Source organism: Mustelus asterias, chromosome 5 (assembly GCF_964213995.1).
Source record: "Mustelus asterias chromosome 5, sMusAst1.hap1.1, whole genome shotgun sequence".
NCBI lineage: Eukaryota > Metazoa > Chordata > Chondrichthyes > Carcharhiniformes > Triakidae > Mustelus > Mustelus asterias.
The window spans coordinates 68,800,052-68,872,140 of record NC_135805.1 but is presented as its reverse complement, the minus strand read 5'-3'; the positions used below and the strand labels follow the sequence as shown (position 1 = coordinate 68,872,140).

The following is a 72,089-nucleotide window of genomic DNA, read 5'->3' as shown; positions in this document are numbered from 1 at the left end:
ACATCGGTGCCCCATCGGCTGTGTCCTCAGCCCCTTAACGTACTCTTTATACATCTATAACTGTGTGGCCAAATTCCCCTCCAATTCGATTTTCAAGTTTGCTGATGACACCACAGTAGTGGGTCAAATCTCAAGCAATGATGAGACAGAGTATGGGAAAGAGATAGAGAATGTGGTGAACTGGTGTGACAACAATAATCTCTCCCTCCATGTCAGTAAGAAAAAGGAGATAGTCATTGACTTCAGGAAGCATAAAGGAGAACATGCCCCTGTCTACATCAATGGAGATGAAGTGGAAATGGTCGAAAGCTTCAAGTTTTTAGGTGTCCAGATCACCAATAACCTGTCCTGGTCCCTTCACGCCAAAGCTATAGTTAAGAAAGCCCACCAACACCTCTACTTTCTCAGGAGGCTAAGGAAATTTGACATGTCTGCTATGACTCTTGCCACCTTTTACAGATGCACCATAGAAAGCATCCTTTCTGGTTGTATCACAGCTTGGTATGGCTCCTGCTCTGCCCAAGACCGCAAGAATCTACAAAGGGATGTGAACGAAGCCCAGTCCATCATTCAAACCAGCCTCTCATTCATTGACTCTGTCTACGTTTCCTGCCTCAGAAAAGCAGCTGGCATGTTCAAGGACCCCATGCAACCTGGACGTACTCTCTTCCACCTCCTTCATTCAGGAAAATGATACAAAAGTCTGAGGTCATGTACCAACCAACTCAAGAACAGCTTATTCCCTGCTGCCATCAGACTTTTGAATGACCCTACCTTATATTAATTTGATCTTCGTCTACACCCTAGCTATGACTGTAACACTACATTCTACACTCTTCCTTTCCTTCCCTGTGTATGGTATGCTTTATCTGTATAGCACGCAAGAAACAATACTTTCAATGCATACTAACGCATGTGACAATAACAAATCAAATCAAATTTTAAAAATGATAAGAAAGATGATCTGTTGAATCCATATGAGGCATGCTCAGACTTTGATAAATTTTGAATTATTGATAGAAGAATATATTAACAGGTCATATACAAAATTGCAGAAATTCTCTTTGGAGATCCCAAATTCAATGTCTACTTTCAAATTGTTGGATTGTGCTGAGGCGCAAATCTGGATAGGTTCCTGTTCTTGGTTGAAGTTAGATTGTCAGAAAGAGATACACTTTTGGAACAGATCCCTGAAGTTTCAAAAATAATTCTGGGGTAACATTCATTTCCAGCCACTCTCTTGGCACCGTCAGTGGCAACACAAAAGATGGAGCCTTCAATCCTAACAGCATTTCGGGACTGTTTAGATATGGGATACATGTGCCAAACAGACAAAAATCATGAGGATAGTGACCCTCTTGGCAGCTCTAACGCATGACAGGAATTGAGTATAGAATGAACCCCAGGAATAATCAAGGAATGGTCAACAGTTGTTTCAGATGTGATTCAAAATATCATTATGCAGTGATGGATCATTCAAAAGAGGGGTTTTAAAATGGCACATGCCCTTGAAGATTCAGAAGGAGAAGATGACCATACTGATCAGTCAGTAGCAATTGCACTGGTCACCAGAAGCTATAGTCCGGTAATGGGTCTTCTAGTCACGGACTCATTCATTTGTGCTATGTTAAATAGTGGGTGCACATCCACAATATGTGGAGTGGATTCGTTAAAGCATTATCTGGAGTCTATAAATAGTAAAGACCAAAATAAGATTAAGGAATATGAAAGTTACTTACTTACCTCAGGTTTGGGGATGATAACACATTAAAGTCATGATTCCACGTTAAACATTTAAATGGTAAACCATTTTATTAGATGTATCCAGTGAAATATGCTTACTGTTAAGTTAGCCACCTATGCAAAAGGCTCAACTAAAATTAGAAAGGGAGCACAAAAAGGCAACTATTTTTGGGAAATCTGTAGATTTATAGTTTACATAATCAGGATGTTATTGTATCCCTTTAAAAGGACCTAACATTTCTAATCACAATGTTAAAGACGTATTGATGATATCACAAGGTAGGAGTTTAAAGAAAGAAAGACAAATTGTTTTAAAACTATGTCCACAGTTTGCCCATCCATTTTGTCATAAGTTAAAAATCCTATGTAAAAATCCTACGAGATGCGTAGGTTAGAGGGATTAGTAGGTAAATGTATAGGGATATGGGGGTGGAGCCTGGGTGGGATTGTGGTGGGTGCAGACTCGATGGGCCAAATGGCCTCTTTCTGCACTGTAGGGTTTCTATGATTTCTTTCTATGATACTGAAGGATGCAGGGGTAATGGATGAAGAATATACTAAACTTATAGAAGAGATCAATGAGAAACAGGACACATGTAACAAAAATAGGATGGCACCACCACAGTCTGTAGTGAGTCTCCCAAAACCAAGAAATTGAAGCAATGAACTCGAAGATATAAGATAAGGAGAAAATGTTTTTCTCTTACCTTCATAGACTTAGCAACAATCTGTCAACAGTACTAAATAGTAAAGACAAAAAGATAATTGTGGACAATATAGTGGAAAAATAGATAGGAACTGGACTGGGTGCACTGACAAAATTCCTAACTGACATTGGGGCCATTTATCAATGGTGATTTTAAAAGTATGTGTGAAAATATAAATATCATAGCAATGAACTAATGAATACAGCAGCGGATTGTTCCTTTAATGATAGGGTTTGGGAAAGAAATCACACTAATTGATGAGAAATTAAGTTCAGAGAAATTCACACTCAAGTTCCCAGCCTTGGGTTATCCAGTAGATATGGAATTAGTCATTTTGGTTATGCTTCACATACCAATCTTCCAGATGGATATTCTAGTGCAGCAGGGTTTATCATACTCCTGGAGGAAAGAATAACAAATATAGTCTATTGGCCTGGAAAGTGAAAAAAATAAGATGGGTAGTTAAAAGCACCAAAGCTGCAGAAACATTGGATCTATTTGAAGCGATAGATTATAGGATCATTTTAAGGGAAATCCAATGCACTTCTGAGAAAAGTTTGCCCATTGAATGTTATGTGAATAACTATTCTCTATGGGATAATGTGCATTGAAGAAAGAGTGTGAAAAGGTTAATGATTGACCTTGCTAGCATAAAATAAATCTGACGGCGAAAAGAAACCTTAAGATAAACTGGGGAGGTGCAAGTCTCTAATTATCGGACTGTTTTACAAAAAGGAATGCTTGCTTGAAGAAATAGTTGGAGGTCCTAGAAGAGGGAAGTCTTGCATTATGTCAGGTTGTATGAAATGTGGAAAATCATTTTTTCTCTTAAATTTATTTTGAAATCATTTGAGTGTGTTATAAAGTTATTGCTTGAAGAAAGAAAGGGGAATCTGTTAATGGTATGCTAATTATATTGTTTAATTAAGTACTCTGAGTACATATAAATAGGGGATAGCTGACTAGCAGCTTCTCCTGCCGTTAACATGTCCTCTGTCTTTTGACCTACACATCTTTGTTGCAATATCTCCTCGTTCCCACCAACCAAGCACTGACATTTTACTCTGCTCCAGCCGTTTCAACCCTCCTATACAGTATATAAGCTTTCACATTTCTACCTCTCTTTATAAAAAATTATATGGACTCAAAACATGAACTCTATGTTCACTCTCCTCTGATGCTGCCAGACCTGCTGAATTTATCCAGCATTTTCAATTTTGTTTCAGATTCCAGTATCCACAGTATTTTGCATTTAAATTTGTACAACCTTACTTATGTTTTCAAATTGTTTTGAAAACAAAATAATTCTCACGCCATTAGTATTTAAATTGAACATGAACATTCGATGGCTCATAAATAGTTGGTGCACTATTCTGATTGTTCAGGAACTTTTCTGAACATCAAAGGTCATCAAATAATAGATAACAGTTCATTGGTGAATAGTTTGATCCAGTCAGTTTATCATTTTCGTTGCATCACATCAGCTTTCTGCAGTCTCATGTACAATGTTGTGAATTTCAAATTGCTTGATTCATATTTAATTAAAGAGTAAATTAAGTCTTAGATCCTCAATCAGATTAGTTCATGGATACCATTTGTCTGTCAGTTTAATAGAAGGATTTCTCATATTCTGAAAGAGCTGACTTTCTATTTTGAATTTCGAGATTAATTTAACTAACAAACCTATTTGTCTGGAAAATTGAATTGGGATGATCTTTGCAAAGATTGTGTGTAGTATGAATCATGTAGATCTCCATAGTTACTTAATATATATGTGCAAACATTTGTGCGTAGCATTGTAAGTTGTATGCATAAATATAATATTAAGTTGACCTGAAAACCTGACTTTAAAAAAAGCAAAGGGGTTAATAGTTAGAATTATAGAACAAAGAACGAAGAAAATTACAGCAGAGGAACAGGCTCTTCAGCACTCCAAGCCTGCACCGAACATGCTGCCCGACTTAACCAAAACCCCCTACCCTTCCGGGGACCATGTCCCCCTATTCCCATCTATTCATGTATTTGTCAAGACGCCCCTTAAAAGTCACTATTGTATCTGCTTCCACTACCTCCCTCAGCAACGAGTTACAGGCACCTACCACCCTCTGTGTAAAAAAGTGTATAAGTTAAAGGTCAGGTTGAATTTTCGATTTGAGAGGAAGAACCCAAATGTACTGATACAGAATTTGTTTTAGGAGAAAATGGAACTGACCAAATTCCAAAATTCAGTATTCAGGATAGCTATTTTCCAGCTGAAGCAGTTCATATGAAGGTTAATGATCATAATTAAATAATTTGTATTTGCTTATTATGGCTGGGATTCTCCCAAATAAATTCTAAGTCCCGAACATGAGAGAAAATGGGAGTAAATCCTGCTGTTTTGCTTTTGGTGTGATTTCCAGAATGAATCTCTGACACTCTGTGCATCTCAAAGTGCCCAAGTGGGATTCACTCTGAAAAGCAGGGAGCGGTGATTATTCCCACCCAAGAGGCTGACAGCATAGCACTGAGTGAGCCACTGCGCATGCGGTGATGTCAGCATGGAGATCGGTGCATTTGCGGTGACCCTCCCCCATTGCCGGCCTCCAGATTGCTGGCCTTCCCAATCGCTGGCCAGCCCCACAACCCCCCAGCGCTGGCCTTTTGACCCCTCCACTCTCTGATCACCAGCCTCCAAGACCTCCCCGGGCCAGCCCCGATGTCTCCCCTCACCCAGCCAGCCCCTATTTCCCCACCCCTCCTGTCCTGGACAGTCCCGACCTCCCTCGCAGACCCGATTGCTGCTACTCAAGCAGCATAGTTGGCTGGCTGAATCTCCCCATATATTTCTATTATTTACTAAATTTTTGTATTCCATTTTCTTTAAGCTCAGAATAAAATTCAGGACAACACTTGGAGTGTCAGTTTTGGCTCAGTGGTCGAACTCTTGACTCTGATTCAGAAGATTGGGAGTTCCAGGACCCAGTCTAAAGAATTGAGCACGTTGTCCAGAATGGCACTCCCCTTCACAAAACCATGTTGCCTCTCGCTAATACATCCACTTATTTCCAAGTGGGAATAAATCCTGTCTCGAAGAATCCTCTCCAATAATTTCCCTACCACTGATGTAAGGCTCACCGGCCTGTAATTACCTGGATTATTCTTGCTACTCTTCTTAAACAAAGGAACAACATTGGCTATTCTCCAATCCTCTGGGACCTCCCCTGTAGCCAGTGAGGATACAAAGATTTCTCTCAGGGCCCCAGCAATTTCCTTCGTTGCTTCTTTCAGTATTCAAGGGTATATTCCATCAGGTTGTGGGGACTTCTCTACTTTAATGTTTCTCAAGAACCCCAATACCTCCTCCTTTTTGATCTCAACATGACTCAAGCTATCTACACATCCTTTCCCAGACTCATCATCCACGAAATCCTTCTCTTTGGTGAATACTGATGCAAAGTACTCATTTAATACCTCGCCCATTTCCTCTGGCTCCATGCATAGATTCCCTCCCCTGCCCTTGAGTGGGCCAACCCTCTCCCTGGCTACCCTCTTATTCTTTATATATGTATAAAAAGCCTTGGGATTTTAGAACATAAGAACATACGAAATAGGAGCAGGAGTAGGCCATCTAGCCCCTCGAGCCTGCCCCGCCATTCAATAAGATCATGGCTGATCTGAAGTGGATCAGTTCCACTTACCCGCCTGATCCCCATAACCCCTAATTCCCTTACCGATCAGGAATCCATCTATCCGTGATTTAAACATATTCAACGAGGTAGCCTCCACCACTTCAGTGGGCAGAGAATGCCAGAGATTCACCACCCTCTGAGAGAAGAAGTTCCTCCTCAACTCTGTCCTAAACTGACCCCCCTTTATTTTGAGGCTGTGCCCTCTAGTTCTAGTTTCCTTTCTAAGTGGAAAGAATCTCTCCACCTCTACCCTATCCAGCCCCTTCATTATCTTATAGGTCTCTATAAGATCCCCCTCAGCCTTCTAAATTCCAACAAGTACAAACCTAATCTGCTCAGTCTCTCCTCATAATCAATACCCCTCATCTCTGATACCATTTGATTTTAAGGATTTTCCTTAATCCTGCGGCCAATGACTTTTCATGACTCCTTGCTTAAGTTTCTTTCTACTTTCCTTGTATTCCACACTTGCTTCGTGTGTCCCCAGCCTCCTAGCTTTGACCAATGCTTCCTTTTTCTCTTTGATAGGCTCATAATATCTCTCATTATCCAAGGTTCCCAAAACGTGCCATACTTATCCTTCATCCTTACAGGAATGCGCCGATCCTGAATCCCTATCAACTTACACTTGAAAGCCTCCCACATGCCAGATGTGGATTTGCCCTCAAACATCTGTCCCCAATCTACATTCTTCAGTTCCTGCCTAATATTGTTGTAATTAGCCTTCCCTCGATTTAGCACCTTCACTTGAGGACTACACTTATCTTTATCCATCAGTATCTTAAAACTTACTGAATTGTGGTCACTGTTCCCGAACTGCTCCCCTACTGAAACGTCGACCACCTGGCTGGGCTCATTCCCCAATACCAGTGCAGCCCCTTCCCTAGTTGGACTATCTACATACTGCTTCAAGAAACCCTCCTGGATGCTCCTTACAAACTCTGCCCAATCCATGCCCCTAGCACTAAGTAAGTCCCAGTCAATATAGGGGAAGTTAAAATCTCCCACCACAACAACCTTGTTACTTTTACGCCTTGCCAAAATATGTCTACATATCTGTTCCTGTATCTCCTGCTGGCAGTTGGGTGGCCTATAGTAAACCCCCAACATTGTGACTACACCCTTCCTATTCCTGAGCTCTACGCATTTTGCCTTGCTGCATAAGTCCTCCAAGATGTCCTCCCGCAGTACAGTTGTGATATTCTCCTTAACCAATCGTGCAACTCCCTCACCCCTTTTACAACCCCCTCTGTCCTGCCTGAAACATCTGTATCCTGGAACGTTAAGCTGCCAATCCTGTCCTTCCCTTAACCAAGTCTCTGTAATAGCAATGACATCATAGTTCCAAGTACTAATCCAAGCTCGAAGTTCATCTGCCTTACCTGTTACACTTCTCGCATTGAAACAAATGCACTTCAGTTCACCAGACCCTCTTTGATCAGCAACCACACCCTGCCTGCTCTTTCTCTGAGTCTTACTGGCCCTACGCTCTGGTTCCCCTTCAGTTAATTGACCTTTGCTTTGGTTCCCACCCTCCTGCCAAGCTAGTTTAAATCCTCCCGTGTGACACTAGCAAACCTCCCGGCCAGAATGTTTATGCTCTTCCAGTTTAGATGCAACCCGTCCTTCTTGTACAGGTCCCACCTGCCCCGGAAGAGATCCCAATGGTCCAGATATCTGAAACCCTCCCTCATACACCAGCTGTTTAGCCACGTGTTGAGCTGTACTCTCTTCCTATTTCTAGCCTCACTAGCACGTGGCACAGGGAGTAATCCTGAGATTACAACCCTAGAGGTCCTGCTTTTTAACTTTCTATCTAACCCCCTAAACTTCTGCTGCAGGATCTCATCACTCTTCCTACCTATGTCGTTAGTACCGATATGTACCACGACCTCTGGCTGTTCACCCTCTCCCTTCAGAATGCTTTCTGCATGTTCAGAGACTTCTTGGACCCTGGCACCAGGGAGGCAACATACCATCCTGGAGTCTCTTTCATGTCCACAGAAGTCCTCTATAACTATTACTCTCATGCTCTTTCTCCCTCCCTGCTTAACAATAGAGCTAGCCGTGGTGCCACTGCTCTGGCTGCTGCTGTTATCCTCTGATAGGTCATCCCCCCCACAACAGTATCCAAAATGGTATACTTGTTAGAGAGGGGGATGACCACAGGGGATTCCTGCACTGTCTGCCTGTCCCTTCTAGCAGTCACCCATCTATCTGCCTGCAAGCCTGGTTAGTGGTGGTGCTACTGAGCAACTCTAGGTGAAGGACATTGAAGTCCTTGCCTAGTGCACAGTTTGTGCCCTTGCCACCCTGAGTACTTCCTCCAAGTGGTGTTGAACACAGAGGTATATTGATTCATCAGCTGAGGGGCAATAGTAGGTGATAATCAGCAAGAAGTTTCCTTGCCACTGTTTGACCTGAAATTTCTTGGGGTCCAGAGTCAGTGTTGAGGACTCTGAGGTCAACTCCCTCCCAACTGTATACGACTGTGCCATCACCTCTGCTGGGTCTATCCTGTTGGTGGGACAGAACATAACCGGAAATGGTGATGATGGTGTCTGGGACATAGTCTGTGAGGTATGATTCCATGAGTATGGTTATGTCAGGCCGTTGCTTGACTAGTTTGTAAGATGGCTCTCCCAATTTTGGCACTATCCAGATATCAGTAAGAAGGATAGGGTCAACAGGGCTGGGTTTGTCATTATTATTTCTGGTGCCTTGGTCAATGCCAGGTAGTCGATCTAGTTTCATTCCTTATCAACTTTTGTGTAGCAATTGATTTTGGAGGGCATTTGAGAGTCAACCACATTGCTGTCACATGTAGGCCAGATCAGGTAAGCATGGCAGATTTCCTTCTCTAAAGGAAATTAGTGAACCAGATGGGTTTGGGGATTTTCACAATAACTTCATTGCAGTGTTAAAGGAAGCTTACTTGTGACAGTAATAAAATAAACTTTAAACCTTTTACAACAATCTACAATCATCTTATGGCCACCATTACTGAGACTAGCATTTAATTTCAGATTTATTTATTGAATTTAAATTCTACCAACTGCTATGGTGGAATTTGAATCCATATTGCCAGAGCAGTATGGCATTAGCCTGGACCTCTGGATGACTACTCCAGTGATATTTCCGCTATGCCAACTGCTAGAGGGTAGATTGGTGAGGGCAAGGTCAAATAGGATTTTCCTTCTCAAACAAAACAGAAAATGCTGGAAAATCTCAGCAGGTCTGACAGCATGTCTTCATCAAGAGTCACCCAGACACAAAATACTGGCTCTGTTCTCTCTCCACAGATGCTGTCAGACCTGCTGAAAATTTCCAGCATTTTCTATTTTTCCAGCATCTGCAGTAATTTCCTTTTATTTTAGGATTATCCTTCCTGTTGGTTCCTTCATTATCCTGCTACAGCCCAATCTGGCAGTTCAGTCAGTCGTGGTGCAACCAAGACGCTCCTGCTGATTAGCATTGAAGAACCCACCCAGAATACATTCTGTGTCTTTGCCACCCCAATTCAATTCACTGTAAATGATATCAAGAAAAGGCAGAAGGCATTGAATGCTGCAACGGCTATGATAAATGTCATGCCACTTTCTCAGAACAATCAATAAATGAAGTGATGTTTAAAATCAATTCTCTTTACTATCACCTTTGAGGATTTTTTTCACGCCACTTATTATTTATTAGACTCAAAAAGGTAAGATTGATGATTCCTTTAGATATTTATTTACTGCTTAGTTTCCAGATAAACATAAATGAGATTTTTTTTTGCAGATTGTAGCACAGTTATGACTTTTTACAATGTACAATCAAGAGTAAGATAAAAATTCACGATGAAACAAAATATAGTTTGATGTTCAATACATTTAAATATGAAAAATTATTTTCAGTTAGCTGGAATATTTCAACCATTTTAAACAGTATCCATGGAAATTTATACTGACTGGAAAAATGAAAGATTTTAAGTTACTGTGACTTACCAAATGACTAAAAAGGCGCAAGATCAGACAAGATCAAACACAGTCTTTCCTTTCACTGTGAAGATGATAGCAAAAGAATATAAGCAAGGTTTTTTTCACAGATTGCAAATAAAAAAACTAGTTGAACATAAATCACTAATTTTATTCACGTGAAGCGAGCATAAATCAACCACAAAAGTTGAACATTAAGAAGAGAGCGATTACATGTAACTGCAGTCTGCAGGCAACAACAAATAAAATGATATTTCTGAGAATCTTCATCACCGGGAGCAAAGGACTCTGAGAGCCTGTAAATTGGAACTTGGACATTGTGAGATGATGAGTGAGCATTAATAAATAACTCAGAGGACAAACACCAGCTGTTTCTCCCCCCAATTCAATAGCAAACAGAAATTGGCTGCTAGGTACCAGGCTGTTACTTATTAGAACATGTGCAAACAAAAGCATCAATCTCTAGCAATTAAAATGATAACAAAGACGTTCAGAAATAAAACGCTCAGTTACCAGAGATCTGAAAAGGCAGGAAGCTGGCTTGCCGCAGTGTCACAGAGTGAGCAGTGAGATTATTTTACTCATGGACCAGCTGAGGGCTTCAGGACATTCTAGGTTGCTGTGGGAAAGCATTTGATGAAGGAAGGGGGCGACTGTAGGCCGGTACTCCAGCTTCTCCAGAGTCCCAATAACCTAACTAATAAAGGATTGACTGACATTTGTTTTGGTAACAACCTTCAGCAATCTCTTTAAAGACTGCAGATTTGGTTGCTGAGCACCTAAGGCAACCCATCGAAAGAAAGTGCATGTTGCAGTCATTCACAGAACAACCCGGCAATGGAAGCTGACACAGGCATTAGGATTCTGATTTGTCTATGCAATACAGGAGCTTTGCATTCAGGTGTGGATATTGACAGCACCCCTGACCAATACAGTGGCCAGAACATTTCTGTCAAAGAATGAACACTGCCACTTGTTATATTCTTATATTATTCCGAAATGATTTAAGAACTATATTGCTAAGTATACCTGTATATAAAGAGTGCCACATCACTCACTACTGATTTGCAGTCAGTGCACCAATGCAACAATGTATCATTCCACAGCAGATGGTGAGATCTGGAAAAATACGTTCGCGGACAATTTTACGGTCCCATCCGAGTTAGGCGTAAATCCCGTTATGGCTGGACATTCTTGCGAGTTGGCCATAAAGGGATTTGCAATGGGGAGATCACAGAATGAGATCTTCCCCACCCCTAGCCAATGACATCATCAGGTTCACAAGGGCATGAACCTAATTACCATACATTTAAATACACTTGCATGTCAAAATTGGCTTCACGCCGTATTTTCCGGGAATGTCAGATGTTCCCACCTGATGACGTGACACCACTGGTCTCCAAAAATCGAGACCGTGCTGGGGGCACGGAGGCCAGTGCAACCTCTGGATGTTCAGTGCCCTGGCAGTGCTCCTTACATCCTGGCACTGCCCAGGGGTGGGATATGAAGAGGGCAGGGCCTAATAGGCGTGGGGCTCGAAGGAGTGGGGCATGAAGGGGGAAGGACGACAGGGGGTTCACTCATGTGGGAGGGGCCCAGTGATGCCAGCAATGAGGGGAGGTTGGCAGATGATGCTGGCAATGGGGTGGGAATGCCTGATGATACCAGTGAAGTTGGGGGTGGGCGATTATGTTGGTAATAGTGGAGGACGGTCTTTAACATTAATTTGATATTGTGGTGCTCTATTTAAAGGGCAGCACAAACTCTGAGGAACCGGACTTACAGGTGTCTTTAGGCCCCATCCCTCTCAACGATGGTGCAAAACATGCCCCCCCCCGCCCCCCCATATAAATACAATGATTGGGATCACACCATCCAAACTGACAGAAATCGCACCAGGTCGTTTCACTAAGGCAGGGCGAGACTTAATAGAGCCGACAAGACTGGCGCCACAGAAATCAGAGCACCATCTAAAAAGTGCCAACTTTCAAAACTGCTAACCTGTGTCAGGGCACTGTCCATGTATATTCCTCTCCTCCTGGAGGCCATATTTACCTTGGCACCCCTGGAGGGTTCCCCTCGATTGATTTATGTTTTTATATACCTGTTGTGAATGTGAATATTTAGTGAGGAGGAAGGGGAAGCCCTTTAATAACATGCAAGTGTATTAAAGCATCTGGAAATGTGATTCTCATTTCCCGAGTCTCAGGAGAATTCGTGCCCATGTTGCTGACTACGGTCAAAATTAACATGGACACAAAACCCTCCTTAAAGTGCCAGTATTTGAGTGTAAAATTGTGATTATTTTGAACTCTGGGAACCACAAAACAGTCATCATATTGAACTTCTAAGTGTCTATTTTATGTCCGTAAAGAGGAGGCACGGTGGCACAGTGGTTAACGCTGTTGCCTCACAGCGCCAGAGACCTGGGTTCAATTCCGGCCTTGAGTGACTGTGTGGAGTTTGCACATTCTCCTTGTGTCTGCTTGGGTTTCCTCCGGGTGCTCCGATTTCCTCCCACGCTCCAAAGATGTGCAGGTTGGGTTGATTGCGAATGAGTCCACTACATCTAGACTTATCTACCTTCAGAGACCCCTATCCCCAAATTGTTCCACAACACCTTATAGATTTTTAAATCTATTTTAAAATGTACAGTAATAGTTACCACACCAGGCAGTTGCATCTCTTTGGGGTTACTTCTAAGGCAAAACAAGTAGCTTGCTGTTCACAGCCACTTCTTGCTGTGAGTTAAACTACAATTCCTGCTCTTGGCTGAGATCTAAAACAGCACCCTGCACAGGTTTGCTCATTTTCTTAAATATAATTTTTCCCTTTGATCTTCCCTTACTTGACCTAACCTCTTTAGAATTCAGATGTAATTACCTTCATTTCTTGACTTTTAGAGCGTAAAAGCAAAGTACACTCACTTTTTGAACCTTTCTTCATATCTTTATGTCTTCCTTTGAGCCCTTAACAACTTATTGAAATCCATTCATATTCTGTCCCTATTTTTACTTGCTTGCCTTAGGTAAACATTTGTTTGCAGTGTTGTTAAGGTCATCAACATCTCAAAGGTACTAGTTCCATTAACACTGCCACACTGTTCCTGCCTTGATTAATTCATATTTTCCCACAGTTTTTAAAACATAACCAGCAAAAGAAATACCAATTTTCTTGGATTTCCTTGATGTTTTCATATCAATATTTTTCTGGCCTGCATATTCTTCCTTTTCCAATCATAATCCAATTCCCTTTTAATTTCTCCATTGAACCTGCCTTCAGCACACTCTCAGGCAATGCATTCCAGATCCCAACCACTCGCTGTGTGAATATTTTTTCTCATGTCACTATTGCTTCCTTTGCCAAGTACCTTAAATCTGTGCCCTTTTGTTCTGTTCTGTCCTGACCCTTCATGATTTTGAAAACCTTTATCAAACCTCCTCTCATCTTTCTCTTCTCTAAGGAGAACAGTCCCAACTTCACCAATCTACCTATGTAACTGAGGTTTCTCATCCCTTGAACCATTCTCATGAATCTTTTCTGCAATCTCCCTAACGCTTTCACACTCTACCTAAAATTTGGTGCCCAGAACTGAATGCAATACTCCAGTTGAGGCCAAACCAATATTCTGTACAAGTTTAATGCAACTTTCTTGCTTTTGTATTCTATGCCCCTATTAATAAAGCCTCAGATGCTGGAACATGTTTCTCTTCTCCTCTCTTTTTAACTAAATACCAGCTCCAATGGTATATATTTTCAATCTGATACACTGTGAGAAAAGATTTGCAAACCAGGGAGGAATAGTTACAAAAAACAAAGGACAGTGTAGCACAGGAACAGACCCTTTGGCCATCCAAGCCTGCCCCGATCACATTTATCTATCTAGACCAATCGCTTATATCCCTCTATTCCCTGTTTGTTCATATGTCTATCAATCCAAGTCTTAAATGTCACAAATGTAACTGCTTCAACCGCCTCACTTGGCAGTGCATTCCAGGCCCCCACCACCATGTGTAAAAAACTTCCTCCGCATATCTCCACTGAACATTTCCCTCCTTATCTTGAAGTTCAGTTGTTTTGTGATCAATTAATAAAGAATATTTATTAACTTAAAAGAAAAATAAAAGACGTGAAGCATTATAGTACACTACAACAGTACACTTAGCCACACTGATGGCTATATACACAATATCACATGAAGTTACCCATTTGTTCCCAATTGCCAACACTTACTGAACTCTAAGATGCCCTTTTTACAAATCCACATCTAATATTATATAGCTGTATGAGTTAAATCCAGCTGATAGTTACCATGCCTAGGCAATTTGTTCACATTTTGGAAAACCATCTTCAGTCTCAGTGAAGGCGTAATCTTCTCTGTTCGAGTTTTGGATTCTAACCAGCTGTTCTTTTAGCAATAACGTGCTTTCGGCAGAGACTGTTTTCTGCAGCTGGGTGTGGCTGTGAGGTTAGCTGCTGCTCTTTCTCTGGTTATTGTGCAATGGATATATAATTCTTTCCCTTTGATGTTACCCACTCTGTGGACCCAGCTTTCAGCATATAAGTGCCAATTCCCTTATCTCTCCACTTTGAAGTTACCTCTTTTACACCCCATTGTTATCACCTAGTCACAAAGTCAACAATATGCTAATTTGATATCCAAACGCCTTAAGACAGCTGCTCTTATCAATTCCTCTTTTCATTTTCTTTCATTTTTTAATCTTAATTTTCCCCAATTCTTAACAATGGACAATAACTGGGGTTTCATTTAAGCACCTATTAAGAGACAATTATTAAAACTGGGCTGAGGTTGTGTTAGGAGGTATATGCTTGTTATATTTAACTCTGTAAATAAATGTAATAGTGAGTAAAGATTGACTGCAATATTATAAGAACATAAAAACTAGGAGTAGGAGTAGGTCATCTGGCCCCTCGAGCCTGCTCCGCCATTCAATAAGATCATGGCTGATCTTTTCGTGGATTCAGCTCTACTTACCCGCCCGCTCACCTTAATTCCTTTACTGTTCAAAAATTTAGCTATCCTTGCCTTAAAAACATTCAAAGGCAGCCTCAACTGCTTCACTGGATAGGGAATTCCACGGATTCACAACTCTTTGTGTGAAGAAGTTCCTCCTCAACTCAGTCCTAAATCTGCTCCCCTTTATTCTGAGGCTATGCCCCCTAGTTCTAGTTTCACCTGCTTCTAGCTGATCTATTCCCTTCATAATCTTATATGTTTCTATAAGACCACCCCTTATTCTTCTGAATTCCAATGAGTATAGCCCCAGTCTACTCAGTCTCTCTTCATAAGCCAACCCTCTCAACTCCAGAATCAAACTAGTGAATCTCCTCTGTACCCCCTCCAGTGCCCATATATCCTTTCTCAAATAAGGAGACCAAAACTATACACAGTACTCCAGGTGTGGCCTCACCAGCATCTTATACAGCTGCAACATAACCTCCCTGTTTTTAAACTCCATCCCTCTAGCAATGAAGGACAAAATTCCATTTGCCTTCTTAATTACCTGCTGCATCTGCAAACCAACATTTTGTGATTCATGCACAAGGACACCCAGGTCCCTCTGCACAGCAGCATGCTGCAATTTTTTACCATTTAAATAATAGTCCATTTTGCTGTTATTCCTACCAAAATGGATGACCTCACATTTACCAACATTGTACTCCATCTGCCAGACCCTTGCCCACTCACTTAGACTATCTATATCCCTTTGCAGACTTTCAGCATCCTCTGCACACTTTGCTCTGCCACTCATCTTAGTGTCATTTGCGAATTTTGACACACTACACTTGGTTCCGAACTCCAAATCATCTATGTAAATCGTAAACAATTGCGGTCCCAACACTGATCCCTGAGGAACACCACTAGTCACTGATCGCCAACCAGAAAAACGCCCATTTATCCCGACTCTTTGCTTTCTGTTAGTCAACCAACCCTCTATCCATGCTAATACATTACCCATAACACCATGCACCTTTATCTTATGCAGCAGCCTTTGGTGCAGCTCCTTGTCAAATGCCTTCTGGAAATCCAGATGCACCACATCCACAGGTTCCCCATTATCCACTGCACATGTCATGTTCTCAAAGAATTCCACCAAATTAGTCAAACATCACCTGCTCTTCATGAACCCATGCTGCATCTTCCCAATGGGACAATTTATATCCAGATGTCTCGCTATTTCTTCCTTGATGATAGACTCAAGCATTTTCCCTACTACAGAAGTTAAGCTAACCAGCCTATAGTTACCCGCCTTTTGTCTACCTGCTTTTTTAACAGTGGCAAAACATTTGCTGTTTTCCAATCTGTGGGAACCACCCCAGAGTCCAGTGAATTTTGGTAAATTACCACTCGTGCATTTGCTATTTCCCCCACCATCACTGTTATGAAAGCTATACTTACCTCAACATTGAGAGCAAAAATTGGGAACTCCAGTTCCCGATGGACCTTGGAGCTTTTGAGTCATGTGCTAGAAGAAAAATGGCACAGAGACCCAGGTCAAGTGACCAGCAGCAGAGCACCACCAAGAAGAATAGTCCCAGAGAGCTAGGCATAGCTGAAGGGCTGAAGTTGTGCTTGGGAGTTGGGGTTTGAGCGAATGCTAAGGAATCCAGAACAAAATCTCAGAAGATGAGATTGAAAGACTCGCTGGGCCATTATTGAAGCTGTCTGAGTTGGAGTGACTTATGGAGGGAATTCCAAGGTGAGGTCTTCGAAGGGGAAGACAGAAATCCTTCATGAGAGAGACAGAATTTCAGTAAGATTGGTTGACTCACAGTGTTACTGACACCTCATTGAGTTGATGAGAAATCCATGGACTCTGCCTTGGTCTCATCTGCAATTCTTTGTGCAGTGTGGTATGTTAACCGCAGATAATCTGTTAATTCAAATACATAACATACTTACCCTGAATGTTAGGATATGCGATAGATATTGTAAATCATTTTACTTTTTCTGACCTTGTACACAAAATTGAAGAGATCAAAAGTGGTTTGCAAATCTGATGCAGTGTGAGCAATGGTCCTGCAATCATCTGCAATCTATAGATCTTGTATATTTAAGCTTAGTTTTGGCACGAAGGCAACTGAGGTTAAAGAGTTTTCATCTAGATAATATTTAATACTGAAACCAGATGACAGTTGATCTTTGATGAGGTAAACAACCACTGTCAGATAGATTGTGAATAGTGTGGGGGCTATTACATAGCCTTGCTGGCCCTGGTCTGGATTTTAAAGTCACTGGCCGGAATTCTCCCAAAAAATTTCTAAATGTCAAATTCATGAGAAAACTGGAGTAATTCACGTTAGTTTTTTTCAGTGGGACTTTAGAGAAGAATGTCCGACATTCTGTGCAATGCAGAGGCCATATCATTAAAAACTAGGGGGCAGGGCTTATCCCCGCTGGTGAGGCTGAAATCAATGCACTGAGCGGGCCACTGTGCATGCGCCGATCTGTCAGTGCCAAGATCGGCACATGCGCAGTGGTCCCACACTGACGGCCTCGCAACACCTGCTCTCCACACCTCCGTCTGACCCCGATCGCTGGCCTCCCTCCTTCCCCCACCGATCCTGTCTGCAGAGTGGCAGCGGGACCCCGCACCCCCACCTATCAACCCCTAGGACTCGCCCCATCAGACTCTGCCCCCTATGCCTCATCCCCATGTGCCCCCCCCCCCCCTTTGGCACTGTCCCATGCAGTGTGTTAGCTTTTATTGGTAGAGGGATTGAGTTTCGGAGCCATGATGTCATGTTGCAGCTGTACAAAACTCTGGTGCGGCCGCACTTGGAGTATTGCGTACAGTTCTGGTCGCCGCATTATAGGAAGGATGTGGAAGCATTGGAAAGGGTGCAGAGGAGATTTACCAGGATGTTGCCTGGTATGGTGGGAAGGTCTTATGAGGAAAGGCTGAGTGACTCGAGGCTGTTTTCGTTAGAGAGAAGTAGGTTAAGAGGTGACTTAATAGAGGCATACAAGATGATCAGAGGATTAGATAGGGTGGACAGTGAGAGACTTTTTCCTTGGATGGTGATGGCTAGCATGAGGGGACATAGCTTTAAATTGAGGGGTGATAGATATAGGACAGATGTCAGAGATAGGTTCTTTACTCAGAGAGTAGTAAGGGCGTGGAATGCCCTGCCTGCAACAGTAGTGGACTCGTCAACTTTAAGGGCATTTAAAGGGTCATTGGATAAACATATGGATGATATTGGAATAGTGTAGGTTAGATGGGCTTTAGATTGGTTTCACAGGTCGGTGCAGCATCGAGGGCCGAAGGGCCTGTACTGCGCTGTAATGTTCTATGTTCTATGTTCTATGCCTGATGGGCAATGCCAAGATGCCTCCAGGGCATTGGCACTTTGTCCCTTGGGTGGTGCCAGGGGGCATAGGCTGGCACTGCCAGGGTGGCAATGCCCAGCGAGCACCCATTCTGGCGCCCTACCTCTGGGGGGCCACGATTGCTCCCCCTTCACTTCAGTGGGGTTGGGCCACTAGTTCCCCGAAAATGGGGAGCTACTGTAAATCCTGCTGGAGTGAAGTACTCCTGGCAGGGGGGAGAGAGGCTAGCGGCCCCGGAGATTTCAGTCCTGGGTCCCCTAATTACATTTAAATCACATGCAAAATAAGATTAAAATTATTTCCATGCCTCCCTGCTGGTTTCTGGCATGGAGCTGACGTCGCTGGAAATCCGGTGCTGGGAGAAGCTACCGTGGTGGGAACATATGCGCGAATTCCACGTATCACCCGCTGCGAGATTCTCCCGGCCCACAGCGCAGTGGGATGGGAGAATCGCAGCCACTATGTTTTAGATCTCCCACTGATTTGATTTGATTTATTATTGTCACATGTATTAGTATACAGTGAAAAGTATTGTTTCTTGCTCACTATACAGACAAAGCATACTGTACACAGAGAAGGAAAGGAGAGGGTGCAAAATGTATGTTACCGTCATAGCTAGGGTGTAGAGAAAGATCAACTTAATACAAGGTAGGTCTGTTCAAAAGTCTGATCATAGTGGGGAGGAAGCTGTTCTTGAGTCGGTTGGTATTTATCCTCAGACTTTTGTATCTTTTTCCCAACAGAAGGAAGTGGAAGAGAATATGTCCAGGGTTTGTGGGGGTCCTTGATTATGCTGGCTGCTTTTTTGAGGCAGCGGGAAGTGGAGACAGAGTCAATGGATGGGAGGCTAGTTTGCGTGATGGACCCTTTGTAGTTTTTTGTGGTCTTGGACAGGAGCCATACCAAGCTGTGATTCAACCAGAAAAAATGCTTTCTCTGGTGCACTGAAGGCAGTTGCCGTTATATCATCAACAAGAAATTGCAGGATTGTGATGAAAAGACAGTGCAGAAACAATGCCTTTAAAAATATAATAAAAATAAGGCCTAATTCAACAACAGGAACACAAAAAAGAGAGCAAAATGCAAAGCAATACTGGCAAGAGGGAATGATTATAATGGAGATTAGTGTAATATAAAAAGCTTTTGAAGAAATGTAAAAGTAATTGAAAGACAAGGTTACAACAGGAGAGGAATCGACATCTCCTTGTCAATGTCAAGAATTCCTAAAATATTGGGTAGCAAGAATTAAGAGAGATAGGCCAATGAGGATGCCATGATATATAAAGCTTTCCTGCATGTTTTGAGGGATGTACTGGTTTCTTTTTGTAAATAGGAATTTTCGAGAGATAGCAAAGTGTACCCTGTGTGTTCAGGTGTGGTAGAGTTTTCAACTGGTTACTTTTAAGTGAATGTGAAATTTGATGCTTTACACCCCATAGATATTTTTTGTCATTTTAACCCACACAATTTATGCAAAACTTTTTAATTGTATAAATGCTGTTGTTGAAGCCAAGGCTGCTCATAGTTTCCCATTTAAAATCCCAGGCAAATCATTTCTAAACAGATTTTGAATCAAATCTTATAAGTAGAGGTTACAATCATTCCAGCATAAATATATAGCTGCACTGGAGCTTCAGAAATATAGAAATAATGACACAAACATCTGCAACCACCCATTCACCCCTCCCCCGTTACAGGCATCTCAGCCAGCTGACACCTTTGAGGCCGAAGAACGCTGATCTGTATCTGGATGCCTTAACTGGCAAATAAATCATTAAATAATTTGATTGACAATTGCATAGCGAGTGCAGGCAAACCATTGGGATTGTTGTATTTGGAGTTTGTGGACAAGGTTTCTCCAGAATGGCACATGTACAAGAAATGTCTCTGCCTTGAGGCACTCCAGCTCAAAGTTATAAAACTAGAGTTCGAGCTAGAGATACGTATATACCTAAAGGACAGGAAGGATTACAGATAATTTACTCCGGAATATAGTCACATACCAGAGGAAACCACGGAAGGGAAAAGTGTGATTACCAGTCAGCTTGGTAAGGAGAATGTAAGGGGCTAGTAAATGAGATTTGGCAGATATGCTTATGCCCAGCAGGTACAGAGTACCTATGAAGATAAGAAGAAAGACTGTGTGAAGGACAACCAGATTCCTGACCCAAGCACCATGGAGCAAGTGGCTGTCCAAGGGCAGGGAGTGCAGAGGTGAAAAGTTGAATTTATGGGGGAATTCTATAATTAGGGGAATAGGTAGTATTCTTTGCGGTCTGAATCAAGAGTCCTGAAGAGTGAGTTGCCAACTGGTGCCAGAGTAAGGGACATCTCAACATAGCTGGAGAAGTATTTGGAAATAAGGGGGGAGGGGGAGTAATCCAGTTATTGTGATTTGTCAGGACCAACAATAGAGAAAGATTAGGAAAAAGGTCCTACTAAGGAATTGCTAAGAATTAGGACAAAAGCAAAGTACAGCAGATCCTGGAAATCTGAAATATTAACAGAATATGCTGGAAAGATTCAGCATGTCTGGCAGCGCCTGTGCAGAGTGAAGCAGAGTTAATGTTTCAGGTCTGCGACCTTTCATCAGAACCCAGGAATTAGGACCTACATTGAAGACCTTGTGGGAAATATTACCTGAACCAGGTACAAGTTGGCAAAGGGACAAACGGATCAGGAAAGTCAACATGTGCATGAAAGCCCATCGACCAATGACAATGGGAAGGCGATGGCCTAGTGGTACTATCGCTAGACTATTAATCCAGAAACTCAGCTAATGTTCTGGGGACCCAGGTTTGAATCCCATCATGGCAGATGGTGGAATTTGAATTCAATAAAAAAACATTGTTGATTGTCAGAAAAACCTATCTGGCTCATTTATGTCCTTTAGGAAAGGAAATCTGTTATCCTTACCTGGTCTGGCCTACATGTGGCTCCAGATCCACAGCAATGTGAGTGACTCTCAACTGCCCTCTCAACAAGGTCAACTAGGGATGGGCAATAAATGCTGGCCAGCCAGCGACGTCCATGTCCCACGAATGAGTGAAAAAAAATGTTGGCTCATGGGCAAGTTAGAAATTTCAGATGCTTATTCCGTGTGTGAAGCTGCATTAATGGCTGATGTCGTGCTCAGGTTGCCATATGCATCACGAATTGTAAATGAGCCATACATATTAAGTATCTTTGTTTTTCCCTGCTGCCATCAGACTTTTGAATGGACCTACCTCGTATTAAGTTGATCTTTCTCTATACCTTAGCTATGACTGCAACACTACATTCTGCACTCTCTCCTTCTCTATGTACAATATTTTTCACTGTATACTAATATAGATCAGCTAGATAGTCAATATCTTTTCCCAAAGGTAGGGGAGTCTAAAACTAGAGGGCATAGGTTTAAGGTGAGAGGGGAGAGATGCAAAAGGGCCCAGAGGGGCAATTTTTTCGCACAGAGGATGGTGAATGTCTAGAACAAGCTGCCAGAGGTAGTAGTAGAGGCGGGTAAAATTTTGTCTTTTAAAAGCGTTCAGAGTTACATGGGTAAGATGGGTATAGAGAGATATGGGCCAATTGCTGGGAAATTGGGACTAGCTTAGGAGTTTTAAAAAAAGGGCGGCATAGACAAGTTGCGCCGAAGGGCCTGTTCCCATGCTGTAAACCTCTATGACTTTATATGACAATAATAAATCAAATCAAATACAAGCATGCTCTTGGATGTTCTGTTAGAGCAGAACTGAATCTCCATAACTTCCTGTTACAGTTTAACTACTTAATGACATGCAAGTGTGTAAACAGTTAATAGATAGATAGGATTGTCTTCCATGTGTACTTAAGGTAAGTGTTTATTATGCATAATATTATTGTCGGGTTACTTAGTACATTGAGTCCATAGCCAATTTTCTCTATGTAGATTGTTAGATTGTTCAGAAAAATAGCTGTGAGCACAGCTGGCCTGAGCTCTTGTGTGCCATTATTCAGTGGATTTGATGCATTATTGCACTTAACACATGCTCCTCCATATGATATTAATACATGAATGCAGCTTCTCATTGGATGGTTTGCTGTACAGCTATTTTAATGTTGGTAAAATCGGCTGTTAATGCGTTTAATTTATAATGTTCAACGTCTTAAATTAACATTGTTAACTATTAACTTGTGGACTGACAATAATTTTTAAGCTAATGCAAATGATGTATGAGAGGTGTTTGTTTGCTCGCATTTAAATGCAGTTCTGGTCTGGTCTGGAATACTTTGATGAAATATATTAATAACCTTGACTATTAGTCTCAGGTAAAACAAAATTCAGGCTGGTTTGTCATAGAATCATAGAATCCCTACAGTGCAGAAGATGGCCATTTGGCCCATCAAGCCTGCACCGACAACATTCCCATCCAGGCCCAATCCCTGTAACCCCATGTACTTACCCCACAAATCCCTGACACCAAGGGACAATTGAGCATGGCAAATCCACCTAACCTGCACATCTTTGGACAACAGGAGGAAACCGGAGCACCCGGAGGAAATCCACACAGATATGGGGAGAACATGCAAACTCTACATAGACAATGACCCGAGGCCGGAATTGAACCCGGGTTCCTGATGCTGTGAGGCAGCAGTGCTAACCACGGTGCCACCCTCCACTGTGCCTTTGGTCACCTTCACTTCTGAAATCTTTAGACCAGGAATGATAAAATAAATACTTCATCAGCTTCACAATGAAAAGAAATGGGAAAATATTATTTGGGGGAATTAACATAAAAATTACATATTTATGGCAGCTATTCCAAAGCAGTGAAAAATAGTTTCTGCACAAATTTTAAGTAATATGTACCCATGAATAGCACATAGATGCATTCAACTGCATACAATAATGAACTGCATGCAATAAATGGTCACATAATTAGTATGTAGAAAATTAGTATGTAGGACTGTAGGTGAACAAATATGCTGTGCATGAAATTCAATATCTCAGTGGTAAACATTCGGTAAAAAAGTAAAAATAATAATTATGTTTTGGGTGTGAGAAGCAGGATGGTACAGAACAGGAGAGGAAATTGAGTGTTTGAGCTCACAAGTTGTTAAAAGCAGCATATCATGTGGTAAGGGTTGTAACACTAAACAAATAGAATAGGTTTTATGGCAAAAACTAAAGAAAGGCGTAGAAATAATAGCAAATCTAGACTGCAGCAAGATTACTGTATGCAGTTTTGGGCTTCACATTATAGAAAGGGTGCTGAGGTAACAGACAACGTTCTCAAGATTGCGGCCGGGTTTGAGGAAATAGAAATATTTAAAATTACAGCTTTTTTCCTGAGTGAACAAATAATTATGAGGTGGTTCGATAGAAGTGTTTAAAATTGTGAAAGGATAGGTCGAGGGAAAAGAAACAGATTATTTCCAGTGGTTGATGGTCCAGATCGTAGGGTCAAAGATATAAGATTAAATGCAAGAAGTTTAAAGCTGAGAACAGGTGAAGAATTTTTATAAAGAAGGTTGCAAGACGGTGGAATGTACTATCAAAGTTAATAATTGCAATCATATCAACATTTAAGAATAGGTTAGACAGATGATGGAAAGAAAAGGAAGAAGGGTATATAAGTATATGAGATTAGGACCACTGCTTGTGTTCAGTGTAGACACCAGCCCAAAAGATCTGTTTCTGCATTGTATTCCTGTAATCTGTGTGTAATTCTATGTAAGATCACAATTACAGTAGCATCACAGGAGTTACTGATGCTTAAATTAGATGTCTCAGTTCATGCCAGAACACACTAACTATAGCATTTGCACTCAATAGTGTGTCTACACTGAATACCATTGGGATGCTCTCTCTCAAATAATATTGCTTCATGTAATGCTGTCCTCGAGGTGCTGAAGTTTAAGTACAACATTAATCATCACTTGCTGAATGGGGGAGCTGGAGCATGAGAAGAAATAATAATTATATTTTGAATGAGGGAAACTGAATGATATGGAAAAGCAAAGGGTCTTCAGAGCTCAAACTCAAAAGTCCTTAAGAGCAACATCTTATGTAGAAAGGCTGTTTTAAACAAGGCTAATGCAATATTGGGTTTTATGGTAAAAGGGTTATGGAAATTTTATCTCCAGCAGAATTTCTCCACATTTTTAACAACAAACATCAACATCAAATTTGTAAAAACATCTATCCTTGTTGCAGTTGCCTCTGGCTGCACCATTATCAGATCTCATGATAAAGCAGAGGTATAAATTAAAGAGGTATAAAGAGGTCTTTGTGAACATTTATTGTAGAGTTATGAAAATATTTCTCCAAACCTTTTCAGTATCATTAAAGCAAGTACACTATGGTGCTTTCCAGTTGGGTCTTTGTGTTTATTTATAGATGCTTGAGCTTTAAGGTACTTTAAGATTCTACAGAATTTGCTTATACTGGTCTTCGCTGAACAAGCTGCCCAGCATCAGCATCCACTGAGAGGATTGTCTACAACCGGTTAGCCCACATGCTGAGCATGCAGAAGAATAATTGCACCTTGTTAATAAGGTATTTGTTTTAATCTGAGCTAATGCAGGTTTATAGACAGACAAGTAGGCAGTTGCTGTTTTGAATTTGAAAGGAGCAGCAGCTTTTGAAGTCTGGGACCTACTAGAAAATAAGTACCCCTCTCCAGATGTCTGCAAAAGACAAGAGCTGTTTTCTCCCTCTCTATCTCTGGAATTCTGCTGTTTGAGGACAGGTCTTTCTCTGAAGGCTGCTATCTGAGAGTCAGAAGACTCTCTGTATCTCTGTCTAGAGGTGTTAAAATGCTTGAGGGCTGGCAACTCACAGGAGCCTATGTGTTTTTTGCTAACTGATTCTGAAGAGAAGTTTACATCTGTGAGGGGTATTGCTTAGATTGGAACTAATAGAGATACCCACCAGCTAAGAATTATAGCTTATCATGTTTAATTATTTCAATTGGTAAAAGTTATGCTAATTATTTTTGTTATAGTTAAACTGTATTGTTAAATAAAGTTTGTTTTGATAAAAAGCTTCCTAGTGAGTCAATGGAATCATATCTGGAGTGAAACACTTTATGCTTATGCCAATGCCAAAATTAAAACAGTTGGGTTCTCGGCTAACTTCATAACTTCATACCTTGGAGTTTCTGATCTGGTCCCTAACACTATCAAAAACTTATGCAATTGTTGACATTTGAATTGTCTGAGGTGACTATTTGAATTCATCATTTATTTAAGATTGCCTGGTGGTCTTTTACTGGTGTTTTTACCACAACTATTCTTTTACATGCATGAACTGTATGCCTTAAAGCGCCAGCTTCACTCTGATCTTTTGGTGCTGCACCAGAAATAATGTATTCAACATTTGCAAAATTGAGATGCTATCGTCATTGCATTCAGCCTTTGTCTGAGCCGACATGTGCAATCACTTGAAAGATTCCAGTCTGGTTTCTGTCTGTGCTGAAACTGAAGTAAATCCTCAGCTGTTTGATCAGCTGTTCAGAAATGATTTGGAGTAGCAGCAAATATGTATGGCATCCTTCTGGTGCTTAACTATGTCCAGTTCCATCATATCATTTCTAATATGTGTTTCAGGATCATATACCGGCTCAACGAGTGACTAGGAGCAGTTGGCAGAAATCTGTGAAGGAGCTTGACATTTTTCCTTGCTTGAAGAATGACTCATTACCAGGAGAATGCAGTGCATTTTGTAGCTTAGATGTATTACCTTGAAAAGGTATAAAACCCTGGCACTATAATCAATAATGAGAAATTACACACTGGCAGGGCTCATCCATCAGTTTTCAGAACTTGTCATAAAGCAAGGGATCCATATTTACATGTGAGCATGTAGGTACATAATTTCTTACAAAAATATTTAGTGCTATATCAGTTTTACACACTTGCAATATCTATAGACCAATAAACCATTATTCTGTACAATGCTGCCTGAGATAATGAAGTGAATAAAAGATGCTAAGAAATAAGAGAAGAGTCACTGGGAGAAATTAAGGATGTGTAGATGCCGGCGTTGGACTGGGGTAAACACAGTAAGAAGTTTAACAACACCAGGTTAAAGTCCAACAGGTTTATTTGGTAGCAAAAGCCACACAAGCTTTTGAAGCTCTAAGCCCCTTCTTCAGGTGAGTGGGAATTCTGTTCACAAACAGCTTATAAAGACACAGACTCAATTTACATGAATAATGGTTGGAATGCGAATACTTACAACTAATCAAGTCTTTAAGAAACAAAACAATGGGAGTGGAGAGAGCATCAAGACAGGCTAAAAAGATGTGTATTGTCTCCAGACAAGACAGCCAGTGAAACTCTGCAGGTCCACGCAACTGTGGGAGTTACAAATAGTGTGCCATGAACCCAATATCCCGGTTGAGGCCGTCCTCGTGTGTGCGGAACTTGGCTATCAGTTTCTGCTCAGCGACTCTGCGCTGTCGTGTGTCGTGAAGGCCGCCTTGGAGAACGCTTACCCGAATATCAGAGGCCGAATGCCCGTGACCGCTGAAGTGCTCCCCAACAGGAAGAGAACAGTCTTGCCTGGTGATTGTCGAGCGGTGTTCATTCATCCGTTGTCGCAGCGTCTGCATAGTTTCCCCAATGTACCATGCCTCGGGACATCCTTTCTTGCAGCGTATCAGGTAGACAACGTTGGCCGAGTTGCAAGAGTATGTACCGTGTACCTGGTGGATGGTGTTCTCACGTGAGATGATGGCATCTGTGTCAATGATCCGGCACGTCTTGCAGAGGTTGCTGTGGCAGGGTTGTGTGGTGTCTTGGTCACTGTTCTCCTGAAGGCTGGGTAGTTTGCTGCGGACAATGGTCTGTTTGAGGTTGTGCGGTTGTTTGAAGGCAAGAAGTGGTGGTGTGGGGATGGCCTTGGCGAGATGTTCGTCTTCATCAATGACATGTTGAAGGCTCCGGAGGAGATGCCGTAGCTTCTCCGCTCCGGGGAAGTACTGGACAACGAAGGGTACTCTGTCCAGTGGACAGAGTACCCTTCGTTGTCCAGTACTTCCCCGGAGCGGAGAAGCTACGGCATCTCCTCCGGAGCCTTCAACATGTCATTGATGAAGACGAACATCTCGCCAAGGCCATCCCCACACCCCCACTTCTTGCCTTCAAACAACCGCACAACCTCAAACAGACCATTGTCCGCAGCAAACTACCCAGCCTTCAGGAGAACAGTGACCAAGACACCACACAACCCTGCCACAGCAACCTCTGCAAGACGTGCCGGATCATCTCACGTGAGAACACCATCCACCAGGTACACGGTACATACTCTTGCAACTCGGCCAACGTTGTCTACCTGATACGCTGCAAGAAAGGATGTCCCGAGGCATGGTACATTGGGGAAACTATGCAGACGCTGCGACAACGGATGAATGAACACCGCTCGACAATCACCAGGCAAGACTGTTCTCTTCCTGTTGGGGAGCACTTCAGCGGTCACGGGCATTCGGCCTCTGATATTCGGGTAAGCGTTCTCCAAGGCGGCCTTCGCGACACACGACAGCGCAGAGTCGCTGAGCAGAAACTGATAGCCAAGTTCCGCACACACGAGGACGGCCTCAACCGGGATATTGGGTTCATGGCACACTATTTGTAACTCCCACAGTTGCGTGGACCTGCAGAGTTTCACTGGCTGTCTTGTCTGGAGACAATACACATCTTTTTAGCCTGTCTTGATGCTCTCTCCACTCCCATTGTTTTGTTTCTTAAAGACTTGATTAGTTGTAAGTATTCGCATTCCAACCATTATTCATGTAAATTGAGTCTGTGTCTTTATAAGCTGTTTGTGAACAGAATTCCCACTCACCTGAAGAAGGGGCTTAGAGCTTCAAAAGCTTGTGTGGCTTTTGCTACCAAATAAACCTGTTGGACTTTAACCTGGTGTTGTTAAACTTCTTACAGAAATTAAGGAACCATAGGTATTTGACTTGAGCTGGAATTTAATGCTAAAAAGAGCAGATATGAGTCTACAAGACCAGGCAAATAAATTATTTTAAATTCATTAACTCCAGGGAAGTAATAGAAATGGCAGGACTAATGTTGAGAAATGGAAAATGTCTTTTGAGGATAAATGCAGGATATTGCATTTAGAAATGGGTAAGAACAAACTTCTGCATAACATGAAGGGTTCCTTTGACTCCATTGGCAGTCGCTGTGAGGGAAATAGATTGGGAGTGATTACTCATTATCCTCTAAGCATCTGGTCTGTGAGGCAGTTAATAATAGAAATTAGGGAGGTTATGTTTGAGGCTAATGGACTGAATGAGAATAGGTTAAACTAGCATTGTACAGGCCAAAGGTGAAGTGAGGTCAATGCTAGTGTAGAATGCACCATCCGGCAGACAGCCATGGTACGCTTCTGGTGAATGTTTAGGCTCTGGATGAAATGTCAATCAAGTGCATTGTTTTTTGATTTGATTTGATTTATTATTATTGTCACATGTATTAGTTTACAGTATTGTTTCTTGCACGCTATGCAGACAAAGCATACCATAAATAGGGAACAAAAGGAGAGGGTGCAGAATGTAGTGTTACAGTCATAGCTAGGGTGTAGAGAAAGATCCACTTAATGCAAGGTAAGTCCATTCAAAAGTTAGATGGTAGCAGGGAAGAAGCTATTCTTGAGTTGGTTGGTACGTGACCTCAGAATTCTGTATCTTTTTCCAGACGGAAGAAGGTGGAAGAAAGTGTGTCCGGGATGCATGGGGTCCTTGATTATGCTGGCTGTTTTTCCGAGGCAGCGGGAAGTATGCACAGAGTCAATGGATGGGAGGCTGGTTTGCATGATGGACTGGGCTTTGTTCACGAACCTTTGTAGTTCTTTGCGGTCCTGGTCAGAACAGGAGTCATACCAAGCTGTGATATATCCAGAAACAATGCTTTCTATGGTGCATATGTATAAATTGGTGAGAGTTGTAGCGGACATGCCAAATTTCCTTGCCTCCTGAAAAGGCATTGGTGGTGTTTTGGTGTTTTGTTCCAGGTCTTGAATTACTCTTCCTTGGTTACGGACAACTACCTATCAAAAAACTACATATCCCACAGCAGAGCAAAATTGTTGCATTTTCTTCAACTATACAACTGTACTGCTTGCAAAAAAATGTATTAAATTTGCTGCACATGATAGATAAATCATTAGCCATCCACACCAAAGGTGACCCCTTAGCTTTGCCTATGTAAAGTGTTAAAATGTTCACAGGCTTGGATCATTGACTAGACATATTGCTTCCCTTGCTTATCTCCTTCACCAACTTTGCTCTCTCTAATCTCTTCTGGAATTTATTTCATCCACCTTCCTTACCACTACACCCTCCAACTTTTAATCTCATCTTCTCTGGTCCTCTGCCAGGCAAAACAACAGTCAGCAGTTTTCTTAAACATTGTATTTAATTCCTACTAGTCATTAACTGTCAGCCATTCCTGTTGTTCCACTAGTAAAGTTCACCTCTTGTCTGAGGGGCATCGACACAAGAGCACTTTCTGCATGGCTGTTGAAGGGTCCTGGTAGAAGCCTTCGCATTACTTCATTGAACCTTTGGAGCACTGTCATTGTCCACATGATCCTGACAGTCAGTGGTCAGCTTTTGGCAGTGTGTTAGACAATAATGACTGAGACACTTTGCCACTGCAGCCTTCTGCCACCTTTGCAGCAGGTGAGCTGCACAATCTCCTTTTGCCTGTTCTGCCTTTGAGGAATGGTTCATAGAACATAGAACATAGAACAGTACAGCACAGAACAGGCCCTTCGGCCCACGATGTTGTGCCGACCTTCATCTGAAACCAAGATCAAGCTATCCCACTCCCTACCATCCTGGTGTGCTCCATGTGCCTATCCAATAACCGCTTAAATGTTCCTAAAGTGTCTGACTCCACTATCACTGCAGGCAGTCCATTCCACACCCCAACCACTCTCTGCGTGAAGAACCTACCTCTGATATCCTTCCTATATCTCCCACCATGAACCCTATAGTTATGCCCCCTCGTAATAGCTCCATCCACCCGAGGAAATAGTCTTTGAACGTTCACTCGATCTATCCCCTTCATCATTTTATAAACCTCTATTAAGTCTCCCCTCAATCTCCTCCGCTCCAGAGAGAACAGCCCCAGCTCCCTCAACCTTGCCTCATAAGACCGACACTCCAAACCAGGCAGCATCCTGGTAAATCTCCTCTGCACTCTTTCCAGCGCTTCCACATCCTTCTTATAGTCAGGTGACCAGAACTGCACGCAATATTCCAAATGCGGTCTCACCAAGGTCCTGTACAGTTGCAGCATAACCCCACGGCTCTTAAACTCCAACCCCCTGTTAATAAAAGCTAACACACTATATGCCTTCTTCACAGCTCTATCCACTTGAGTGGCAACCTTTAGAGATCTGTGGATATGGACCCCAAGATCTCTCTGTTCCTCCACAGTCTTCAGAACCCTACCTTTGACCCTGTAATCCACATTTAAATTAGTCCTACCAAAATGAATCACCTCACATTTATCAGGGTTAAACTCCATTTGCCATTTTTCAGCCCAGCTTTGCATCCTATCTATGTCTCTTTGCAGCCTACAACACCGCTCCACCTCATCCACTACTCCACCAATCTTGGTGTCATCAGCAAATTTACTGATCCACCCTTCAGCCCCCTCCTCTAAGTCATTAATAAAAATCACAAAGAGCAGAGGACCAAGCACCGATCCCTGCGGCACTCCGCTAGCAACCTGCCTCCAGTCCGAAAATTTTCCATCCACCACCACCCTCTGTCTTCGATCAGACAGCCAGTTACCTATCCAATCGGCCAACTTTCCCTCTATCCCACACCTCCTTACTTTCATCATAAGCCGACGATGGGGGACCTTATCAAACGCCTTACTAAAATCCATGTATATGACATCAACCGCCCTACCTTCATCAACACACCTAGTTACCTCCTCAAAAAATTCTATCAAATTTGTGAGGCACGATTTGCCCTTCACAAATCCGTGCTGACTATCCCGGATTAATCCACATCTTTCTAAATGGTCGTAAATCCCATCCCTAAGGACCTTTTCCATCAATTTACCAACCACCGAAGTCAGACTAACCGGTCTATAATTACCAGGGTCATTTCTATTCCCTTTCTTAAACAGAGGAACAACATTTGCCACTCTCCAGTCCTCTGGCACCATCCCCGTGGACAGCGAGGACCCAAAGATCAAAGCCAAAGGCTCTGCAATCTCATCCCTCGCCTCCCAAAGAATCCTAGGATACATTTCATCAGGCCCAGGGGACTTATCGACCTTCAGTTTATTCAAAACTGCCAATACATCCTCCCTCCGAACATCTATTTCCTCCAGTCTATTAGCCTGTAACACCTTCTCTTCCTGAAAAACATGGCCCCTCTCCTTGGTGAACACTGAAGAAAAGTATTCATTCATCACCTCGCCTATCTCTACTGATTCCATACACAAGTTCCCACCACTGTCCTTGACCGGCCCTAACCTCACCCTGGTCATTCTTTTATTCCTCACATAAGAGTAAAAAGCCTTGGGGTTTTCCTTGATCCGACCCGCCAAGGACTTCTCATGTCCCCTCCTAGCTCTCCTCAGCCCCTTTTTCAGCTCGTTCCTTGCTAACTTGTAACCCTCAGTCGAGCCATCTGAACCTTGTTTCCTCATCCCTACATAAGCTTCCCTCTTCCTTTTCACAAGACATTCCACCTCTTTTGTGAACCACGGTTCCCTCACTCGGCCATTTCCTCCCTGCCTGACAGGGACATACCTATCAAGGACACCCAGTATTTGTTCCTTGAAAAAGTTCCACTTTTCATCAGTGCCTTTCCCTGACAGTTTCTGTTCCCATCTTATGCCCCCTAATTCTTGCCTAATCGCATCATAATTACCTCTCCCCCAATTGTAAGCCTTGCCCTGCCGTCCGGCCCTATCCCTCTCCATTGCAATAACAAAAGACACCGAATTGTGGTCACTATCTCCAAAGTTCTCTCCCACAACCAAATCTAACACTTGGCCCGGTTCATTTCCCAGTACCAAATCCAATGTGGCCTCACCCCTTGTCGGCCTATCCACATATTGTGTCAGGAAACCCTCCTGCACACACTGCACAAAAAGTGCCCCATCCAAACTATTTGACCTACAAAGGTTCCAATCAATATTTGGAAAGTTAAAGTCCCCCATGACAACTACCCTGTGACCCCCACACGTATCCATAATCTGCTTAGCAATTTCTTCCTCCATATCTCTATTACTATTTGGGGGCCTATAGTAAACTCCTAGCAACGTGACCGCTCCTTTCCTGTTTCTAACTGCAGCCCATATTACCTCAGTGTGCATATCCCCCTCAAAGTGCTTTTCCGCAGCCGTTAAACTATCCTTGATTAACAATGCTACTCCTCCACCTCTTTTACCAGCTTCCCTACACTTACTGAAACATCTATACCCCGGAACGTCCAACAACCATTCCTGTCCTTGTTCTACCCACGTCTCCGTAATGGCCACAACATCGTAGTCCCAAGTAGCAATCCACGCCCCAAGTTCATCCACCTTGTTCCGGATGCTCCTTGCATTGAAGTAGACACACTTCAACCCATCTTCCTGTCTACCGGAACCCACCCTTGACCTTGATACCTTCCCCAATACCTCACCACCCTCAACACTGACTTCTGGACTACAACTCCTTTTCCCACTCCCCTGACAAATTAGTTTAAATCCCCCTGAAGAGCCGTAGCAAATTTCCCTCCCAGGATATTGGTGCCCCTCTGGTTCAGGTGCACCCCATCCTGTTTGTAGAGGTCCCACCTTCCCCAGAACGTGTTCCAATTATCCACGTATCTGAAACCCTCCCTCCTGCACCATCCCTGCAACCACATGTTTAAGTGCACTCTCTCCCTGTTCCTCAACTCGCTATCACGTGGCACCGGTAGCGTACCAGAGATGACCACATGTTTTGTCTTTGCTCTCAGCTTCCAGCCCAGCTCCCGAAATTCCTGTTTTAAATCCCCGTCCCTTCTCTTACCTATGTCGTTGGTACCAATGTGTACCACGACTTGTGACTGTTTCCCCTCCCCCTTAAGAATCCGAGTGTACTTTATCTGGCACCTTCACCAGGTCTTACTGCCAAGGGTGGCCTTATCAGGAATAAGAAGCTCCCAACAACGGGAGCGATTCTCCCAGCCCACTGCACTGCTAGTGGGGGGAGGGGGGGGGGGGGGGGGGTTGGTCAGAAGGGCTGTGTTGTGGGGTTCTGGGGCTGGACAGCAATCGAGCCAGTGATTGGGAGGCCGGCAGTGCAGAGCTACTGTGCATGTGCCATCTCAGTGTTGACAGATTGGCGCATGCACAGTGGTCTGTTCAGCGCTATGCTGCCGGCCTCTCCAGTGGGGATAGCGGCACACTGATTTTTCATGAGATTCACACTAGTGCACTCCGAAATGCACAGAGTGTGGGAGATGCATTTTGAAAAAAACAGCCGGATTAATTCCAGTTTTTACACGAATTCGACACTTAGAATTTTTGGGGGAGAATCCCACCCAACATCACACAAGGGATTATCAGATTGCATAAGTGTCTCCACCATATCAAGGTAATACTCCACAGGGCCTGGACTGGCCTACTTGTCCATCGCTAGAATTGGCTTCACCTCTCGAGCAAAACTGTACCATTGCTCTACAGCCAGATTCTCCTCCTGCTCTGAATCAACCAAATGGGTATAAATAGGTTATCTACGAAGCTACCAACCACCTTCTCCCACACCTCAAGTGAAAGAGGCTAATGTAGTTTTGCACTATTGCAACCTTTCATGTTTGCCTCAGTTACTACCCTGCCTTATTCTTGATGCCACTGCCATTTTCTTTCCCCATTGTTCCATTGCATTCCTTTTGTCAGCCAACTGATATCTGCTATGGGACCCAGCTCCTATATATTTGATTCCACTTACACTCACTGGCCACTCAAGTACGATGCAATGCTCCAATAATTGCTAACATCATTGGGCACGGGCCTTCCAACCTCACTGTGTTTCAGACTGCTATTACCCATCACTACATCTTAAAAATCCCATGCTTAATCCCTCCAACTATCAACTCCAACTCATAGAATTGTAGAATGATACAACACGGAAGGAGGCCATTTGGCCGATTTATGGATGGGCCATCACTTTGAAAAGGCTAGAGTTTAAAATTTCTGGCAGCATAGATTCATTTAGTATATCCAACCTGCCTTTCCTCTGTCAGGTCATAAAGATGTTATTGTCATGCAGATCTATGCTCATCCATCCCACATTCCTGTATAGATCTGATTACCACCTTACACTGAATGCTCTGGTCAAAGTCAAATAACATTCTGAGTGATTTGAACCATATCATCCCTCCTTGATCTCCATACTGATCACTTCAGTCAGTTACTTCATTCCCTCTGTCATGGACATTTCTGTGAGACTATTCTCCTTCCATCATTAAAATTCTATTTGTCCATTCAAGCTAGTACATCTAGCAATAACCCTTCCTCCCACTCCCATATGGAACTCCGCTGCACTCTAAAGTTCCCTCCTTTTTCCTGTTTACATGTTGTCTCTTTCCAATATTATCCAAGGGTCTGTAGTTAGCTTCAATGTGTATACTGACAAGATGTGGAGATGCCGGCGTTGGACTGGGGTAAACACAGTAAGAAGTTTAACAACACCAGGTTAAAGTCCAACAGGTTTATTTGGTAGCAAAAGCCATGTGTGGCTTTTGCTACCAAATAAACCTGTTGGACTTTAACCTGGTGTTGTTAAACTTCTTACTGTGTATACTGACAAGTCCAGACATGCCTTGTTATTGCTGTCCTTGGTCATGTCACGCTGTTAGGGATGTATGGAATGTATGCTGCCAAAAGCTCCAGAATCATCTATAACGTCATGGCTTCAATCTCACATTTCCTTTTGTTCCACATCTCTTCATATCAATTGATTTTAGTGTGGAAAGTCTTTGATTGATGCCATTTGGGGAAGTGTTCCATTTTGTCACAGCCATCTCTGTGGCCAAAAATGCTTCCCGATTTCATTTTAAAGGACCTGGCTCTAATTTATGCCCTCTTGTTCTGAATCTTGCTAAATCTTCATTGTACCCTCTCCAAGGCCAATATATTATTCCTGAGGTTTATTGTCCAAAACTGACCACAGTACTCCGGGTAAATTCTGTACAATCAAAGCATCACTACCTAACCATTGAATTCATTGAGACCATTGAGATAAAGCTAGCATTTGATTAGTTGTTTTGATTTTTTTTTGTATCTGTGCACTAATGTACAGTGATTTGTAGACTTGGACACTTAAATCTCTTTGTTCCTTCACAGCTCCTCCTTCCTCATCATCAAAAAAATCCAATCATCTTTCTCAGATCCAAAGCAAACAACCTCACACTTCTCCATATTTCATTCCATCTGCCATAGTTCTGCTAACTCACTTGTCTATGTCTATTGTTCCGGTCTGCACAGCTTACTCTCATCCTAACCTAATGTTATCTGTAACTTATCCACGTGATCAATAGTAAGGGTGAAAAGATGAGGCCTCGGTATGGATCCCGGGGGAACATAACTTGTCACATCACAGCAACCAGGAAATATTTCTTTTATTGGCATTCTCTACCTCCTATCTTCCAACCTATTACTGGATCTTGTCCCTGACTTTGTCTCTCTATTCAGCTGCCTAATCAGGCTTAATACAGTATAGAATCACTGTGCCATGTTCAGTCCCAGGTCAAATCGCAAACAACTTGCCCTATTCACCCAGACCACTTTTCTCCAAATCTAACTCAGAACTTTTTTTTCTACCCCCGACTCACTCCAAAGACTCACATTTACACTTTGGGGTTCACCTTTTTTTACTTCTCCAATGTCCTCCTTGTTAGTCACCAGAAGTACATCATACACAAACTCCAATTCATCCAAAATTTCACTGCCTACATCTTGCCCCACTAATCCCTTTGGCTTTTTATTTCCCGAAGTATTTGAACCAAATTTCTCCAAGGTTTTGTCTCCGTCAACCCCGTCCCAGTAACTAATATTCCGTCTTCTGATTCCAGTTTCATGTGCATCCACGTCTTCACTGATGACAGTACCTAGACCATCTTAATGCTACTCCTTGGAACTTTCCCTGAAGCATTATGCCAAGCAACTTCTCTGAACAGCTTTAAAACCTCTTTAAAATGCATATATTTGATCTTCCAAACTCTAGTGCTGGTAGACATTAATTTCTGCTCTGTGAAGTAGCTTGGGACATTTTTGACCTTTAAAGCACCATATAAATTCGTGTTACTGTTACATCCCTGGATTTTCAACATTTGCTTTTCCTTTCCATAACTCCCGGACTCACTTTTTTCCAGTAAGGTGACATGATTCTACTAAATCTTGTTTATTGGCTGAATTTGCAGCAGGCTTTTAGAATCAATATTCCACTATTCTTAATCTTACTGACCTGAAGGAAAAATTGCATTGAAAACAAAAAAATGGCCATCCAAGCACCACTGGATCAGAAATGATTTACTACATATGACAGGTTTAAAAATTCAATATAAAGCAATACACAAAAGGTGAAAGAAATTAATAACCTATTTCAGTTTCACAAACGGCAGGATGTAGTATTCCAAATACTGTACATAGGGTAAAAGGGCAGCATGTTGGCACACTGGCTCGCACTGCTGCCTCAACCTGGGATCCAGGTTCGATTCCAACCTTGGGTGACTATGTAGAGTTTGCACATTCTCCCCATGTCTGTGTGGATTTCCTCCAGGTGCTCCAGTTTCCTCCCACACACCCCAAAGATATGCAAGTTCGGTGGATTAGCCATGTTTAATGTGTGGGGTTTTGAGGGTAGGGCCTGGGTGAGATGCTCTTTCAGAGAGTTGGTACAGACACGATGGGCTAAATGGCCTTTTTCTGCACTGTAGGGATTCTATGGTGGTATTTTCTTGAAATGAGAAAAGTTGAATATATCAGTACAAAATATTTTTCAACCATTTTGACCAATTGTAACAACATCATCTTGGAATTTTAAAATTAAATATTTATTTGACTTAGCTCCTAATAGAGAGAAAACATCACCAATAAAGAGGCACGGAGAAGAGGCACCTGTGGCACTTCACGACAGGGAGATGCTTTGAGACTGGCTAGACTTGTATTTCGCCTCCCAGATGTACGCCTCACCAGAATGAAAGTAGAATGGACACCGTCAGATGAAAAAAGAATATGAAGCAAGTGAAAGGATACATGGCTAGACATGACTAAGTATATTTAAGGAGGACCTTCAAGATCAGGATATCACCTAGGCTGGAGCAAAATAAATTGTGGTGGACTCTTGACAGAGTCTTCCTGTCCATTGTCCCATATGGGACTGGAGGAACAAAGTAAGTAGTTCCTAAGAGAACATTCCCTCCCAAGTAGGTTAGTACTGATTGGAGTTTAGAAGAATGAGAGGTGACCTTATTGAGACAAAGGGGATTCTCAAGAGCCTTGACAGGGTAGATGCTGAGAGGTTGTTTCGCCTTGTAGAAGGGTCTGGAAACAAAGGGCATAATCTCAGAGTAAGGGGTCATTCATTTAAAACAGATATGAGGAATTTCTTTTCTCAGGGGGCAGTGAATCTGTGGAATTCTGGAGAGGTTGGCTCATGAAGTGTGTTCAAGGCGGAGATTGACAGATTTTTAATCAGCAAAGGAATCAAGGGTTATGGGGGTAAGGCAGGAAGTTAAGATGTGAGGATTATATCAGATCAGTCATGATCTCATTGAATGGCAGAACAAACTCGATGGGCTGAACAGTGGCACAGTAGTTAGCACTGCTGCCTCACAGCACCAGGGACCCAAGTTCGATAGCCGGCTTAGGTCACTGCCTGTGCGGAGTCTGCACATTCTCCCCATGTCTGCGTGGGTTTCCTCCCACAGTCCAAAAGACGTGCTGGTTAGGTGCATTGGCTATGCTAAATTGTCCCTCAGTGTACCCGAAGAGGCCCCAGAGTGTGGCGACTAGGGGATTTTCACAGTAACTTCATTGCAGTGTTAATGTAAGCCTATCTGTGACATTAATAAGTGAGTTTTAACTTTAAAAACTTTAAACTGAATGGTATAATTATGCTATGTCTTATGGTCTTATTCTGAAATAGACCGACCAAGTTGGTCTGTTTCCTCAGACTCAAGATGATCTGTTTTGTATTGAGATTCACAGATAGTCAAATGGGTTGACTTAAGAAACAGAACAATTTCTATGTATCTGGAGGCAAAAACAACACAATCAAGCTTAATTTTTATATGTTGAAACCATCACCCCTTGACATTCGACAGCATTATCATCACACAATTTCCCACCATCAACATCTTTTGGGTGATCATTGACCAGAAACTTAACTGGACCAGTCATATAAACATTGTGGCTCAAAGAACAAAGAGCAAAGAAAATTACAGCACAGAACAGGCCCATCAGCCGTCCAAGCCTACACCGAGCATGCTGCCCAACTTAACTAAAACCCCCTAGCCTTCTGGGGACCATATCCCTCTATTCATGTACTTGTCAAGACGCCCCTTAAAAGTCACTATCGTATCCGCTTCCACTACCTCCCCCGGCAACGAGTTCCAGGCACCCACCACTCTCTGTGTAAAAAAATCTGCCTTGTACATCTCCTTTAAACCTTGCCCCTCGCACCTTAAACCTATGCCCTAGTAATTGACTCTACCACCCTGGAAAAAAGCTTCTGACTATCCACTCTGTCCATGCCTCTCAATCTTGTAGACTTCTATCAGGTCGCCCCTCAACCTCCGTCGCTCCAGATAGAACAAACCAAGTTTCTCCAACTTCTCCACATAGCTAATGCCCTCCATACCAGGCAACACCCTGGTAAATCTTTTCTGTACCCTCTCCAAAGCTTCCATATCCTTCTGGTAGTGTGGCGACCAGAATTGAACACTATATTCCAATTGTGGCCTAACTAAGGTTCTATAAAGCTACAAGTCAGGGACTGAAATGCCAGTGTGCAATCCACCTTCTGGCACCCTGAACCCTGTCCACCATCTACATGGCGTATGTTAGAGTCTGATGGGTTATTCTCCATATGCCTGGAGAGTGAACTTCAACAATACTCAAGCCGGCCGACATTATCCAGGGCAGATTTCTTAATCAGCAACCCTTCCAATATCTTAAACATCACCACCCCCACCATCGCCACACAGTGGCAATATCTCCCAACTGCAAGACTCACTGTAGCAACCCGTCAAGCCTCCTTCAACAACACCATCCAAATCCATGACCTCCACCACCGAGAAGGGCAAGGACAGCAAAGACATGGGATCTCTACCACTAATGCTGGTCTTTATAATGACATTCACATTCCATGAAAGAATTAAAAAATGGTTTTGAGCTGCTTTCTTGAACCATTACAGTCAGTGTGGACAGTTAACATGTGGTACTCACAGTGCTATTAGGATAGGGAATTTTGGCCTGATGACCCAGCATTAAGAAATATATTTTCAGATCAAGATGGTGAAAATCAGAGGGAAACTTCTGTTCCCTTATCTCTGCAGTCCTTGCCTTTCTAGGAAGTAGATGTCATGGGTTTGAAAGGTGTTGTCAAAGGAGGTTTGGTGAGTTACTGCACAGGATCTGGATGTCTTTGGCAAGGCCAGCATTTATTAGATTCCTAACTTCCTTAAACTGAGTGACTTACTAGGCCACTTCAGAGTTAAAGTGTCAACTGTATCACTGTGGTTATCTTAATGCTACACTCAATCACATGCAGTCTTGATGTCAAGGATAGTCACACTCACCTCGCCTCCTGAATTTAGTTATCTTGCCCATGTTGGGATCGAGCATGTGATAACGTCTGGAGCAAAACATTCTTGGCAGAACCCTGAGCAGGTTATTGGAAAATGTCACATTGTTGATGGTGCCTTCCATCACTTTGCTAATGATTATGAGCAGACTGATGAGGTGGTAATTGGGTGGACTGGAATTGTTCTTTTTCTGGACAGGATGTAACTAGGCAATTTTTCACTTGTCAGGTAGATGGAAACCTTGGAGCTATACTGGAAGAGCTCGGCTAGGGGTAGGGCTGATTATTGATCACAAGTCTTCAGCACTATAGCAAAAATGTTGTTGGAGCTCTTAGCTTTTGCCACATGGAGGTTGGGCAGTTGTTTCTTGACATTTCATGGCTTCTGTTATGATGGGGACTTCAAGGGGAAGCCAAAGTTGATTATCTACTCAGTCTTTTGTACTTGCGGACTGCGCTCCACCAATATTAAGGATGGTGATGTTCATAGAGCCTCCTGCTGTTAAGTTTTTTAATTGCCCACTATCATTCACAATTGAATATGGCAAGAATGCAGAGCTTTGTTCTGATATGTTGGTTCTGGGATTGCTGAGCTGTCTATAGTATGCTGATTCTGCCATATAGTCCTGGAGAATTTATTTTGGAGATTAGATTTCCTCTAACTCCAAAATTTCAGATACTGGAGCACAAAAACTTAAGACTGACACATCCAATGGAGTAGTGAGGGTATACTGCATTGTCAGGAGTGCTGTCTTCCAGGTGCACCATAAAACTGAGGAACTGTCTGTCCTCTCAAATGGGAAAAGAATATTGAAACTGTCACCATTCCACAAAGAGCAAAGCTGTTAACTCAGATGTCTACACTACTGCATCTGGGTTGGGCTGCCATGCTTCATCCCTTGGAATGACTGTGCTGCAAAAGGTTCCTCACGTTTATGAAAAGTGCTACATAAATACGTGTTTCCCCCTACCCCAGACATTTCCTGAGAACTACCACCACTGAAGCAGCCAATTGAAATTAGATCCAAACAAACACGCACAAAGCAGCTCATCACAATTATTACAATTTAGGATACATACCAAAACAGGCCAGAACTAGTTTTTGTCCATCAAGGACTGTAGTGGTTCTGGATCAATCCCCTGGATATAGGGTGGGGGAACTAAGTAAAGAAGAGAAACAATCACCATCACAAACTAGAGAGTCAGGCTTTATTGGTTGTTGATTGAAGAGTGCGCGTGAGATGACCACTACACATACCTGTCACTTTCCAGGGCACAAGTCATGATAGGATCAAATATAGTTATACCATTACAGGTGAAATGATATCCTGATGGAGCTAGAGAAGGTAAAACTAAATCAAAACTCCTTATCTGTAAATACAGGCAAACAGGTTGAAGAAAATAAAGATGTTTTGAGCATCATGAGTTCAGTACAAAATATGTTAGGAAGAATGAGGAGAGGCAACACAAACTCGAAAAGGTACAATTCCATAGAAGTGCAGGAACAGAGACCTGGGGGCAAAGGTGCACAACTCCTTGAAGGTGGCAAGGCAGATGAAGAAAGTGGTTAAAGACATGAAGACCCTGGACTTTATATTTAAAAAAGAGGCAGGGAGCACAAAGGGGAGGAAATGATGATGAACCTTTAGAAATAAAAAACTCTGGTTGAGTCTCAACACCAACTTTCCAATCTTTCTACCCAGATTTGACAATACATCATTAAATGATGAAAGCAAAAGCAGAAGGTGGAATCCGAAACAAAAACAGAAATGCTGGAAAATCTCAGCAGGTCTGAAAGCAACTGTGCAAAGAAAACGGAGCCAACGTGGAGTCTGGATGACCCTACGTCAGAACTGATAAAGGATCATCCTGACTCAAAACGTTGGTTCTAATCTCTCTCCACAGATGCTGTCAGACCTGCTGAAAATTTTCAGCATTTTCTATTGGTGTGTTGACAATAACTCAGTTGCATCAGGGATCTTGGTCAGACCCCATCTTGAGTAGCACATTCAGTTTGAGTACCTCGCCTGGCCTTAGTGCAGGTGCACCACATGTAGTAATAATTAGCTTTATTTCAAACTGATTTATTGAGAAGTGTTAATAAAGTTGTACAGACATTATTTTAACCAAGTACCATATGTACCCCTGACAGTAGAAAGTAAAAACCAAGGTGATAGATAGGACCTTACCCATGAGAAAAAACATGGAAAGCAGAAAGAGGGAAAAGAGCACAGGATTCCATAATAAATTGACATCAGCACCATGTGTTTATTAACTTCTGGTGGTTCCTAAAGGTACTCACTTACAGGAGAAAGCTTGGCAGAAATTTAATGCCTAAACATTCGAGAATTGCTGGTGAATACAATAAAATCAAATTTGATGACATACCTGACAGCTACATGGTCACTTTTACTGATACGGACTTATTTCCAGATTGAAGTGGTGGGATCGGAAATTGCATTTCTCCAGATCAGTTCAAAATACTGGATTACTAGTCCGATAACCTAACCATTACACTACCCTAGAACGACTGGATTTCCACTACCCTGTTGAAGTATGCCACATAATGACAACTAAGGAGTGACAACACTACCATATAGAATCATGGATAGCAGTAAAGTCTTCATCCTCTTTAAAAAAAACCAAGAAATATTGATGACCTTAGAACATGTTCAAATCCTGGGTTAAATCAAATTTAAAAAAAGGTACATGCAGGAGGGTGTCAAATTATTTTGCCGCTTGGCAAGTGTGTTGCTTGCCCCAGTGAGATACCTAGCCTTTGCAGTGTGCCTCTCTTTTACCTACCACTCAACATGCATTAAAGCTGCAGTCCTACAATCTAGAACCTCAAAACAAAAATAATTTGCTCTTGAAGGATTTAAGCTTCAATTCATAAATTTAGAAAACAAACATGCCTGTCAAGAGTTAAGCTGCTGTGTATATACTGCTCTTCCAGGAAGATCAAGATGGGACTTTTATTCATCATTGTCTGTCACAATACAGTATTCCACTCATAAAATCCAAGTTTTATTATTTGTAAAAATTGGTTTAACATGGTTTACACATCACCAAAGATTACAACTATGAATAGAATTTGGCGAAATGAAGTTGGTCTTCTCTGCATAATGTCAAGGATCCAGTTGTGAGAAAGAAATGTTCAGTTGCTTATACATTCAGCACATGCTTTCATCTGGATTTCAGTGTAGTTGGCACTGTTAACTTGGTTTTGGTAAAGAAAACTTAGTCCCTTACCCATCTGCACCCCCCATCCTGCAAAAATAAAGAACTCAACCTTCCAAGTGGAATGGTCATTACATAAAATAAACAGAGAAAGAACCAAAGTTGAGTTGTGAAGTAAAGGAGATTAACACTTTTTCTTTGAAACATTGAACTGTGCAAAAACAGTATTTAAAATAAAACCACCATCCACTATCTATATGGAACACTTAAGGATTGGATTTTCAACTGCAAACAGAAAATATTGCAGTGCTAATAATACTCCGCTTCACCTCACCAGCTTATGAGATAACTTTTCTTATCCAATGCAAGTTACTGTCAAGTAGTATAAATTACTTTTGCTATCTTCCCAGCATCAATCCGACATTGGTGGGCCTATATCTTCAAGTGAGATTTGGCAATGCTGTTAATTTAAACATGACAAATTACTTTACTGAATTATTTTAATTAGATAAGCCATGCCAAAAATTCGATGTGCACTTGATCATAGCTCTTATTTAGTCACAGTTTTAGTTAGCAGCACTAATAAGAACAGAGCACTTCAATATCCCCAAAAAATGTTACACTTCTAATTAACGACACTCCACTCTTATCTATGGCATCAGGTTTATTAAATGTAAAGGACGGGTATGCATCAGCCAAAGGACATACATCACTGGATTTCTATGCTCTTCTTCCTTGTGGTGATAATGGCTACAACATTATTGTATCGGAATACCTGCTGCTCTGATGACCATAAGGATGTGGATTTCCCTTTTCCACACTATGATCTATACCATATTTGTGCTTGTAAAGCAATAACATTGACATCATAATACAACATTCCTATACCAGCAGAAACACACTGCCAAAACCATAAGCATATACGGTCACGTGTGTCATGCATCAACTTAAGTCACAATTGACAAACATGTATATCAGTGCACCCACCATAGGGAAACACAGGACTCCCAACTCAAAATCAGATTTTAAAATTTTTACCAAAACAATTGCATTTTGTATGTGCCATATTACATATAAAAATAAAATTAAGTATGATTAACATCCCTAGCTTGGATTATTCACCAAACTTCACTTGTGGTTTATGGTGCGATCAAAGCCTAAGAACATTATTCCCTTGCGCTTCTCTTAGGTATCCAATTTTATACAAAATATGGCATTTAAACAGATTCCTCCACCCATAACTAACTGCTAATTAATCAGACCCAAATGAAACCAAAAAAGGTCCAATAAAATGATAGCTAAACAAGGCATGTATGAACAACAACAACATAAGGGCTATTCATGCCTTAAGTTTGGTTTTATCCTGTAATGAATACAGAATCTCACACCGGTCTACAAAAACACACAATACTAGCTCGCCCATGATTGTGGGAGCCAAGTTGCAGATCATAATGATACAATGGAATAGCGCAGTCTCTTACTTTACAATACTTAGGTTCCATATTTGTACTTTTAAAGCTTTGGGGGGAAAAAAAATAGCTATTTTTAAACCTTTAGCAGTATGTGACCAAACATCCCTGCTGCATTCTTTAGTTTAAGGCGAACTAAAATTCATCGAAATTCTATATGTTGCATTAAAATAGTACTTTAAAATCGAACAGGATCGTCTTTACACATTTATTGAACACTCATTTAGTGCAAGGCATTGTAGATAAATTATTTGTCCATATCATCCAAGAAAGAAGAGTCCAATGATGGTAATCCTTCGAACATACGGTTCTTTTATATAAAAAGGTCCCATTTGAGAATGTCTGAATTATTGTTGAGCTCAAGTTTGCTTTTTTAAAAAATAAACACACCGACCCTCACAGCCACTTATGGAACTAAGATTTGAACAAAGACACATTCTTATCCTCAGTTGGTAAAGAAAGACACTGAACTGGGTTTCAATGGTTCACAGGTAAGTGTAAACATCGGATATTTTGGGTCCCTTGGTCCGAAGCCTGGAAGTGATTCCATGTTGACTTGTGGTCATTTTCCCATACGTTGTTCACAGGCTGCAAACTGTCGAAGGGCAGAAATAAATCTTTCATAACTTAAGTTGATGTGTGAAGGCAGTGATCTAGAGGTAGAAGAGGGGGGAGGAAAAAAACCCAAAATCAACATACCACTCAAAGTGCATATTTTTATATCCAAGATCTAGGCTCGCCACATGGGGTGGATTTTGACTTGTGGGTGACCAATTGGTGCAGGTTGTTTATACACCTACACAATTTCATGTCCAAGTTTCATTTCAATTGAACTGTAAAGCTGCAGTGTGTCAAACGGGCACTGCAACAGATGAAAATATGCCAATATTTAGTTACAATTAAGTGCTAGGAGAGGGTTGCAACCCAGAGGCGTCGTCCTCCCAGTTAAGGCCTCCCAAAAATAATTTTATGTTTCTCTTGGCCAAGTCTTTTCAAGCACTATTGCCTGTAGATGGGAGCATGGACTACACATGGCCACCTTTCAGAATAGCACTAACAGCATCATCAGGGATAATAGGATGGCAAGACTTTTGATGTCAGATGGAACAAATTAAAATCAATCCACTACTTTGCACTGTAACAAACAAAAATAAAAACAAAATACTGCAAACGTTGGAAATATGAAGTAAAAACAGCAAATGCTGGAAATATTCACCAAGTCAGGCAGCATCTGAGGAGATAGGCAGAGAGTTAGTGTTTTGAGTTGAATGTGGCTTCTTTAGAACTACAGGAACTGACTGTTCTGAAGTAGTCCTAAAAAGCAGTACTAAGCCACTCCACTCATCCCCTCAAGCATGTTCTGCCATTTAATAAGATCATGGCCAACCTGATTGTAGCTTCTGCTGGTGTCCAACCTCTGTTACCCTTAGACTCTCTTGTCGGTCAAGAATCTAACTCAGCCTTAAACATATTCAATGACCCAACATCCACTGCTCGCTAATGAAGAAAATTCCACAGACTAACAATCCTCAGAAAAAAATCTCTTCATTAGTCTTAAACCCTTATCGCAGTCTAAATACCAATTCTACATTCAAGCTGTTTCATAAATGAGTCAAACACTATGTTCTTAAGCAGTTGTTTTTCAGATTTTCATCACCCTTTGTAAAGATCATTTGCCTTAAGTTTGCCTTTTACAGGCCAGAATCTGAGTTCTTTTATTCAAAGTTGCTTTGGGTTTACTTTCTATGCCCTGTTAGGTATATCTTAAATTTCTACTCAGCTTTTAAAGTTACAAAGCCAATGTACAGAGCGGACCGGACAAGCCTGAATCCATCTCCTTGCTTGCTCAAAAAACCAATTCATGGTGCCCATAAGAGAGACATACAAGCTCCGAGCTGACAAGAAAAGGCATTGCACCTGATTTTGGGCTTGTTCTGACATTTGATCTTAGTCAAAAGGCCGAGAAGCAATTGGAATTTGAAAACCCCTGGCTTATTATGTTGCCTCTCAAAAACAAGAAATTCTGGAACAATTTTGTTGTTCTGATCTTGACTGCCTCCAGAGCTTGGGTGCTCCTTTACTCCATGATAAGCAGAGCATAATGGTCTAGTTTTAAATTTATGTGAATTTTAATGGCAATGTTACTTCGCGTAAAATCATTTATTATTAACATATTCAACATGCTGAAAAATGAGTCAATTAACATTCCGAATTTCTTCCAACCGCCTCCTTGGCAAGTTCTTTCCCATTTGTGGAGTACACATGCCTCCTCCTCCTCTGCAGTATCTTGTACGTCAAACTGGACTGCATTTCTTACCTTACCTTGGGTGCAAAGCTATTGACCTCTATGCTAGATCTCAGCTATTTCCCATTGGAAACCTGTACTAAGTGTTTTTTTTTAAAAAGACAGAATTGAAAAATAGGGAGGTTTTGCTGAATCTATATCAAACCTTGGTTAGACCACGCTTAAAATATTGTGCATGGTCTTGGTTACTAAAAGGATATAGAGATACTGGAAAGTAGGGAAAGATTTACAAGGAGGATACCAAAAATGCTTGAGCATACACATCAAGAAATGACTGAGATGTTGGGTATCTTCTCTCGCGAAAAAGTGGCTCAAGGGTTACATAATAGGGATCTTTAAAATTATAAAGTTTTAACTAATTCTTTCATGGGATGTGGGAATGTTGCCGAGACCAGCATTTGTTGCACATCCTTAACTGTTCTCGAGAAGGTGGGCATAAGCTGCCCTCTTGGACTGCTGCAAGCCATCCGACATGGGTGCACCCACAATGCTACTGGGAAGGGATTTTGATCCCGTGACAATGCAATATAGTTCCGAGTTAACAGTGAGAGACTTGGAGAAAACTTGCAGATGGTGTTTCTGCTGTTCTGATGATGCTTCTGCTGTTCTTCTCCTTCAAGATACCGCAGGTCACAGGTTTGGAAGGTGTTGTCAAGGAGCCTTGGTGAGGTGCAATAGTGCATCTGCTGTCACTGTGTATTGATGATTGAATGCTTAAGTTTAGGATATAGTGCAATCGACAGGAATGGTGTTGATTAAATGCTGTTGGAGCAGCACACAAGAGGAGAGTATTAAATCACACTCCTGACTTGCAGAGGTAGACATACTTGAGATTCAGAAGCAGACTCACTCGCCACTGCTCTAGCTTGTAGCTACAATATTTTATATGGCTGATTCAGTTCAGTTTCTGGTCAATGGCAAGACCCAGGATCTTGATAGTGGGAAAGTCAATCTTGGCAAGAACATTGAATGCCATGGAAAATGGGTAGATTCTCTCGTTGCCTGGCAGAAAAGTTACTTGCCACTTATCAGCCCAAGCCTTAATGTTGTCCAGGTCTGGCTGCATATTGGCACGGACTGCTTCACTACTGGAGGAGTTGCAAATGGTACTAACATTGCACAAATCGGCAGCAAACATTCCCAATTTTCACCTCATAATGGGGGCACATGAGATACTGCTGTAGGAGCTCCTCAGGGTAATGTCCTGGAACCGAGAGGATTGACCTCCGAGAATCACCATCTTCCTTTTGTGTTAGGCACGACTCTAATCAGTGCAGGGTCTTATCCTCAGATTCCCCATGACTTCCGTTTTGTCAGGGCTCCTTGATGCCACATTTGGTCAAATATTGCCTTGATGTCAAGGGCAGTCACTCTCACCATCTCATTTCAAGCTCAGCTCTTTTGTCCATGTTTGGACCAAAGCTGTAATGAAGTCAGGAGCCCAGGCAGAACACACAAGAAGCACACTGAACGTTATTGTGTGTAGATGCTGATTCATAGCACCATTGTCCATCGCTTGGCTGATGAGGCAGTAATTGGCTGAGTTGGATTTGTATGCTTTTTCTAGACAGGACATACCCAAGCAATTTTCCACATCGTCAGATAGATGCCAAAGTTGTAGCTATACTGAGTCAGCTTGGTTATGGGCACAGCTAGTTGTGATGCACAGGTTTCAGTATTACCAGAATGTTGTCAGAACCTAAAGACTTTACAATATCCATTGCCTTCAGCTTTTCTTGATATTACATGGAGTAAATTTAATTTGCTGAAGACTGGCATCTTGGGCAAGGGAGATCATCCACTCGGCAGTTCTGGCTGATGGTTGCAAATGCTTCAGCCTTGTCTCTTGCACTGATGTGCTGGCCTCTCCAATCACTGAGATTGAGGATATTTATGAAGCCTCCTCCTCTGGTTAGTTGTCTATCACCATTCAGCGACTGGATGTGGCAGGACTGCAGAGCTTAGATCTGATCTATTGATTGTGGGATCACTTAGCTCTGGACAGAGAAAATGTTTCCTCTTGTGTGGAAGAGCTGAATTAGAATAATACAAGGAATCACCAAGGAAACCAATGGGGAATTCAGAAGAAACATGATAACAATGTGGAACTCCCTACTGCAGGCAGTGATTTAAGTGAATAGCATGGATGGATACAAGGGGAAATTAGACAAGCATGGGGGAGATGGAGGAAATTGATGGTTACAATGGCAGATTAGATGGGAGAAGTTGGAGGAGATTCAAGTGGAGCATAATCACCAGCATGAACAGGTTAGGCAGAATGGACTATTTCATTGCCATTTACCCTCTGTGATCCTACTGGGTCCCACCTAGCTTAGTGGCATCGGATAATTTAACTAATTTGCAGTTAAACTGCTCTGCAACTAGAAATAGAATTTCAACTACTCAATGAAAGTTTTTAACATTTACAAGTGACAGACTGAGGGCAGAAAAGCCAAAGAACTAAAGACGAGTTTGATTTTAAAAGCAGACATTTCCTCAAAGCCTAAACAAAATGCTGTCTCTCCAAACACATAGCAATCATTTTAAAACATTGTCTATATCTATGCAATTCCAGTTCACCCTTTTGAAGATCATTTGGCATCAGTGTCTAGGTGGGCGGCGTGATGGCACAGTGGTTAGCACTGCTGCCTCCCAGCTTGATTTGGCGCAATTCATTCACTATTTTTATAGGTTTAAAAGATGCTAATGTAGTTTCATACACTCTTTGCCCTACATTTATTTTTTTCTACTATTCGCTGTGCATTTTATATTCGACTTGGTTCTTCACTGAATGAGTCAGACATTTGTAAGATGAAATTGAAAGAGGAGGCTTAAGGTCTGTAGCTTTGGTCATCCAACTCTAACTTTGGATACCCTTCCTTTTCCCCAGTGAGAATAGGTCTCATCTGTACCTCATTTACTGCTTTAGCTGCTAATTTTGGGATTCCAATCCACCTTGGCCTGAACACTTTACAGATCACTGAACTTAGCCTTCATTCTGCTGTGTATTTCCTTCTTTGATTCTGCATCGTCCGTTTCTGTAACTTCTCTAAACCTTGTGATATTGTGATCAAGGTCAGTGCTCCCCAAGATGTTACCAGAAACTGCTGCACCTGGTTCATTAACATTGGTGTTGAATTATTGAGCCACAATTAAGTCAAGAGAGTGGATGCCTGCACAGACAGCTACACAGTGTCACCTAGTGGTTGCACAAAAAACAAAACAAAAAACCCCACAAACAAACCACTTAAATTTAACACTCCTGGAGCAATTCCCTCTCCCATTAACATGATCATGAGTAGGTTAAGTAGCTTTTAACGAAGAAGTCCTTCATGCTCTTCTCCACCAAAGAAAACCATCACTCTTTGCTGACTCTCAATGGCATCAAATCAACATCTTGATGAGAAACTGAACTGGTTCAGCCATATGAACACCACAATTGCAAGAACAAAGCAGAGGCAGGGTACTTCACAATGAGTGATTCACCTCCTGATCCTTCAAGGTTGCTCCACTGCCTGCAATACTCAAATCAGGTGCGTGATGGGGATAGTCACTCACCTGGATGGCTGCAGCTGCAACACACAAGAAGCTCAACACCATCCAGGACAGCACAGTCCACTTGATTGTTGCCCCTGCCACTTGGGCTCAATATCCACTCCCTTCATCATCGGTGTACTGGGGATGGAGTATGCACTACCTGCAAGATGCAGTGCAGTAACTCACCAAGCTTCCTTCAACAGCACATCCCTGTCCCATAATCGCTATCTGCAAGATGGACAAGAGCACTTTTTGGGGATCTGCAGGTTCCTATTCTATCAGTCCATTGTATTAGGCAATGAAGTTCCAGTATGTTAAAGTGCCTGTTGACAACAGTTTCAAAACAAACTGATACTTCGCTAAAATATACAACAATATCCTCCATCAAAGCATTCTCACCATTAAACAGTAATTATCTTTTAGTTGGAAGATCGATTTACTGCAAAGTACTTAAACTAGTACACAATCTTAAACTTTTAATTAAAATTGGAGTCCCAAAGACACTTACATAATCTCAGTAAGTCTGATGTGCCATGGCAGAAAGCCAAGCGTGCTTTCCACAGGACCAAATTTCAAAACCAGATCCGGGTCAGGTAAACCGAATGAACTTTCTGAAAGGGGAGGAAGTAAAATATATAAAGTATATACAGATTTTAAATATGGAAGTATCAAATCAAACAAGAATTATTTGGGTGCAGCATGGTGTCAGTGGTTAACACTAATGCTTCACAGCACCAGGGACCCGGGTTCAAATTCGGCCTTGGGTGACCGTGTGGACTTTGCACGTTCTCTCCGTGGGTTTCCTCCAGGTCCTCAGGTTTTCTCCCACAGTCCAAATATGTGCGTATTAGGTTGATTGGCCAATGCTCAATTGCCTTAGTGTCAGCGGAATTAGCAGGGTAAATATGTGGGATTACAGGGATAGGGCCTGGGTGGGATTATCGACGGTGCAGGCTCGATGAGTCGAATGACCTCTTTCTGCACTATAGGGATTCTATGATATACGAGAACAACAGTTTTTAAACTAGCAAACTCCAACATAAAACTACCTACCTACAGAGGTCAAACTAAACATCAACATTACTGCCTCTTGCCACACATTGTTTAAGTTTCTCCACTTGCTGTTACCCTCTAAAGTCAACATGCTCCAAACTTTAAGGGTAATTGGCTCCAAGCTTACTTTAATTGCATTTATCCTATTTTCGACAGTTAAACTTTCATTCCTAAAACTAAAAATATATTGAAAATCATGGACCAGAAATCAGATATTCGCAACATTAAGATTAAGTAACTACAAACTAGTCCTGTTTCTTCAATTAAGAATCTAGCAACATTTATGAAAAGGGAAGTCATGCAAATTGACGATAAAGTTTTGCTTTTTAAAACTTTAATAAAAAAATGGTCCGACTAATGCTGAAGTGTGTTAATAATTACTATTTTAATTCAAACAATTGAAAATACAATTTCAGTGAAACACATGTCACCAACAGTATCTCAATGTGACACAAACATTGGGCGGCACAGTGGTTAGCACTGCTGCCTCACAGCGCCAGGGACTGGGTTCAATTCCGGCCTTGGGTCATTGCCTGTGTGGAGTTTGCACATTCTCCCTGTGTCTGCATGGGTTTCTCCTCCCACAGTCCAAAGATGTGCAGATTAGGTTGATTGGCCATGCTAAATTGACCCTTGTGTCAGGGGGATTTGCAGGTTAAACGTGTGGGGTTACAGGAATAGGGCCTGGGTAGGATTGTGGTCGGTACAGACTTGATGGGCCAAATGGCCTCCTTCTGTACTGTAGGGAATCTATGAAATGAACCCTTAAGAGGCGATTCTGTGCCCATTCTCAAATTGTAGAAGTAAATGTGAATGTTGCATTCCTTCCACTGACCAACAGATTCCACTCACCTCTGAGAAAACTGTCCATAATGTTCACATTTAGATCAGTGGACCTTCTCTGCTGCTGGGCAACTAACCAACAGTACTTTTGCGCAGCTTTCACTATATCTGCTTTACCATCATCAGGTGAAAGCACTTTCACTGTAGTTGAACATGATAAAACTAAAATACAAAAAAAAAATTTGATTTTACAATCCAGTTAATATTTTGTTTGTAGAGAACTTCAAAATTTTCCACTCACACTCTCAAAACACAGGTAGACAAATTAACTGGCAAGCAGCCCAAGAGCCTGATATTTAACTAACGAGTGCCTATAACACATCAAAACTAAAGCGGATATATATTTATCGATAAAAGCAGATGTATTTAAAAATTGAATTCCTCTGCAAGGGATCCATGTTAGTTCATAATCTAACAGCGAAACTTTGGTCATGAATTAAGTAATCTATCCAAATTGTTTGATACAAGGATGAAAAAAAACTCTGAAGATTACCAAGGGCACCTTCAACACCATTTGACCTGTGCAGCATGTTTTCAAGTGAGGATTTGTACAGAGAAGAATCTGCTTCATAAACTCAGCTCCAACAATGTGGTATCAGCATGCTCATCATATGAAATGTTACAACTAATGCACTGCAGACTGTAACAAAATCTACACTTTTAATTGTAAGAAAGGTTCTCAATCTACAGAAATGCAATTGAAAAAATGCACAAGCTACTCACCTTGTTCAACTTTCTGGTGACTATTTAACAATTCGGTCGAATATTTTGAACAGTCCAGACCTAGTAATTCTTGTTGCTGTTTTAAGATTTCCTCCATTAACCTGGAATTATTTCTCTTGAAAATACCTGAAAGACAAACAAAGGGCAAGTTTGACAGTGTTAAAAACAGCGATTACAATAAGCAAAACAGTCCAAGAGATTAGAAGATTGAAGCAGCCGAGACCGGCCAGTGACTTCATCAAGGTCATCAGCGAGTGCCTTGACCACATTTGAGAAATCTGTTTTTTTAAGAGCATATTGCAAGATGAACTTGGACAAAATGATCAATGCAGATTCTTCTTGCAGTGACACAGAATCATTAGCATTTGCACTTTTGGTAATGTACTCTTTGCTCTAGACCATTATTTAGCAGCAATAAACAAATTTGGCGATCAGTGCTACAAATACACACTGTTGCTGACATTGATCAGCGAGATAAAAATGGCGAGTAAAGCACAACTATACACAAGACGACTTTAGTCTTTGCCCTCGGAGTGCAACGTTGGTAGCTTAAATAGAGGAAAGTTGACTGCATAAACACTTATAAAATCACAAGTTGCTCGTTACAATTTGGGTGAGTTTGCAGAAAGCCCAAATTTCAGCAAATACAATGACCTTGCGCACATATTTAAAAAGACAGCTTCCAGCAGGAGAACTGAACCCAGTGTGATGAAAATAGAATAATGTGCCACAAAGTGGTGGGGGAGGAGAGAAAAAATGTTCCTGTTCGGGCAATGAATTAGCTGTTTCTGTCAGTGCTAAATTTGGGAACTTCCTGAAATATCAGCAGTGATTGGGATTCTATCTGTACTCCAACAGGAGAATTGATCAGATGGTCACATGGATGAATGGTGCACATGAATTCTATATCAGATTAGCAAAATCATTTTTATGGAAATTATGTACTGACAAGAGCTCAATAGAATCTTCATTCACATTGTATTGTCAAAATAAAATCCATTTGAAGCAGTTTAGAGATTAAATTTGGGTTCAGGTCTCAGAAAATGTTTTGATTAGTTCTCAGATCCACAAAAGATACAGATTAGGACGAATGTACGTGCCAATCTTGAAAGTCATCTCTAACTCTGAACTGGAAATCCATATAATTATAGCCTTCAAAGTTTACAAAAGTTAATCAGTCCTGTGGCTACTACTATGCTGAGGATCCTCAAATTCATTCAGTTCCCTGATTCTGTAACAGAACACGACACTCAACGAAACATTTCCAGCTAACCAAAACGTTTGTTATTTTGTGCAACCCACAGGAAGAAAATAAAAAGTAGCTCAGCACCTTCAAACTTCAGAGTTAACACCCGCTCCCCCAACCCAACACTACAATCAGCAATTAGAGAAAGAGAGATTATAATCCAGTGGCAGATTTTCAAAAAATTAGTTTTTCTCATTGTGTCTCTAACATTAGGCACAAAAATGATTGGTAAATCAGTTCTTATATCCTTCTCAGTGTTACTCAACAGCTCAACTCTAAACCTTTAATCAGCATCCACCACTGCTGAGTCAATTTCTTCACATGCAATGCTTACACAATAATCCCCTGATCATAAAGCAACGTGGAGTAAAACCTGGGCGTGCCAGCCAGTCTATCTTCAAATAGGGACTGACATCAAAATGAGTATAAGTCAAATAACAGCCAATGTTACTGAGAGAATTCCAACAAATTTCCTTTAAATTAGGATTTCCCAAACTTTTCCAGCCACCCTTTTGACCTCCCAACAGCACTGACACAACTCCTAAGAAAAATTCCTATATTGAAGAATTCAACCAAAAAAAATTATTGCACAACAGATGCAAACATACAAAAAACAAACTTATTTTATACATGTATTATAATTAAAATGCTCTGTTCTGCAACAAATATTTCCCAAATCTTGCCCTTTGTCATTTTTAAAATGGGAGTGATGCACATCTTTTGCTCACAAATTCATTTAGTACTGCGAATGCTGCTGGCAAGTTGGATTCTCATTTCAGACACGCACCCTGCTCCCCCTCTCTCGAGCCTCTGTGGCCCCAACCTGTCATCTGTCTGCGTGTTCAAAGTTTTGTACAGTAAGAGGTTTAACAACACCAGGTTAAAGTCCAACAGGTTTATTTGGTAGCAAAAACCACACAAGCTTTCGGAGCCCCAAGCCCCTTCTTCCTTAAGCTCCTTAAGCTCACCTGAAGAAGGAGCTTAAGGCTCCGAAAGCGAGTGGCTTTTGCTACCAAATACACCTGTTGGACTTTAACCTGGTGCTGTTAAACCTCTTACTGTATTTCCAGCTCATCCAGGAGGTGAGCTTGGTTGCTGACAGACCACTCAGCCTTTCAGTAGCCAATAAAATGAAACAGCCACCTTTGATTGGTCAAGATAGATTTACAGGCTTTTTAAAAAAAAATTTAAATGGCCGGGCTGATGGCAGAACCCAGTTTGAGAAACCCTGCTTTAAATCATTTCACTAATTAGACGCCCATACGCTGGGAGACATTCAAGCCATTTCGGCAGCAATTTGCCAGCTTTTAATTTCATTGGCCTGCAGCTTCCCAAGTAACTGTATTAAACAATGCTAAATATTAAATAGCTCTCTGGGGTCAGAAGTTGTAAAAGCAGGTAGAAAATAAGCAAATTAAAACAGGATAATATAAAAAGGAACAGAGAAAGCAGAATAAAGTAAAAAAGGATTTAATTCATAGATATTCTTCTCTTTATCCAAATCCAACTACAGGATGTGGACAAACCAACTCTTTCCAAGTCCAAGCCGATATGAATATGGCGCTTTTCATAGAATCCCTACAGTACAGAAGACGGCCATTTGGCCCATCGAGTCTGTACCGACCACAATCCTACCCAGGCCCTATTTCCGTAACCCAACACATTTACCCTGCTGATCCCCCGACACTAGGATCAATTTAGCATGGCCAATCAACCTGATCTGCACACCTTTGGATTGAGAGGGGAAACACGAGCACCTGGAGGAAACCCACGCAGACACGGGGAGAAAGTGCAACCTCCACACAGACAGTGATCCGAGGCCGGAACTGAACCTGGGTCCCTGGCGCTGTGAGGTAGCACTGTTAACCACTGTGCCACCATGTAAAAAAAAAGCTTCTGAAGTCACAATGCACTGAAATTGTTCAAAGGACAAATTGGGTCCACCTTGAAGGTTCATCAATAATGGAACATTTAGGCAGATGAAAGCTGGTGTGTTACTCAGAAGGTACAATGCAACTTTGAGATAACAGCTCCTCTGTGTGCGTAGCTAGAAAAAGTTGCAATTTAAAATTCTCACCCTCAAGTTTAAATCCCTCCAAAGCCTCAGTGCTCTAGCTCTAACCACTTCCCAACTCTACAACCCAGAGAGATTTCAGAATTCTTCCAATCCTGGCCCCTCCCGTCCATTTCAAATTTCGATTGTTCCACCATTCGCAGCGTAGGGACATAGCTCTAGAATTCTCTCCCAAAACCTCTCTCTCCCCTTAGACAATCCTTAAAACCTCTCATTAGCCAAGATTTTGCTAATCTCTCCCAACATTTCAGTGGCACTTTGTAAATAATCAACAATTCTTGTTAAAACTTAACCACGTCATTGTAATAGAGCCCTGCATTTCATCAGAGAATAGTCAGTTCTGCAATTCTTCTCACATGACAAGTGCACAAGTAGAACTGAATCCCAATTGTCCACATCCCACAGCCAGCCAAGCAAAGTCTGCCGAGAGTCACAAGTAGTCGCCACGTATTATAAACACCCACTGCAGTAAGGGAGCAGTTACACAATCAACCACATCGAGCTTAATATACAATTGTAGTTCCACTTTCAATGCTATAATTTTGATCCTGTAGGTCTTCCAAAGTATCAAAATATTCAGGAGTTGAAAACATATTTGTGACAGAATGGAGATCAAAGAATATCCTTATTAATTGATGAGCCTCAAAATCTGAAAAACACAAAACTGAACTCTAATTGCATTTGAGAGAAGAATGGTTTGAAAATATTCCAATTAATCAGTTACACAAATGATCAAATAGGAGTAGGATGCAATGCAAAGTAGCTCACAAAACACAAAATATAGCTTTGAGCAACTTGTGAAATGGTAAAGTCTCATTTTACATAAAACAGGAAAAAATACCAAAATAAAATTTGATACAATTGTGTATGAGGTCTAATTATGGTCTATAAAGAGACCATGAGGCAAGTAGGTGTAGATGAACTGGAACAGCTTATTTACCTTTGTGTCTATAACAGTCAGTACAAGACTGCCTTGACAAGTCACCTGACCTGTTCTCTTAAAAAGGTGCATGTCCCCAACATTTTTCTTTCTTTACTTGCAGGCTATGCCCCTGCAACCTTCTGAGGGTGTTTTCAAGGTTCTTCAAAAGCTTCTCTTCAGTGGAGTCCACGACTAAAATATTGTCCAAGTAACAGTGGACTCCCAGCAACCCACTTGGAATTTGATCCATTGCCCTCTGCAAAAGGGCTGGTGCCGACGTGATGCCGAAAGGAAGACGCTCGTAGTGGAAAAGCCCCCAATTCAATTATCGTCAGGAGGTGGTTGGGACTCTTCTGCAACCCTCATTTGGAGATCGGCCTGTAACATGTCCATCTTCGAAAATTTCTTCCCTCCTGCCAATCTGCTAAACAGGTCCTTAATGAGGGGAAATGGGTACTGATCCGCACACACTACCGCACACCGGTGACCTTAAAGTTCCCACAGATTCTCACCATGCCACCCGTCTTCAAAATTGGAATGGCCCATTTGCTGGTGGTTCCAGCGCCCCCATGTTCAACAGTCATTCTAATTCTGGCTTGTTTTTGGCTGAATGGTATAAGGTACCAGATGCGCCGCCAGACTCATTGGATGAGTCTCTGGATTCATTTCAATTTTAATTTTGACCCTTTCATCTCTCCCAGGGTCCCCTTGAATACATCCTTATATTTCTCTAGGACATCTTGTAAACTCATTCTTGAATCCACCAGCCTATTCACTACACCCCAATTTAATTTTAATTTCTGGAGCCAAGAGCGTCTAAACAAAGCAGGGAAGTCACCCTTGACCACGTACAATGGTAACTCAGTGCACCAATCCCTTAGTTGCACTTTTGCCAGTACATATATCCTCTCTCAGTGGCATCACTTGCTCCATCTAAGTACATAAGGTGATCTTGGCAGGCTTCAACGGCAATGCTTTCAATTCATCTACGTACACGGAGTCAGAAATCAGTGATACCACTGCCCCCGTATCGACCTCCATTTTAATTTTTAATCGATCGCTTCTCCTCGGACTAATAAGATATTAAGCTGAAATTTTGTAGATTTAAGTTATTTTGTTTCCTCCGCAGATTCAGCTCACTCCCTGTCCCCTTCCTGGATGGCAGCATGTACCTTGTGCCTAGTCCTCAGGTTCTTCTCTCTCTCCCCGACTCCCCTTTTCCTCTTTTAAAGATATGGCCTACGATTCTGAGCATTATGCCCCACCCGCTTATACCAGTGGCACTGGGCTTCACACGTCCAGCATGTTGACTCTTTGTGGCCAGACTTGCCACAACAGAGGCATTCTGCGGTTAACACCGCGTTCTGCTGCGCTTCGGCTACTTTGTGTACTTGGGCACCGACATCCAACTGCATTGCTTCATTTGTAGCCAACTCCACAGCTATTTCAAAACCTAAGTCGAAGACTTTTCTCATCATCAGAAGTTTTTGTTGCATCACTTCTTTACAGAGATCACAAACCAAACGGTCCCGTAATGCATCCTGAAGGAACCAGTCAAATTCACAATGCTCAGCCTAGCTTTTTAAACATGATCACAAATTGCAAGATGGATTCTCCGTCCAGCTGTATTTTTTTAAAATAAAATCGAAAACGTTCTGCCATCATGAGCGGCTTTGGAGCATAATGATTCCCTAGTGTCTCGCACAACATGCTAGGGGTTTCTCCATGGGCTTTTCAGGTTTATGAGACTTCTTAGGTGTAGCGAACGTCTTACTTCCAAATGGTGCTCAGGAAGACTGCCACCATGAGTTCTTCATCTATCTTATTGGGTTTTAAGTGAGTGAAACCCCTCTGTGTATAGCGCCCAGCTCTCCATGTCTTTGTTGAATGGCCCCATCGCCCCAAACTGGCCTACCATTTTCTGTTCCCGTTGGCGGGAACTTTTCCCTGCCCTTCGCATTCAGTAGCCACTCTTTGCGCACTTCACACCAGCCGCTCCCTCACTGACTATGCTCTCCTATTCTTCTTGTCGAATGCAGCTCGAGTCCCCATGTGAACGCTTCCCCCACGATGATCTCGGTGCTCATAGGTGAGAGTTCCCTCTCCTATTTCTAGCCATTGGCTGTAAGCCCGAGTCCCGTCGCTACCACTGCCTTTAGCCCATTTCCTGGCGAATACCTCTTTTTGCAACATCGAACACGGTCCTAGTCCCCTCGCGACCACTTCCCTCGGCGCCTAGGCCCGTTCCCTCATGTCTAGCCAGTTATTTCGGCAATTTGCGCTGCTTTTGGAATCTAGGATGGCATCAAGCTTCCTCCCTTCTTCCGAAGGGCCGGCAGGAACACGCATTCTGTGGGCCATGACTCAGTCTCGTCACCAGTTATGTCCGAGGTCTAATTATGGACTATAAAGAGACCATGAGGTAAGTAGGTGTAACCAAATTGGAGCTGTTCATTTAATGTCCTTTCTTAGCACAGTCAGTACAAGACTGGTTTGGCGAGCTCGATCCAGGGTGGAGCTTATACCCCAGGTCACCTGACCCGTTCTTTTAAAAAGGCCCCAACATATATGACAAAATGTAATGCAATAACTTCAACAATTTGTATTCTATTGCATCTACGACTCATTTGAGTTCATGCTTACTTCCCAAAATAGTCGAAACCAAATAAATTGCAACATACAGCTATATACATTAGCAGGGGCAAGCAGCAGACTTCCTACAAAAGAACCTGATCTATATCTTCATTGTTCCATTAACCTTATTCTTAAACCACATTATTTTTGAAATGAATGTGGGGAAACCATTTTATTTTTCACACTGCTTCGCAACAGAATCCTCTAAGCAACTACACGAACAGAACCAAAACACTGCTCCCTTCTGCTATTATTCACAAACTGATTTCTTTTCAATACTGCTCATACAGCTCAATTCTGAAGTGCAGCAGAATTGTGGGATTGTCCCCTTCAAAGAGATAACCACATTGGCAATTTAACATTTGCCCTTTGGGTGACCACCTAATTTCTGCCAACATATACAAATATTTGTCTCCAGTTGCATCGCTTCTACAAGGAAAATGCCACCGCAGTGTAAATGACTACAACAGCTCATCTACTTCAGAGGGATGTGCAGGAACTCTTATTGAATGTCACCATAAAAATACCTGGGTCCTGCAGATCCTTCCTTAGGCAACAGAGGAACTTCATTCCCTCGTTTAATTAGGTAATAAATAAAGAAAACCAAAGAACTTATTTTCCTCCTCTCCATACTTGTTATTTTGGAATCAGCATTAAACAAGGTGATACCTTCCCTCCACATTTGCCAATAGGTCCATAAGAGGAATACATTACCCACTCCTTAACAGCAGTACCTCTGATTTTCCCAACCAGCAAGTGCTACCATAGAATAAGGATAAATAAATAACGTGTCATGTGAAAAAGCTGATAGCTAGCACTCTTCTTTCAAACATCTCAGGCTTCTACTGTTTTCTAGCCAAGGCTAATGGACAGCATTATTACTCAGTGACCTCTGCCAACACATTGGCGCAATGGTTAGCACTGCTGCTTCACAGCACCAGGGAGATAGGTTGGATTCCAGTCTTGGGTGACTGTGTGGAGTTTGCACAGTCTCCCAGTGTTTGCATGGGTTTTCTCCAGGTGCTCCAGTTTCCCCCCGCAGTTCAGAGATGTGCAGTTTAGATGGATTGGCCATGCTAAATTGCCCAAGCGTGCAAACATTTGTGGGTTAGGTGGATTATCCATGGTAAATGTGTGGAGTTACAGGAGTAGGGCTTGGTGGTGGGCCTGGGTAAGATGCTCTTTTGGAGAGTTAGTGGAGACTCAATGGGCCAAATGGCCTCCTTCTGCACGGAGGGATTCTACATATTTATTCTAATATGCTAGGTAACACCAATTGACTCACCTTTCAATTTCATGCCCCCTTATTGTTCAGTACCCAGTTGGTATTATTACACTGTACCAAGATCAAGAACATTTTAGTCAAATCTGCAGGTGTATATGCATGTTCCCCGCGTACAACACAGTAAGAAGTCTAACAACACCAGGTTAAAGTCCAACAGGTTTATTTGGCAGCAAAAGCAAAAGTGGCTTTTGCTACCAAATAAACCTGTTGGACTTTAACCTGGTGTTGTTAGACTTCTTACTGTGTTTACCCCAGTCCAATGCTGGCATCTCCATATCATGACCCCGCGTACAACACAGACAGACAGAGACAACACAGACAGCGAGAATGCTACCTAAATACTTTGGACTTCATTGCTAATGCTTCCTTCCATTTATACTTTTACATTATCTGCCTCAGATGGCTATAAGGTTCACAAAATATGAAGCTTCATTAGGTTACTTCACTCCAGGTGCAAGGTCATTTAAATGCATTCCAAATGCAAACAAAATCCATAGCTGAAGACTTGTTGAAAACAAGTCACATCATCTATCATTATGTATAAAACCTGTAACCACAGATATTTCTTGTGAAATCAAAAATCTAATGAGTATTATACAAGCATCACCGATTTAAGAATCAAATATACCTTTTAAATTTACCAGGATAATTACATTATAACTTTAGTCATTTTTAACCAGGCTGTCTCTATACAGCTTCAATCTCTTATACTCCTGTCCACTTGCACATAACACGCCTTAAAAAAATACGCAACATACCTTAGAAAGGGTCACATGCTTCACATTTAACAACCTGCATTTATATAGTGCCTTTGGCATGATAAAATGACTGAAGATGTTTCACAGGAGCATTACAAAGCAATATTTTATACTTGAGCTGAGAAGGAGGTATTGTGACAGATAACAAAGCTTGATCAAAGGAGGTTATGTTTTAAGGAGCATGTTAAAAGACAGGTAAAGAGACAAGATTTTTCGGGAGGGAATTCCAGAATTAAGGGTCAAGGCAGCTGAAGGCATGGCCACCAGGCAAAAATATTCTGCCAAATTAAGTTTCTTAGAAAATCCGAAATGAACATGCTGCAATAACTCATCCCCTTTGTTTAAACAGTTATCAGCCTGACCCAAGCTAAAACTGGCTTGAAACAGGTGTAAATATTTTAGTCCACAATGTTATAGTTACTGCTGACCATAGACAAACATGTACAAAATCTGCTTCTCAATAAAACGTTCTTCAGAAGGCTTGACCTAATCTTCTGCATTCACAAATGCAGGAAACTCTTCTTTTTCAGTTTCCTTACTCAGCGCCCACTCTTTTCTGACTTCTTGGCCCTAGTGTTTACTGCGGCAAACTTATGAAGCTGGCGGGACAAATTGTGGTTGGGAAACCCAGAATCACAGGTTTCCCTGAAAATTTAGAATTTAAAATTTTTTTAATAAAAATAGTTTCACAGGTTGAATGTCACCGACAAGGTCAGCATTTGCTATTCATCCCTCATTGCCATCAAGGTGGTGGTGGCAAGCTGCTGCCTTGAACCGCTGCAGTCCATGTGGTGCTAGAGAGGGAGTTTCAGGTGAAGGAACAGCAAAATAATTTCAAGTCAAAATGGTGTGCGGCTTGGAGGAAAAATTGCAGGCTCCTCGCCATGTATCCTGTCTGACGTACAGCCTTTTCTGCCTCTGACTGGAAGCAGATAAGTTTTTTGGTTGTGGTGGCAAGTGATCAGGGAGGTTGTGGGGTTTCACAGGATTAACTTGCTGGGCCTAAAGAAAATATTCTTGCCCCTAAAAGCAGTGTACACATTATGGATCTAGTTTAGTTTCAGCTCAAGTATATTCAAAGCAATATGGTGGGCTTTGTTAAACCTCTAAATACAAGCAACAATTTGAAAGTCAACATTGTGCCAATCCTGTAAATTTGATACCACTCCTGCTATAACAACCAAGTTAAATTTTCTTTTCAAACCAACACAACCTCAGTATTCCAATTCTAATTATGGAGGTGATGCATAAAATACAGAATGATTGCAACATTACGTTATATTCTCAATAAACCTACATGGATCTTCTTACAATAGTCAGTGATCAACGTTTTCTGCAAAGATAAATGAGCCTAAATTAAATTGGTGGTTACTTATACATAACCCATTCCCTTTCTGTGGACAGGCCAAAAAGAGAAACAATATAAAAGGTGAATAAGGTAGATAAAAGTACAAAAGAAAAACAAATGTAAGCAGTTAAATAAATGATTGAGCTTATAGTGACTACATATTTCACATCTAGATTTTCTGCATCAAACTGTTCCAAAATTGGAAACAAAAAGTGTTGTGTTGGTAAACGGTAAAGTAATTCTTGGCTGATACTGATGTTATGAGCTTGGAAAACACCTTTTGGAATAGGTCCAATTAATTAAAAACTACTTATTTAGTGATGCACAATCATATCGTATGGCACTGGCAGAACTCCCCGATATTCAGGAAAAGCTCTTCCATCAACCTAAGCAGGCAATGTGACCTTGGTTTAAACATCTCCTTTAAAACATTTAACATCCTTTACAAAATGCCACACTGAAAAGTCCGTCTAGACTGTGCATTCAAACATCTGTGGCTTGAACCCACAACTCAGTGGAGAATGCTACCACTGAACTACACTTGTGTGTATCTGCACAAACATACTTAGAATTTCTTTTTAAATAGTACTCACATTTACTGTAATCAGATTGACATTTAAATTTGGGGGAAAAAGTGTAAGTTATAAGAATTCTGGACAGCACTAAACAAGGAATGTGGATTGTTGCTAATTATTCACCGATGAGGTTAATTGAACAAAATCCAATTCTGCAATTGGAATTTTCGGTTATTTTGATGCTCAGTTTCAGAGGGGAGAATCATAGAATCCCTACAGTGCAGAAGGAGGCCATTTGGCCCATCGAGTCTGCGCCGACCACAATCCCACCCAGGCCCTACCCCCAAATATTTATCCGCTAATCCCTCTAACCTACGCATCTCAGGACTCTAAGGGGCAATTTTTAACCTGGCCACTCAACCTAACCCGCACATCTTTGAACTGTGGGAGGAAACCAGAGCACCTGGAGGAAACCCACGCAGACACGAGAAGAATGTGCACACTCCACACAGACAGTGACCCGAGCCGGGAATCGAACCCGGGACCCTGGAGCTGTGAAGCAGCAGTGCTAACCACTGTGCTACCGTGCCGCCCTGCAAACTCCACACAGACAGTGACCCGAGCCGGGAATCGAACCTGGGACCCTAGAGCTGTGAAGCAATAGTGCTAACCACTGTGCTACCATGCTGCCCAAAATCCCTTCAGGCAGGCCAACGTGTGCAAATCATTTCCTCACACCAGTGAGACCTGTCTGTCCTCACATTAAAGTTAAAGGAAGAGCAAGGGGACAGCCCCACCTTGAGAGTATTGCTTTCGAAGGGACGAATTAACCTCTTGCAGTGTCAAATACACTGGTCAGTGCACAATCCGAAGGATGTGCTGGTTAGGTACATTGGCCATGTTAAATTCTCCCTCAGTGTACAGGAACAGGCAGCAGAGTGTGGCGACTAGGGGATTTTCACAGTAACTTCACTGCAGTGTTAATATAAACCTACTTGTGACTAATAAATAAAATAAACACGAGTTTATGCACAGACACACACAGACCGACAGTGCAGAGTCCCACTCGGCAGCGACACCCTCCTCCCCTCACCTTGGTTGTCATAGACGCTAACATAAGAGATGCCCACGGCCATGCACCACACCACCAGGTTGGCGATGTCGGTGTAGCTGCTCTCCTCCTCGGTCACCACCAGCCCCAGGTGCAGCGGCAGCTTCTTGAGGTGGCGGCCGTCCGAGCGCCAGCGCGCGCGCCGGCTCTTGCCTTTGTTCTTGGCGTCCTGGAAGGCGAACGCCAGGCTCGCGGGGTTCCAGCGCTTCCAGGCCCACATTCCATTCTGCAGCCAGGCCGACAGAGTCCGGTGCAGGCACAGCACGGTGTGCAGTACCCTCCACACCAACTCAAAGAGTGCCATCACCTTACCATGCAACCGCACGGAGGGCGGGAAGAGGGGGAAATTAAAACGGACAACGAAAAACAAACAGACTTCCGTCTGAAAGATTCACATTGGGGGAGGTGAAGAGGGAAAGCCAGCTTGCCAAATAACAAAGTTGCTCTTTATGAATGACTGTGAATCAGTGCCAACTCCCCAACATGCCGGGCGCCATCTTCACTTTTTTTTCAGAGGAGAGGTTAAAAAATTATTAACTTTCACCTTTGACTTGAAACAACACATGGAGCGCAAGGATTGGTTCACAACCTAGTAGACAAGAGCAATGTTCCGCTCTAAGTGCCTGGCAGCCAGGGCTCTAGCGCCCCCTATATAGGCAGAGCAGAATTCAACAACTCTTTTTTTTTATTGCTGGTGGGTCAACATATTTGATTTGATTTGATTTGTTATTGTCACATTTTTTATTTGATTTATTATTGTCACATGTATTGGTATCGAGTGAAAAGTATTTTCAGGGCGGCACGGTGGCACAGCACTGCTGCCTCACAGTGCCAGGGACCCGGGTTCGATTCCCGGCTTGGGTCACTGTTGGGGTGCGGAGTCTGCACGTTCTCCCCGTGTCTGCGTGAGTTTCCTCTGGGTGCTCCGGTTTCCTCCCGCAGTCCGAAAAACGCGCTGGTTATGTGCATTGTCTATTCTAAATTCTCCCTTAGTGTACCCGAACAGGTGCCGGAGTGTGATGACTAGGGGATTTTCACAGCACCTTCATTGCAGTGTTAATGTAAGCCTACTTGTGACTAATAAATACATTTTTTTAACTTTAAAGTAGTTTCTTGCATACTATACAGACAAAGCATACTGTTCATAGAGTACAAAGGGGAGAAGGAAAGGAGAGGATGCAGAATAGTTAGTATGTAAAGAAAGGCCAACTTAATATAAGTAGGTTAATTCAAAAGTCTAATGGCAGCAGGGAAGATGCTGTTCTTGAGTCGATTGGTACATGATCTCACATTTTTGTATCCTCTTCCTAATGGAAGAAGATGGAAGAGAGTATGGAAGAGCATACATACTGAAGGAGAAAATCAAATTACTTCAAGTTACAGACATATCTGTGTAGCCAACACACAAAACAACTTTAAAAAAATAGTCCAATTATCAAGTACTACTGTTCTCTGCATTCCACAGAGCTTATGAAGAGAATAAATCATTCATGTAACGCTTTTCACAACCACAAGATGTCATGGAGCTTTACAACAAATGAAGTACTTTTTTGAAGTATCACTGTTGTAAATGTGGGATAGACAGCACTCAGTAAGCAATGTGATCATGACTGGATAATCTGGTTTTTTTGTGAGGTTGGTTGAGCAATAAATATTGAACAGGACACTATACTAACTCCCCTGCTCTTCTTTGGAAAGCGTCAAGGGATCTTTTACATCCACCAGAGCTGGCAGCAGGGGTCTCAGTTTAACATCTCATCCAAATGACAGCACCTTAAGCAGTGCAATGTTCCCTCAGTACAGAACTGAAGTATCAGTCTTGGTTTTTGCACTGAAGCCCTGAAGTGAAACTTGAACCCAGAACCTTGTGAGTCAGAGGTATGTGTGCCTATACAAACTGAGTTACAGCTGATACACCAATAGGAAGGGAGAAATGACAAAAGGAAATGAAAGATAGCCCAGCTCTCTGGTGGAATTAGTACTTTTATCAATTTCAAACTTCTTGCCTTAATTTCTTCTCCTGAGATTTTTAATCCCAGAATACTTCCCAAAAGTTTAATTTTATCAATTTTGTCACAGTCGTGACCTGAAAGAAATATAGATTCATCAGCTTATCTATTATTAAAGTCATTTTTCATGCTTTTCAAAATAGCCAATTGCTCGAATGACAAAACAGCTCCAGCTGGTCACATGCCGGCCAGAAGTTTCTGAATTATTTCAAAGTGAACAAAGACTAACCCCTCAAACATCTGGAATATGTAAAAAGATAGAAAAGGGCTACTATAAGATTGGCAGACTCTGCTGGGATCTTTGTTTAATCAACTTAGATGTAGGATTCACTTTAAATCACTAGGGAGCAAGTTTGCTAGTAATTGTAATGAGGTGTTTTAAATACTATGTAGTTTTAAAGGTATATATAATACCTTTAATTAGTCCATACATATAAATATATCTTCTATACATTTTTAGAAGTTAAACAAAGAAACTTAGATGCACAGTTACAGAGTGCCCTTTGATTCCAAACATATGTTAGATACATTCCTTTAAAGCACCCCACTGTTGGAATCACAAGGCCATAAAGGAGACTTAATTGCCTCACCAGACACTTTATCAGAAACAACTGATATAAGAGTGAGTTTTAATGAAGCTGCCTTCACAGTTTCTAATCAAAACAGAGTCAGAAAGATATTAATGTCTTGGCTAATGAAAGAGTTATGGTTGGGGACTTAGTGGGAACTGACAAGAATTAATGGTAACATGATGATACCCCTTTTAACTGTAGGCAGTGATAAAAAGCTCAGTCATTGAATTGATAAGCAATATATACATGTGTTTCAATATGTTGGCAATAAACAAAACTTATCAGGGCTACAGTTGGGAAATATCCAGAAGGCAAGATTAGTTGACCACATTTCTTAGAGATTCAGTTAACTTCACTGACAAGGCCATAAAATACTAATGGCTTTTGTAGGCCCCCTTTATCAATTAAAGGATGCCCATGTGAGACTGTTTTAGTGAAGATGCTTTGTGAGGCTGCTATCAAAATAGAGACATGATGTCTGACTAAGAGACTAGAGACAGTAAGGAGTCTAACAACACCAGGTTAAAGTCCAACAGGTTTATTTGGTAGCAAACGCCACTAGCTTTTGGAGCGCTGCTCCTTCGTCAGATGGAGTGCTCTTGTAAATCTCCACATCATAAGAGACTAGAGGATAGGCTTAGGGATGACATATTGGGGTATCCCACGAGGAATCGTGATCTCATAGATCAGGGTGGTTCAGTATTTTTTCTATTGGATCAATAAAGTATGTCATTTGTAACACTTTTGATTGGATTGTGTCCAACTAACTGTGAGCTGTAGAATTGTATAAACCAGGGTGAATTTCTTTGTCCCGTGGAGTGGTGTCTCTGGCCCATCGTGTCGAGAACCTACCCCCTTGCTAGCAAGTAAAATAAAGACAATCTGTCAGTTAAGTATCTTGTGTTAATGTGTGTTTGTGTTAAAGTCAAAGTCGGAAGTTGAGATTTCAATAAATATAGCATTCTTTGCATCCCATAAACAATCTAGCCAAGCTAACACAATGGCCCAGCAGACTGTCTGTTCCAGCCAGCTTCGAACATAGACAGCCCTTTACAGATCCTGGTCTCCAATGATGGTGCAAATACCCTGGGCATTAACTGTTCTAACACAATAGTTTCAACAAGAGGGTCTCGTTTAACAACCCAAAACCAGTATCACATGACTGGGGACTTGGGCTGTCTGAATTCCTTAAATTATGCAGTCTGGACATTATGACCAGTTACTATTGGACCTCCAATGAGAATTGGACTCCAGGCAATAGCCTGTGCTGTCTATCATCAATCAGGAGACGGCCTGCGAGAAAGAAAAAACACTGGCCCTCAGTGCAAACTGCTGGAATCTTGGAACTCATGGCTCCAAGACTAACTCGCTCTATGTGCCTTTTTTCATTGTGGAAGTCTTGCTTTGGGAAAGACAGAATCGCGTTACAATCAGCCAACTTCCCCTCTAATGGAACGTTCCATTTGACTTTTGCTGCTGGACTCTGGACACACTTAAAATCCTAACTTGTATATTATTGCGGTCATGTCCTGAACCCTCGTCCTTTTTCCCTATTTATTGTGTGAGTGCAAAAGGGGTGGACCTTGCAGAGTCCATCTCATGTGTGTGTGGGTGTAAGAATAAACCAATCTTTTATTTTATCTTGTCCCAAATTTGCTATGCAAGTTATTCACAGGGGCTTGGATCACTCCAAATTTAAGGATTGGGGAAATATGCCACCATTTATAAAGAGGGAAATCAGAATTTTTTAAAATACCTTTTGTTTACAGAGAGATCGTGAGCAGAGAAATCAGGACAGTTTTAAATTGAACCCCCACCCCCTCCCCAAATAATTTTGCTCAATCAAAGCTGATTATGAAAGCCATATTTTTATGTCCTGTTAACATTTTTATTTTGAACGTGCTGCACTACAAATGTTGTGTTTATTGACTAAAACACTATTTTTAGTCCTTTGGAGGATGAGACTGGTGCATTACTAATGGGAAACAAGGAAACGGCAGAAACCTTGAACAAGTGTCTTGTACCTCTCCTACGGTAGAAGGAATAACAGAAAATCAATGGGCATAAAGGAAGGAACTTAAAACAATCACTAGAGAAAAAGGAAAACTATCAGGACTAAAGGCTGATGTGTTCCCTTATTCTGATGGCCTGAATCCTATAGTCTTAACATAAATCAATGCAGAGCCAGTGGAAACATTGGTTGTAGTCTTCCAAAATTCCCTACATTCTGGAAAGGTCTCAGCAGATTGAAAAACTACAAATGTAACACCTCTATTCAAGAAAGAAGGGATACATAAAATAGGTAATTATTGGCCAGTTAACTTAACATCTTTCACTGGGAAAATGCTGGAATCCATTATTAAGGAAGTAAGAGCAGAACATTTTGAAAGTCATAATACCACCAAAGTCAAACGGTTTTATGAAAGAGAAATGTGTTTGGCAAATATTATTAGTGTTGTTTGAGGATACAGCAAGCGGGGTGAAATGTGCCACATAAAAGCTCATGCTGTTGGGGGATAATATATTAACATGGATAGATGATTGGCTGACCAACAGGAAACAGAGAACTGGGATCAATAATTGGGTCATTTTCTGGTTGGAAAACTGTAATGGAATGACACAGAGATCAATTCTGGAGCCTCAAATATTTACAATCCATACTAATGACTTAGATGTAGGAGCTGACGGTATTCTAGACAAATTTGCTGATGATACAAAGATAGATAGGAAAGCAAGTTGTGGGGAGAATAAAAGAGTCTGCAAAGAGATGGAGATAGGTTAAGTGAATGGGCAAAAATTTAACAGATGAGGGGCAAAGTGGGAAAATGTAAGGTTGTCCATTGTGGTGTTAAGAATATAAAAACAGAATATTATTTAAATAGAGGCTGCAAAATATTGCAGTGCAGAAGGATCTAGTTGTCCTTGTACATAAATCATGAAAGGTTAGCATGCAGATACAGCAAATAATTAGAAGGTAAATGGAATGTGGTCTTTTATTGAAAGGGGGATGAAGTATAAAAAGTGAAATCTTGCTGCATTTGTGCAGGGCATTGGTGAGACTATGCCTAAAATACTGTGTACAGTTTTGGTCTTATTTAAAGAGGGATACCCTTGCATTGCATATCCTTGCCTTGCAGTTCACTGGTTTATTCCAGGGATGAAGCAGTTGAGGCTAAGTCATTGAATATATTTTTGACTAAGTTAGATTTTTGATCTATAAGGAAGTCAAAGATAGGCAGAAAAGTGGTGTTCGATCAAATCAGCCATGATATTATTGAATGGTGGAGCAAGCTTGAGGGGCCTCATGTTTCTATTTTTTATGTTCCTAAAAATCAATGACCTGTTATTTTCAATGAAATCAACAATGAGGCTATTATTGCTCATCATCATAATGGAGGAAATCTGACAGAAACCACTGAGTTTGAGGAAATTCAGAAGTTGTCAGAGAGTACCTTGCTCCTCCATAGGGTGAGCTTTTGCATTCCTTGCCAATAATCTCACCATTGAAATGACTGCAACTGCATAAACTGGCCCATTAGTTCCACACTATGAGTAGCTGAAAAAGTTAGGGCTAGTTAGGGTGGCATGGTGGCACAGTGGTTAGCACTGCTGCCTCACAGCGCCAGGGACCCGGGTTGTATTCCCGGCTTGGGTCACTGTCTGTGTGGAGTTTGCACGTTCTCCCCATGTCTGTGTGGGTTTCCTCCGGGTGCTTCGGTTTCCTCCCACAGTCCGAAAGACGTGCTGATTAGGTGCATTGAACCAAACAGGTGCCGGAGTATGGCAATTAGGGGAATTTCACAGTAACTTCATTACAGTGTTAATGTAAGCCTTACTTGTGACTAATAAATAAACTTTACTTTAGTACATTCTGAAATAATTGAGTTTTTAACAGAATAATAAGTGATAATTACTTATGAACAACCCCTCTGGCCTAAAAAAAATTTACAAGTATAGAATCATATTCCCTCAGAAGAGAATTAGTGTTGGAGATTTTAACTTTTTCTACCTGAATTATTTAATTCTCTCCCAATCCTGACTGCATTTCCCAATCATTATTTTGCCTTCTGTACATCATTTAAATATATGTCATATTTCCTACTTTATATTCCTGGTTTGAATTCTGCATGTCACAGTCATGATTCAGTCTGAGTGGTCAGAGAGCATTAGGTTTGCTATCTCTGATTACAAATGCCAGAGATTTCCTCTAAGGGGATTTCAGCTTGAAAATTAGAAGAAGTCTACATTCATAAACTCATGAAACGTA

General features: G+C 41.7%; 1 protein-coding gene across 2 annotated transcripts; it reads right to left on the bottom strand.

Moving 5' to 3' along the window:
• Positions 1 to 41,430: 41,430 nt before the first annotated feature.
• Positions 41,431 to 65,759, bottom strand: nus1 (NUS1 dehydrodolichyl diphosphate synthase subunit). Of its 2 annotated transcripts, none has more exons than XM_078212715.1 (5): positions 65,224 to 65,759; positions 53,349 to 53,474; positions 52,635 to 52,787; positions 51,238 to 51,340; positions 41,431 to 45,540 (listed from the first exon to the last, which is right to left on the bottom strand). In XM_078212715.1, exons 1-5 carry the CDS (start codon positions 65,543 to 65,545, stop codon positions 45,450 to 45,452), a joined length of 795 nt encoding a protein of 264 aa, XP_078068841.1. In that variant the 5' UTR covers positions 65,546 to 65,759; the 3' UTR covers positions 41,431 to 45,449. The 2 variants fall into 2 exon arrangements, with proteins under 2 accessions (XP_078068841.1, XP_078068842.1); XM_078212716.1 differs by lacking the exon at positions 41,431 to 45,540 and adding an exon at positions 50,751 to 50,957.
• Positions 65,760 to 72,089: the final 6,330 nt, after the last annotated feature.

What these genes read in the sequence shown, in the direction of transcription:
- nus1 (XM_078212715.1), bottom strand. Translation starts at nt 65,545, where the DNA reads ATGGCACTCTTTGAGTTGGTGTGGAGGGTACTGCACACCGTGCTGTGC. An exon ending in TAGCGTCTATGACAACCAAG is followed by an intron (nt 53,475 to 65,223) that starts GTGAGGGGAGGA and finishes TTTGTCTTTCAG; the next exon opens with GTATTTTCAAGAGAAATAAT. An exon ending in TCACCAGAAAGTTGAACAAG is followed by an intron (nt 52,788 to 53,348) that starts GTGAGTAGCTTG and finishes TTTGTATTTTAG; the next exon opens with TTTTATCATGTTCAACTACA.